Source organism: Hylobates moloch, unplaced genomic scaffold (assembly GCF_009828535.3).
Source record: "Hylobates moloch isolate HMO894 unplaced genomic scaffold, HMol_V3 SCAFFOLD_1, whole genome shotgun sequence".
NCBI classification, from domain to species: domain Eukaryota; kingdom Metazoa; phylum Chordata; class Mammalia; order Primates; family Hylobatidae; genus Hylobates; species Hylobates moloch.
In genome coordinates this window covers 7,071,307-7,136,822 of record NW_026652276.1, presented here as the reverse complement: position 1 = coordinate 7,136,822, position 65,516 = coordinate 7,071,307, and the positions used below count along the sequence as shown (strand labels likewise).

Below are 65,516 nucleotides of genomic sequence, written 5' to 3'. Positions count from 1 at the left end.
GCAACCTGAGATTCCGTTCATTAATCTAAGCAGGTAAAAGCCAGCAGGCCTGCAGCTGGAAATGGTTTCAGGAAAATGAAGCAGAGATTGCCTTCCTTCAATATCTTATGGTAGGATGATCACCGAGCCTCTATCAGTCCTCAAAACGGGGACAAATGACACCTATTACTTCCCTGATAAAGTTTTGATGTGTGTACTCATGGGTAGAAAGCTAGGTAAATGACTAGGAAGACCATCTTCCAGTCCCCAAATAAAATAAGACTAAATAACAGAGAGGTTCAATCTCCTTCAGGGAGATTGGCAAAAAGGATGGAGTTATCAAAACGAAGAGGGGCCACTGCTTTTTCTATGGCCATCATTTTAGTGCCTCTGCACCTTCTAAACTTGTATTTGCTCACCACCGAGGTTGAAGTTGGGATAAAAGTTGGGGGGGTGGGGAAGGGGAGGCAAATATTTGCTTAAGAGATCATTGTTTCCATAGCTGTTTGCTATGTTTTCTTCCTGAGCCAAACACCACACACCTGTCTCCTAAAGAAAGGCCAGAGCCTGTTTAACCGGCAGCATAAGCAGGTGTTCTCTCGCTGTTCTAAATGCACTGCTTATTCTTGCAAGCAGAAACATGCTGCTCTAAACAAATGCCATCCCGTTGCTTCTAAATCTGTATGTCTGAAACACCTAGGGGGGCTTGCTATAAATATAAATTCCCAGACTGTACCTCCCAAGATTCAAGTCCAGTTGGTCTGGGCAGGGCCCAGGAATCTGAATGTTGAGTAGGCACTTCTGCTTCCCTGGGAGTGCTGGGAGCTAGGCATAGCAGTTACTCTGCATTCCCACACCTCACGTTAGCATTTTAGAGTAGAAAAAAAGAACTTGGAGATCATCTAACAGCCTCTTTTTTTTACACAGAAATAACATCGAATCCGAAAGAAAGGACCTGATTTGACCAGTCAGGGCTGAGACGGGAGGAAAATCTCTGGTCCAGGCTGCCTGCCTCTTGCTGAATTGAGAACTTTGAGATATGTTTCTGTAAAGGGCTAGAAGCAAATAACCTTGGGGGCAGGGGAGGCTTAGTAGGAGTCATCTATAGAAAGAAGCTTTTGTTCGGAAAAGATGGCTTTGAAAAAGCAAATGTTAGTGTAAGATGCTATATTAGAGGAAGGGCCGGGAAAATCCGGCCTGGGGCACAGGGGCACAAGAACCGGGCTTTGTTTGGCCATCTGCAGTCTGCGTCTGAGTGCCCAGGGAAGAGGCAGGAACTCAGATGGCTAATAGCTTTTGAACTCCAAATAAAAGGCAAACAAAGCCATTCTTAAACAAAAGGACTGTAGTCTTGAAACAATTCTTAAAGAGAAAGGCCCCGTTGATGTGTATTCCACCCAAGTGGAACTTAATTAGGCCACACATGCTCATGCACTTTGGAGACACCAGAAAACCCAATCCTTTCTGTATTCCTAGATCCAGGAGGAGCATGGGTAGCTTACAGCTGCCTCAGTAGCACTATATGGATTGTCAGAGATATTAAGTAAATAATTATGGAGTTACCTCTGATAACATGTATGCCCATAACGGAACCACTTCTGGGTACCCTGTGCACACCCTTCACCCCAATTCTTATTGAACCACAGGACCCACAGCAGAGCAGATGTTGCTGAGAACCCTGGCCATGGGCCTGTCAGGCAGGGATGTGCACATTGTGGGTGTGCTTAATGTGGATAATGGGGATTCCTGGCAAATTTTAGAGCTGGGTAGCAGCGAATATAATGATTTCTAAAATTCTGGGTGTTTCGATTTTCATTCCATTAAAACTTGCATCATGAAATGGGGGCCCTCTGAAGAATTCTTAACAAAAAGAAAATAGGAAGAAGCAGGGCTTCCCTGGGCACTTGCCCCACAGTTTGACTGTGGACCAACTGTGACGCGTTGAGCTCATCACTTTATTCATTTAGAAATGTCTGCAGTGCACGTATCCATGGGTTTCTAACCACACAGCCCATTAAGCAGAGCTGACAAAATTGAGGCCCTGCGATATCCTCGCAGGTACTGATAGAGCTGGGGCAAAGACCCAGGAGACCTCCCACACAGCATCCTTTCTCCACCAAGACACAGCCTTGATGACCCATCCTCTGTTGACATGAATTTCCAAATTATTAGCTCTTTCCTGAGTAATCAGTGACATCTCATCTTTCCTGGGTTTGCATGGAGACTTCTGGAAGATTTGGGGTCAGTCTGTACAGCAGCTGCATCTTAATGTGGTTCCCCCATGAGTCAAGGCTTGTGTGACCCTTCCCCTTGAGTAGAACCTGGGACTTGATTCTAGCCAATGGAGGATGTCAGAGGTGATGGGATGCCCCTCACTAAAGGTAATGTTACATTCAAGGTGGTAGAAAGTGACCCACCTGATTGTGTTATGCTATAGGTCAGGGGTCCTCAACCATGGGGCCATGGACTGGTACCAGTTAGGAACCAGGTTGCACAGCAGGAGGTGAGTGGCGGGTGAGCGAGCAAAGCTTCATCTGTATTTACAGCCACTCCTCATTGTTCATTTACCACCTGAGCTCCACCTCCTGTCAGATTAGCAGCAGCATTAGATGCTCATAGGAGCACAAACCCCATTGGGAACTGCACATGTGAGGAATCTAGGTTGTCTGCTCCTTATGAGAATATAATGCCTGATGATCTGTCTCTGTCTCCCATCACCCCCAGACGGGACTATCTAGTTGCAGGAAAACAAGCTTAAGGCTCCCACTGATTCTACATTATGGCGAGTTGCAGAATTATTTCATTATATATTACAATGTAATAATAATAGAACATGCACAATAAATGTCATGTGCTTGAATCATCCTGAGACTGCCCCTCGCCCCACCCCTGGTCCATGGAAAAATTGTCTTCCATGAAACCAGTCCCTGGTTGCTGCTGTAGGAGACACTCTCACAGCTGACTGGAGTGAGATTACTTGAAGACATAAGCTGCTATCCTGCAAGAACATCACATGGCAAGGAACTGCAGACAGCCTTTAGGTGCTGAGAGCAGCTGCAGCTACAGCCAGCTAGAAAACAGGACTCAGTGTAGAGCCACAAGGGACTGAATTCTGCCAACAACCACACGAGCTTGGAAGAGGAACGCAGCTTGGCTGATACCTGACCACAGCCTTGGAAGAACCTGAGGTCTCAACTAAGCCATGCCCAGTCTCCTGACCCACAGAAGTCGTGAGAGGATAAAGGCACAGTCGATTCTCATTATACACCGTAGTTATGTTCTGTGAAGTCACCATGAACACCGAATTAGCAAATACCATTGCTGCTATGGGGAATGCAGGGTTAGGCTCCTATGAGTCTCTGGTCACAACATTTTTTGTTCGCCCGATCAATACGTAACCTTGTTTTATGTGTGTTTCTATTGACAGGCACCTGATTTAATATATATTGTTGATTTATAACATTGAACAACTCACGGCCAACAACGCCACAACTCATGCCTTCATGAAACTTGTCTAACACACAGATTTCCTCCAGGAAGCACATCGCAGCCTTCTCATGCTTGGGAACACCAGACGGCTCTTCCGTGCTGTGCTTGGGACCATTTTAAACAGTGAAATCACCATCAAAAACACAAATCAGTGATGAACCATGGCACTAAATAGACTGTGAAAAGGACAATTGTTTACAGCGTGCCAGCTGGAGCAAGAAGGCAGAGCATTGCTCTGTTCAACTCAGTGAGATGTGCACCTCTGGTGACTCAAATGTTTCAAAGCTCTGTGCACATCCACCAATGAGCACGAAAGCACCTCGGGTATCCATTTTGGGGTTACTAATCAATTTCAGCAGTGGGAGAATTCACAAATACGGAATCTGTAAATGATGAGGATAGGCTGTTTTGTTGTTTTCAGCTGCTGAGTTTGTGATCACTTGTTAGGCAGCCATCGCCAACTAACTCAGTCTCTCACTGCCATCACTCTGCCTGCCGGCAAACCCCAGTCAAGCTCCCTCTCGGAAATAAAATTCTGTTTCCGATGAACATGCTGTTTCATACTCTGACTTTCTTTGCCTTCAGTCTTCCCTTGAACGTGACTCCTGTTCTACGTGTACGAGGACGTTAAACAAATACTGTTCTTCTGACACAACCTTTCTGTTATTTGAGTGTTTTCTAGTACATTCCTAGAACTATGTTTAGAAAAGCACAAGGAGGTGGAAGGCTTTGCTGCACTTCATAAATATATGGTCTCTGTAGCAGACACAACTCATTCCCTCAGCCTGGCTTAAACATGAGGTCAAATCTCCTTCATTCCTTGGTTTAAACCATCACATGGTTTAAGCCTATTTCTTACCCCACAAGATCATTTTTCTTGCTTTTACAAGAATCCCACTTCCTTTCCTGATGGATCAAAGAATTCCAGAGCTCACTCACCATGACTCACTTACACCCCAGCCACGTTCACAGGGTCGAGAGAAAACCAGGAAAGTCGCTCTGTCCTCTGGCCAGCCCAGGCCTTGGCTGCATTGCTGTGGTCGTTGCCCTGCTGCACGATTTCTCAACCCCGGGGTCACCGGCCACCAGCTCCTTTCCTTTGCTCTCTTCTATACCATTACGGAAAATTGGATGAGTACCTCCATGTGACTGAAGCAGGGACTGTCCCCTCTCGCATCTGTCCCTCAGTGCAGGCACCCTCGCCCTTTGGACACAACCCTGAATATCATACCAGCCAGATGTGTCCCACATTAGTTGGCAGAATTGAAGCTGAGAGACCCCAGATCCTGCACCGTACAGCCTGGGCTTAGCGCCATCTCCAGTAACTGAGCTGAGTAGGTTGACACCTGTGCATAAAGCCATCGCTTCTCCCAAGGCTTGCACAGATTTAGTGGGCAGGTTGCTAGCACCTTCTACCCTCCGTTGAACATTGTCTCAGAGACCACCATCTAACCCTCCACATTAGTGCACCCCTCACCCTCTAAGTGTGGAATCTGCCCCTCCCTCAACCAGTCCTCAAAACTAGCCTGCCCTCAAGATGGGGGGACAAAACCCTCCCAGTTGCATATACAGATCCTCCTCCTTTACAATGGGGTTATGTCCTAATAAACCCATTGTAAGTTGAGAATATCATAAGTTGAAAATGCACTCAATACACCTCACCTACCCAACATTATGGCTTAGCCTAGCCTAGTTTAAACATGCCTTAGCCAACAGTTAGGCAAAATCATCTCACACAAAGCCTATCTTATAATAAAGTGTTGAATATCTCATGTAATTTATTGACTTCTGTACTAAAAGTCAAAAACAGAATAGTTGTATGGGTAGCACTGCAAAGTTGAAAAATCACAAATCAAACCATGGTAAGTTGGGACCCTCTGTGTTAAAAAATACTATCACAAAAGAGCTCAGAGTGGGACACAAACATTCTTATGCTGAACTGCACCACTGCAGCACAGGACTTAGATAAATGAAGAGAAAGAAAAACATTACGTTTATGACACAGGGAGAAAAATCTGGTTGTCCACACACAATTAGCAATGTTTCCCCATCCCAGGGGCTCAGAGTGACTTGCCTATTTCCCCATGTTGCTAGGTTAATAATCATCATCTGCTTCAATGCAGCAAAATAGGAGGAGCAAAATAGGATGAGAATTAATGAACCATTTCACAGCAAGCACTCACTGCGTCTCAGTGAGTAGCCTCAAAAATAAATTACACAGACCTGCTATATGCTTGCAGAATGGAGAGAAGAGCTAACAAAGCCATAATTTTCCCTTCTTTTAAGCCTCTGCACAAAATATGTAGTTTTCCACTTTGGTTGATTCCCCTAGGGTTTTGTATTGGTGGTGATTGATTTTCTTCTTTCATCATTATCAATTGATGCTGTGTTCTCAGATCACAGAACATTAGAGATATTACAATCTCATTTATAGAAAGCTATAAAAAGTTAAATTTGGAGAATGAGGGACAATACATAAAAAGCATTCTGAAGCATACTAGCACTTTGGCCTATAAAATGAAGATAATTGTAATAATTTATCACATAATTCTGCTTAAGATTTAATTATGTTGTGACTTTGAGATTTCTTCTTTCAGAATTTATAACTGCAATGAATCTCAAAACAATAAAGAAGTTGGAGATGAGCAAAGTAGAAGAAAATTCTTGATGTAAAAAAGATATAAGCACAGGATTCTTCAAAGAAAAAAGAAGAATGAGACAAATATATGTGCCAATGATTACTCTCAACTCAGCCGTTAGCTCATTTGCATTACTTTAATATATATCACCTGCTCATAATATTCCACTTGGCTTCAAAATTCTTCCTCCCTCCATGGCAGAAGTGATTGGACATTATTCTCATGTGACTTCTTTATCCTAGGTTTCTCCTTAACAGCTACATTCCAAACTAATATTAAGAACCGTCACATGATACCATTTACAAATCATCGGAAGCATGCGTGGAATTCAAAAGGGATAAAGTCGCATTCTCCAAAATATTTTATGGCATTCTTATTTGTGCTTCACCTATTCTGAAAAGTGTTTGAGGCTTCTCACTACTATATATGTATTAAAATGGAATTTTTAAAAGTAAGAGAAGAAAACTGTGGGAACAATGGAAAACGAGGATAGGAAAAGTAAGATGAGGTCAGTGCACCTGTATTATTCAACTAGTACTGCAAAAGTGCTGCATAGTGGACAATGACAAAACCTCCGTGGCTGACCACTGCAGCATTCCCTTTGCACTCATAAGCCTGTGAGTCAACTGGGGGCCTCTCTCACTGCAGGCCCTGCTGACTCTGCTCCAAGAGTCTCTCACCCTCCTAGGACCAGAGAGGCCAGTTGGGGCATGTTCTTTCCATAGTGAAGGCAGAGCACGGGCTGGCAAATGGAAATTCATGATGCTTCCTAAGGCCTAGGCTCAGACCTGGCAACTATCAGTTCCACTTTCCTCATCTTATGTAAGTAGAAACTCTAAAGCAAATCTGCACAAGGAATGGGATTCTGGGAAATGTAGTTCCCAGCCTTAGATGCCTATAGTGATGGTGGTAAAGGTGAGGGTGATGGTGTGCTGGTGATGGGTAGTAGCGGTGATGATGGTGGTTATGGTGGTAACAGTGGTGGTAATGATGGTGATGATGGTGACAGTGGTAGTGATAGTGGTGGTTATGGTGGTGATGGTGGTGATGGTGGTGGTGGTGGTGGGTGATAATGGTGGTTATGGTGGTGGCAGCGGTGGGTGGTGATGGTGGTGACAGTGGTAGTGACAATGGTGGTTTTGGTGGTGATGGTGGTAGTGGTGATTATGTTGGTGGTGAAGGTGAATGGTGGTGGTAATGGTAGTGATGTGATGGTGATGGTGGTGGTGGTTATGGTGGTGATGGTGGTGGTAATGGTGATGATGGTGCTGGTAGCAGTGATATGGTGGTGGTGGAGGTGCAGTGGTGGTGGTAACAAACTGAAAATAGATAATCAAGCGCAGTATGAAAATGTTCAGTCCCTGAGCACCTTTCTAGACAAAAGCTTGAAACAACTTCTATACTTTCTAGAATTCAATTCAAAGGGAAACATGATCACAGAGGCTATAAGATTCACTTAGGGATGGGTCATTTATAATTCATGGTGGAGCAGGTGCTTTTTGTGTGAAGTTTTATCTTCATCAATTTCAATCATTTCTGTTTTTTATCTGATGATTCCACTGTTTTCTCTGTTTTCTTTTTCTGTGACCCTTATGTCTCATCATATCTCTCATTTTTTCATCTTTTTATGTTTGGGAAAAATTTTTCTGACTCTACCTTTATTTTTTAGTCTCATATAGTTGTTCTTTTCCATTTCTTTCTTTTTCAGAATATTTTGTTCTTGGTTTATGTACTAAAAATTTTACATCTCTCTATTAATTGGAATATTATTCTTAGATATTTTCTGTATCCCAAACTACCATATTTTTTCTGTTTATATTTTTTTCTGTTTCTTTGTCCAAGTCTTTCTTGTTTGAGCTAGAAATCAAAAGGTATCTGAGACAAATGTCAATCAATTTAGAGGTTTGTTTTGCCAAAGTTGAGGATGCACCCAGGAAAAAAAAAAACACAAGTTACACTAGGATCTGTGGCCTGTGCTTTATCCGAAGAGAGTTTCATGAACAACAATATTTAAAGGCAAAGAGCAGACAGGAGTGAAAGAAGGAAAGAAAAAAAAAGGGGGGCAGGCAATGAGGCAAGCAGTTACATTCTTGTGAGGCTCTGATTAGTGCTCATTGCATTGACATTTTACATAAAAAGAGAGGAGTAGGGGGAAAAGTCAATAATGTATTCCTCTCAAGCTCAGTAAATCTACATTTTACATAAGATAAAATTAGCATGTGAAATTACAGCTCTCTGGGAACAAAGAAAGGCAGGTTTTGTTTGTTTGTTTGTTTCTGTTGTGTGTATTTTGTTTTGTTTTGTGTGAATCAGTTCACAGGCTGAACTTTTTGCCTCTGGCATAGTGACTTTGGGGACTTAAGATTTTATTTTTCTTGCACGGAGTTTAGGTCTCCTCCTCTGCCTGGTGATTCTTGGTCTTCTGTTTGGGATTGAGAAAACAGGATGGGTATGTGGTGTTGGTTCTCTCTGTGGCTCAGTCTCTATGGTATGGCAGGGTGTGTTCAATAGGCTACAGTGGTTTCTCTTGGAACATCTACAGACCACCTCTTCTATGGATCAAGGAGTATATATTCTTTGTGAACTTGTGACTTATCAGGACTTTAATAACCCACCTGCATACCCAGTTAACATATTCTAGGAAGTTGCTTTGCCACATATTTCATTAGCCAACACATTTCCCTCTAACTAGCAGTGTCTGCATTTTCCATTAAATAATCCATGACTTCTCATACTATTTGCCTTTGCCAACTTCATCATATATTCAAACTCCTTCTCTAATAATAGGGCTATATGAACTAAAAATCAACACAGCTTTACAGCATTTTTAATATTTGGAAAAGTCACTTCCCCTCATAATACTTTCTTTCAAAACATGTAAAATTTATTCTCAACACTTTCTTCTTCCACATGAACTTTGGATTTATTTTATCAAGTTTCCCCAAAAATAGTATAGAGACTTTGTTTGGAATTATTTTAATTATGTAAGTTGGGAAATTTAATCATACAAAATAGTCTTATCATTCAAGACATGTTATGTAAATATTGGTATTACTTATTTTTTTGGTGTGTAATAATAATAGTATCTATAATTATTATTTTTATGCTTTCCAAGTGGTTATAGACATTATAAAGACCTGATTTTTTTATATATTACTTTCAGAATCAGCCACTGAATTCTATCAACAATCCATATATTATTTTGATTGACAAACTGGGGTGTTTATATACAATCGTGCTGGCTGCAAATAGTAATACTTCTATCTTCTTCATATCAAATGTATATTACTTGTTTTTGTCTTCTGTCCAGAGCCACCAAAGTAACATTGTAATGTGTTGATAGGAATGAGAAATGAAGACCTTCACTAGGTTTATTTTTCTACGGTTTCTCTATTCCTTGACTACACTGGGCAGAGGTATTTATTGTCTTTGCAAATAAATCATTTTTTGTTTCACTTATTAATCCTATCACCTTATAATTTGTTAATTTCTGATTTCATCTATATTATGTTCTAATTCCCTGCATTGAATGATAACTTACATATTTATTTTCTTCTTAATTTGGAAATGAAAGAATTTAGGGTTAATAATTGGCCTCTCCAGATACCTTGGAAAGCCTTAGTTATGTAGTATCTTCCTTTTTAATAATTTTCTAAATAATCTGAAATAATATTTGATATCCTATTAGTTATCTGGGAAGGCTTTTATTTTATTTGTTGTATCTTAACTAATTGGGTTATCCTTTCTAAATGTTTGTTATAAATCTTGAATTTTAGAAAATTATGTTGGTGAATAACAAGTTTTGCTTTGAGGATTTTATAGAGCCAAATATATGCAACTTTTGTAAATGTTCCATGGACATTCAAAAATCAGTAGTCCTATTAGTATGAGCTTTATCTTCTCTAAGTCTAATATTATCATTGTGATAGGGTGAACAGTGGCCCCTCAAGATATACAGGCCCTAATCCCTCAAACCTTTGGCTATTACTTTATAGGACAAGACTTTGCAGATGTGATTAACAGTCTTGAGATGGGGAGATTATCCTAAATCAACTTAAAGGAAAAAAAAACTGAGGCAAAATTAATAAAGTAGAGAGTTTATTTGGGCCAAATTTGAGGACTGCAACCCAGGAGCATAGATCCAAATTGCCCTGAATCTACATTCTAATTAATAGCAGTTACAAGTGGGATTTTAAAGAAAAGAAGAAGAGGCAGTTCCTAAGCTGTTTACCAAGAATTTACATTAAAATAACATAGTCTATTGAATGGCTATACATTGTCTTTTGTATCACTAATTCCAGGAACAGGATACATGGGCGAGACAGCTGGTCTGAAATGCTTTTAAACAATTGCCCCCAGCATAGGTGTGGAAGGGCGGGGTGAGAATGAAGCCCTATGCTCAAGTCTCTGAGCCTGGTAAGTTCTGCCCACATCGTTCAGACTGCTCTCAGCTATTTTTCTTTTCTCACCTGGATTATCCAGGTATGCCCTAAATGCAAATCACAAGCATCCTTACAAGAGGGAGGCAGAGAGAGATTTGATACAGAAGAAGAAGGCCTTGTGACCACTGAAGCTGGATGCTATGTCGCTGGCTTTGAAGGTGGAGGGAGGGGCCAGGGGCCAGGGAATGTAAGGAATGCAGCTCCAAGCTAGAAAAGGCAAGAAAGGGCAAGAAAACAGGTCCTCCCCAGAGCCTCTGGAGGCGGTGAGGCCTTACTGACATCTCCATTTCAGCCCAGTGAAACTGATCACAGCCTTCTGACGTGCACAACTGTGAGACAGTCAATATGTGTTGTTTTAAACCATCACATTTGTGGCAATTTGTTATGGCAGCCATATGCAACTAATTCTCTTTTCATTGTTTCCTGATCTACCATAGAGTAGTGGTATTGATAAACTCTCCCTAATAGTTGTGTTTTGATCATTTCTTCTTGACTTTTAAAATATGAATATACAATGCCAGTACTGTGCTTCTCAGCAGATGAAGGCTGGGGACCATTTTTACTGCTAATGCCTTTCATAACACAACATGACTTTTATTGCCACTTCAAGGCTCAAGTTGATGCCTACATTTTCTTGATATTGAAATAATTGTTTTCTCTGTCATGTGGACTTTCCTATCTTTCCCCAGTCTTTTATTTTAAATTGTAAAAGAGGTCTCCTTAATATTTATTTCTTCTATCATATTGTTCTATTTCTGCTTCCTATTATAAGACTTTGCTTTGACATAGCAGAATTTAAACTGCCAACATTTATCATCCTAATGAAAATGCTTGACCCTTATGCCTCTCATCTTGCTTTGTTAGGCTTTCCATTTTACACTTTACTGTAGCTTTCTTTTATATTCATGTTATTCGTACGATGGTATTTTTAAAAATTATACCAATGAATACTTTTAATTTTTAAAATATCTATTTAAATGTGTTCTCTAATTATCTAAGTCAAGAATAAAGCAATTATTTTGACTCCTTTTGACATAAGATTTAAAATTTATTACACTTTATCTCTTCCTATGCACTTGATTATTTCCTAGTCTTTGTTAATTTACTTTCACATTATAAACCTAGATCGACATATATTATCATTGCTATTTTTAATAAAGTAAAAATTATTTGAGATTTTTTTTCTCTTTATAGTCCATTTTAATGTAACTAATTTATTCATCCAATAAATATTTATTGAGGACCTATACTATGAGCCAGATGCTAAGCTAAGAAGTGGCGGAGCCTTAGTGATCAAGACCACACAGCCTCTGCCTAGGCCTCCTGGGCTGTGGTGCTGTGTGGTCTCTGTGTTTGATCCATTTCAGTTCTCACTTATCCTGTGTTCAGGCCACCCTGAACTGGGCTTGGTTCTTTAGAATCACCGTATCTACCATGTTACCAAGCCACCATGCCCTAAAGCCACCATGCCACTATGCCCCTATACCACCATGCTACCCCATTACCACACATCACAATGCCACCATGCCACCCATGCCATCATGTCACCATGCTATATCATGCCATCATTCCACCATGTCACTATGCCACATCAGCTCACCACCATGCCACCATACCACCATGACATCATACCACCATGACATCATACCACCACGTTGCAATGTCCCCATGTCACCACCTCACCACATCATCATGCCACCATGTTACCATGCCACGACATCATCATGCCATATCACCATGTCACACATCATCATGCCACCATATCACCATGTCACACATCATCATGCCACCATATCACCACATCATTATGCCACCATTCCACAATACCACCATGTCACCATGTCACAACATCACCATGACACCATATCACCACGCCACCATATCACCACATCATGCCACAATACCGTCATGTCACATCACCATATCACCATGCCACCATATCACATCATTATGCCACCATGTCACGATACCACCATGTCACCATGCCACATCACCATGCCACCATATCATATCATCATGCCACAATGCCATCATGTCACATCACCATATCACCATGCCAGATCACCATGCCACCACCTCATCATATCATGACGCCATGTTACTTACTGTACCACTGTGTCATGATGCACCCTGTCATACTCAACTATGTTATCAAGTTACCACACCACCATCTCACCCTGTCACCATACCACCATGCACCATGCCACTATGTTACCTGTCCCCTGGTAGGCGTTTGCCTGTTCATTTCCCTCTCGTCCCTTGGACTGTGGGCTTCACAAGGGCATGGACCTTTCTGGTTTTGTTCAAAATTTTGCTTACTAGCACACTGCCTTGGCACCCTGCAACCATTCGATAAATGTTTATTAACGAAAGGGGTGAAAAAGTAAGGTGCTCTTTTTCGGTAATTAATTCTTTATATTGACTGCTTTTATGTTGGCTAGAATATCTCTTAACTAATGATAAAAGAGAATGTGAACGGTCATTTTCTAATCCCCAATGTAACCGAGGATAACCGAGTGTGGCTGGGTATGATAGTCTTTGTGCCTAATTTTCACTCAATTTTTACCTCTTAGAAGTGTATGAATTTGGGGGCATCGTCCCCTGGCTTTTGCAGAAGAAATGTCTGATGTCAGATTAATTTTTGTTTGTTTTTAAATAATCTGCCCTCTTTTCTCTTTTGTCTGAATATATGTGAATTTTTATCTTTTTCCTTTAAAAAATCCCATGTAGTGTGTTGGTCTTTCCTGGTATATGGTGAGTGTTCTCCCCCCTGTGGATTCAATGTTTGTTCTATCCAGAGAAGTTTTCATGAATTACAACCTCCCTTGAACTGCCTTGTCCACATGCAGGTGGCCAAGTGAACTTCCGCCACCCACCACCATGTTGAGAACTAGAGCTCAAAGATAGAGAGGAGGAATAGAGGTAGATGAAAGTAGGAACACCACTGATGGCTTCAAAGATAGTCCTTGTGCAGTGAGAGGGTGTCTCTCTCTCTGTTTTCTGATTAATGTGGACTCAAACAAGGATCACCCAGTGGGTCAAAGTCTTTTCCCCCCTTCTCTAGGACCTGCTACGCTGATCTCATGCAGTGGACTCGGGGGAGTTCCCTGTGTTCCTCAATTAAACCCAAGCTCCGCTAAAATATACAAATAGTCATCCTAAACTCTAGGTCCAACATTGGCCCTAATTTTCCAAGCTGTTAGATGTTTTTATTTTATTTTATTTTATTTTATTTTGAGACGGAGTTTTGCTCTTGTCGCCCAGGCTGGAGTGCAGTGGCATGATTTCACCCCCTCTCACTGCAACCTCTGCCTCCTGGGTTCAAGCAATTCTCCTGCCTCAGCCTCCCAAGTAGCTGGGATTACAGGTGGCCACCACCATCCCCAGCTAATTTTTGTATTTTTCAGAAGAGATGGGTTTCACCATATTGTCCAGGCTGGTCTTGAACTCCTGACCTCAGGTGATCCCCCCAACTCAGCCTCTTAAAGTGCTGGGATTACAGGCATAAGCCACCATGCCCGGCCTGTTTTCGGGATATTTTAATGGAAAGTGATAGAGTATGAATCCGGCCTGCTCAGGTAGCTCTAGGTCAGCCATTAAATCTGCGTCCTGATAAGGAGCCTGGAGAGGCTTCCTCAAATTCCCAGGCCATGGCATTGCCAGTGCAACACTTGCATCTCCTGACTTAGCCCAGCACTGCCAAGCAGACCTCACAGGTGTCATTCCGCCACCTTTGTGCTTCCTCCATCCTGGTCTCCCTGTCTGTTTACATGGGTGTTTTTCTTGGCCCAGTCCAGTGTCTTTTTATCTCACGGCCTCTATGGTCCAGTTAGTTAGGAGAGAGTTTTGAGCAGGTGCAATTAGTGCGGAGTCTCTGGGGCCTGCACTCACACACGCGGGATCCTGACAAGCCCTGAGTCCTGGAACAGCCGCACCCTGCAGCAGCATCCATGGAGCAGCCTTTAGGCCCCGATGCTCCTTTCAAACAATCAGAAGCTTCTGTGGGTCAGAGCCGTCCATAGGGCCTTTGAGAGCCTGGGGAGGTAGAAGGGACAGTGAGGCATCCATAGCAGTGTCCGCAGGGAAAGGGGGGTTTATCTGTCCCCTGGCACAGCAAGATGTGTAGCCCACGCTTTGACTATAGGATGCTCTTATGTGTCCACACTTCATAAAGCACTGGGCAGCTCTGTGTTGTTGCCCAGAAGAAAATGAAAACCCCCCACTTCCACTAGGGGTCTGTGAGTTGATTTGAAATGCAAATATGAATTCTCTGCGTCGCTGCATGCAGGCAGCAGGACAGCCAGCAGCAAGCTGCAGACATCCCACCATCCTGTCTGCAGCAGGAAGCCCCACACGCAGCCTGACAGTCAGGCCAAGCCATTTGGCCATTCACCAGTACCGCAAGCTCAGGCAGGTTGCTTAACCTGTCTCAGTTCCTGCTTCTGAAAAGTAAAGCTAATGGGGTCTACGCCATGAGATTACTGGAAGATTAAGTAAAATAACAAGCATCAGGCAGCTGACATAGAAAGTGTGCCTGAGAGGTGGATGAAGGGCTCCCTAGCCCCTCTCTTTGTCTTCTGGGCTGAGCCCCTCCTGATCTCCACAGGGCAAAGGCTGGCTGATTTTCAGTAGTTTAAGCTGGTGTAGCAGCAGCTAAACTCTGCATTTCTAGACCGTTTGAACAGGAAACCTGAGATGAGGGAGCGTTTGAATTGGCTCATGCAAAAAACAATATTTGCTGGAGGTTAGCTGCTGCATTATGAATTTTTAACCTCCTGTAAATCAAACTGTAAAAATGGACAAAGGCTGAGTTTCCTGTGCCAGGACCAAAATAGACACTGCCTGCGTCTCCTAGACAATTCCGATTATGTTTCCACAACCAAATCATGCTGAGATGAATAGCTGGAATATTTATATTTAGGTCCTAACGTACAATGTAAAATAAATGAAAACAGTCTATCTTCTTGGCACTGAAATTGTGCCACCATATCCATTTACAAAGATGATAACTCAAAGACCAGGCTGTGCAAAGAGCATCATGTGCCTCGGGCAGGATTTTGCTTCTCTGCTCCCATTGCTTTTCCTTATAACTGCCGTCACCAGATACCCAATACTAAATGATTAATAGAAAATCCCCAGCGGGATCAGTCCACAGCAAGGTTTAAAGTGAATCCTTTTGTGAATGCTTTATACTGAGAAATACAAACGCTTTAAAAGATCCAGGAGATGGAATCTTGTAACTGCAGAGGACAGTATTTTAACTAAAGAAAGCTTTTATTAATTTGACAAACATATCTTTCTCTGGCAACTCCTATGAGCTACAAACTTAGATGAATATCACAACAACTAAGAGATTTTTCTTCTTTCAATTCAGTGTTAAAGGGAGATATTAAAGCACCTGATTTACTATGAGGAAGAAAGAAACATGAGCTAAAGAGTGTTACAAGCAAATGTTACAGACTTCTAGAAGGAAAGACCGCACCAAAAAAGTGAAGTTGGAGCTGAACTTTAAAGGATGATAAAGGTTTTAGTATGGAAAATAGAGTTCCAGAGGCCAAGAGAAATGTGGCTACACTGAGGTGAAACTAGCAATAGGGTGTGGAGTGGAAGTATGCGATGCAAAAAAATAAATTGAAAGCAAGTATGGGCCAGGCACGGTGGCTCACGCCTATAATCCCAGCACATTGGGAGACTGATGTGGGAGGATCACTTGAGGCCAGAAGTTCGAGACCAGCCTGGCCCACATGGCAAAGCCCTGTCTCTACTAAAACCACAAAAATTAGCCAGGAATGGTGGCACACACCTGTAGTCCCAGGTACTTGGGAGGCCGAGGCAGAAGGATCGCTTGAACGCGGGAGGCGGAGGTTGCAGTGAGCCTAGATCATATACTGCACTCCAGCCTGGGTGACAGAGCAAGACTTCGTCTCCAAAAAAAATAAAGCAAAGTATGAAGCAATTTGGAATAAGGAAGATAGAGCCTTATAGGAGACTGGAGGTTTTTATTTATTTATTTTTATTTATTTATTTATTTTTGAGATGGAGTCTCGCTCTGTCACCCAGGCTGGAGTGCAGTGGTGCAATCTCGGCTCACTGCAAGCTCCACCTCCCAGGTTCACACCATTCTCCTGCTTCAGCCTCTCCGAGTAGCTGGGACTACAGGCGCCCGCCACCACGCCCGGCTAATTTTTTTTTTTTTTTGTATTTTTAGTAGAGATGGGGTTTCACCGTGGTCTCCTGACCTCGTGATCCGCCCGCCTCGGCCTCCCAAAGTGCTGGGATTACAAGCGTGAGCCACCGCACCCGGCCGAGACTGGAGGTTTTTAAAGGCTTCTAACAAAAGGGCTGATATGATATCAGCAGTGTCAATGAATCCATTCATTCACTTAACAAATATTTACCGAGCTCCTCAGTGAGGGAGGAAGTGGTAGGTAACAAAACCAATAGGCTCCTGTCCCCGTGGACCCACAGTTTCATGGGGTGACAAGCATTAACAAATAAACCTGTAAGTAAATGTATTAGGTTGACGCAAAAGTAATGGTCGTTTCTGCATTACTTTTAATGCAATTACTTTTGCATCAACCTAATATAATTACAGGCAGAAGAGAGAACTAGGTAAGAAGGGTGCTTAAGGTGGTGTCCTAGGATAGCAGGGAGCTCTGACTAATACCAGGGGTTGGAGAGAGGAGAGAAGGCATTGCTGAGGATCTGGCATCCACACTGGGTCCTGGGGGGTCAATGGAGTTGGAAAGCAGGGCTCTGCTGGGGCCAGGGATGCAGCAGAGATCGGGAGCATTCCAAGTGCAGGACTAGGAACAAAGGCCTTTTGGTAAATGAAGAGATAGGCATTTTCAAGAAAACAAAAGAGAAGAGAGTGGCATAAGATAACTGCAGGGCGATGGGACATCTGCAGGGCCTGGCAAGGCACATTCGGGATTTTATTTTTATTTTTTTATTTATTTATTTATTTGAGATGGAGTCTCGCTCTGTCACCCAGGCTGGAGTGCAGTGGTGCAATCTTGACTTACTGCAACCTCCACCTCCCAGGTTCAAGTGATTCTCCTGCCTCAGCCTCCTGAGTAGCTGGGACTACAGGCACCTGCCACCACACCCAGCTAATTTTTTGTATTTTTAGTAGAGATGGGGTTTCACCATGTTAACCAGGATTGTCTCGATCTCCTGAACTTGTGATCTACCTGCCTCGGCCTCCCAAAGTGCTAGGATTACAGACATGATCCACCATGCCCGGACGAATTTTTGTATTTTTAGTAGAGATGGGGTTTCACCATCTTGGCCAGGCTGGTCTTGAACTCCTGACCTTATGATCCACACACCTTGGCCTCCCAAAGTGCTGGGATTACAGGCGTGAGCCACTGCACCCAGCCACATTCAGGATTTTAATCAGGAAGTGCAAGGGGAAGCCACTGTCTGGCGTGATAAGATCTAGTTGGTTGAATAATGTTCCTCTGGCTGCTGTGTGGAAGGTGGCTCTGAGAGCAGTGAGTTTGAAAGACATCGTGGTGATCCTGAGGACTATCCTCTGATTTTTTTATCTTGCCCGAATTTCTATCTCAAGGGTCTGGGGAGTCATGTTCTACAAATCATAAATTCTCATCAGATGGGTTTAATTTAACCCTATATAGGATGACTTACTTTCCAACCTGACTCTGGCATAACATTACGAGACAAGGAAGAAAATCAAAATATTTTACCCCAAAACACGTTTCTTTGCCATATCTTGAAATGGCCCTGCAAAGCTGTCTTTTGTGGGGGAAAATTTGCATCTATAAAGAATCTCTATTAACATAGCTAGTTCTTTTTCTTCAAGACCCTCCCAATCCTAAAGAGATTAACTAAAAGTCTAGCACCTTCTAAAGATCTGAATAGGAAACATTTGTCATCTGTTATCTCTAAAGGACAGCCACCTTAAGACTTCAAAAGAACCTTGGTCTTCACAATGTTTTATCTTAACCTGAACATTTCCTTTCTGTGATCCCAGGTCTTTAGATAAACTCAATGAATTGTCAACCAGAAAATGTTTAAATTCACCTATAGCCTGGAAGCCCCTGCTTTGAGTTGTTCCGCCTTTCTGGATCAAACCAATGTATTTCTTTAATGTATTTGATTGATGTCTCATGTCTCCCTAAAATGTATAAAACCAAGCTGTGCCCTGACCGCCTTGGGCACATGTTCTCAGGACCTCCTGAGGGCTGTGTCGGGGGCCATGGTCACTCATATTTGGCTCAGAATAAATCTCTTCAAATATTTTACAGAGTTTGACTCTTTTCATTGACAATGTGAAGGAGATATGTGGTGGTTTGCACAGAGCAGTCCTGGTGAACCAGGAGGCAAGAGGGCAATTTAAGACCTTCTTCAAAGGTACAGCAGACAGCTCTTGCTGATGGGTTGGGGGTTGGGAGCAGTAGAGGAGAGAAAAGTCAAGAGGACTCCATGTTCTGACTTGAGCTACTGAGCAGAAGGTGGTAGTTTCCCAGAGATGGAAAAGCCTAAAGTAAGGTTAATGTGTAAGCTGCAGGTGAGAGGTCAAGAAATCAGCTTGAGATTTGGAAACATTGAATGCCTATGAGACATCCAATCTAGAGGTCAAGTGGGCCATTCACAATATGAGTCGGAAGCTCAGAAAAATGAAAACAACCACAGATCATCTGGGAGGAGGGCAGAATAGAGGCAACAGCTAGAAAGGGCAGTTTCCATCTCGGCTTCCTGTGCCTGGGATCTGCCCCAGCTGAGCTTTCAAGGAAGTCTCTGGTGGTCACCTGCCTACCTTATCACAAAGCTCTCCAAAACACATCAACCTTAATTTCAGGTTCAGATTCGCCCAAGAAGAAAAACAGTAGGCTTTTGTCTTATATCCTTTTGCAATCACTTACCCTTCTCCAAATCTTGGCCCCAAGCAATCATGAGTTTACTTCCTGTTGTGATAGCTTAGCTTTGCCTGTTCTCTTCCAGGGTTCTTTGGATGTGCCTATAGTAATCTCCAACAGGTTTCTTTGATATTATGACAAGTTCTAGACACATCCTGCATTTTCCTTGACTGCAGAATCTGTATTAACTCTTCTCAAGAGCCCTGGTTCCTTTTTGTGGGAAATGATATTTAGAGACCACAGTCCAGGTTCAAAGGGTGCTAATTAATAGTGATTCATTGTTGCTAGGCCTTTTGTAAAGCTAGGAAATTTCCAACTGGGCGTGTTGGCTCATGCCTGTAATCCTAGCACTTTGGGAGGCTGAGACAGGCAGATCACCTGAGGTCAGGAGTTTGAGACCAGCCTTGCCAACATGGTGAAACCCTGTCTTTGCTAAAAATACAAAAATTAGCTGGACATGGTGGTGCACGCCTGTAATCCCAGCTACGTGGGAGGCTGAAGCAGGATAATCACTTAAGCCTGGGAGGCAGAGGTTGCAGTGAGCTGAGATCACACTACTGCCCTTCAGCCTGGGCAACAGAGAGAGACTCTGTCTTGAAAGAAAAAAAAGAAGTCTAGGGAATTTCTAAAAATTAAGATAAAACACATCTTAATTCATACTGCTAGCTTCCAATCCAGATTCTGGATGTAGGCTTTTTACTAAAATTGATTAATCTTACTTCTATTCTTTTTTCTCCCATACAGAAAATTCTGGTTCTCAGTGACACCAGCATCATTACTGATTTGCTTTCTACTCACACACAAATAGCCTCCGAATAAGAATGCCAACACTATCACCAAAAAGGTAATTGCTGAAAACTGTTTAAGATCTTTAGCAGGTTTTTGGTGGGAAGGGCTTGGGGGTTTGGGAGGTTGGTTTGGCTTTTGTTTGTTTGTTTGGTTGTTTTTTTTGGTCCTGACATTATATCCCACTTGGAATGTATACTGTAATTACCATATTTGGAAATCACTTGAAATACTTTCTCTTTGTGTGGTATGACATCAAATGCATATATCATGAAATTTGTCCTATTTTGCCTTCTATTTTTATGAATGGTTTTAATGGTGATTTTGTTTTGCAACTATGTAAAAATATTTACATGTCCCAAGTCAAATTCCAAAACAAGACATATTCAAAGAATTTGAGCTTCTCTACCTGCTATCCCTTTCCTCTGAGATAGCGGTTTTTTAATTTTAAGATTTATACCAGCACTGTTTTTACACAGGCGCATGTACACACACACATATACACATACATATATTCCTTGTATTAGTTCATTTTCCTACTGCTATAAAGAAATACCAAAGACTGGGTCATTTATAAAGGAAAAGAGGTTTAACAGACTCAGTTCCACATGGCTGGGGAAGCCTCACAATCGTGGCAGAAGGTGAAGGAGAAGCAAAGACACATGTTACACGATGGCCATCAAGAGAGAAGTGCAGCATGAAATGGGGGAAAGCCCCTTATAAAACCATCAGATTTTGTGAGAACTCACTCGCTATCACGAGAACAGTTTAGAGGTAACAACTCCCATGATTCAATTACCTCCCACCAGGTCCCTTTCACAACAAGATGAGATTTGAGTGGAAACACAGCCAAACAATATCATTCTGCCCCTGGCCCCTCCCAAGTCTTATGTTCTTACAATTCAAAACATAATCATGCCCTTCCAATATTCCCCCAAAGTCTTAACTCACTCCAGCATTAACTCAAAAGTCCAAGTTGAAAGTCTCATCTGAGACAAAGCAAGTCCCTTCAACCTATGAACCTGTAAAATCAAAAGCAATTTAGTTACTTCCTAGATACAATGGGGGTACAGGCATTGGGTAAATATACCCATTCCAAATGGGAAAAATTGGCCAAAACAAAGAGTCTGCAAGCCCCATGCAAGTCCAAAATCCAATAGTGCAGTCATTAAACCTTGCAGTTCCAAAATGATCTCCTTTGACTCCACGTCTCACATCCAGGGCACACTGATGCAAGAGGTGGGCTCCCACAGCCTTTGGCAGCTCTCCCCCTGTGGCTTTACAAGGTACAGCCCCTCTCCTGGCTGCTTTCACAGGCTGGCATTGAATGTCTGTGGCTTTTCCAGGCGCATGGTGCAATCTGTCAGTGGATCTACCATTCTGGGGTCTGGAGGACAGTGGCCCTCTTCTCACAGCTCCACTAGGCAGTACCCCAGTGGGAACTCTTTGTGGGGGCTCCAACCCCACATTTCCCTTCTGCAGTGCCCCAGTAGAGGTTCTCCATGAGGGCTTCGCCTTTGCAGGAAACTTCTGCCTGGACAGCTAGGTGTTTCCATACACCCTCTGAAATCTAAGTAGAGGTTCCCAAACCTCAATTCTTGACCTCTGTGACCCTAAAGGCTCAACACCACATAGAAGCTGCCAAGGTTTGGGGCTTGTACCCTCTGAAGCCACAGCTGGGGTGGCTAGGATGCAGGACATCAAGTCCTGAGGCTTCACACAGCAGGGCGGCCCTGGACACAGCCCAGGAAACCATTTTTTCCTCCTAGGCCTCCAGGCCTGTGATGGAAGGGGCTGCTGCAAAGGTATCTGACATGCCCTGGAGACATTTTCCCCCATTGTCTTGGTGATTAGCATTTGGCTCCTCACTACTTATGCAAACTTCTGCTGCCAGCTTGAATTTCTCCCCAGAAAATGAGTTTTTCTTTCCTAGTGCATCATCAGGCTGCAAATTTTTCAAACTCTTGTGCTCTTCTTCCCCTTGAATGCTTTGCTGCTTAGAAATTTCTTCCACCAGATACCCTAAATTCTCTCCCTTAAGTTCAAAGTTCCACAGATCTCTAGGGCAGGGCAAAATGCCATCAGTCTTCTTGCATAGCAACAGTGACCTTTGCTCTAGTTCCTAACAAGTTCCTTATCTCCATCTGAGATCACCTCAGCCTGGGTTTTATTGTCCATATCACTATCAGCATTTTGGTCAAAGCCATTCAACAAGTCTCTAGAAAATTCCAAACTTTCCCACATCTTCCTGACTTCTTCTGAACCCTCCAAACTGTTGCAACCTTTGCTTGTTACCCAGTTCCAAAGTCACTTCCACATTTTCAGAAATCTTAATAGCAGTACTTCACTCTACCAATACCAATTTACTGCATTAGTCCATTTTCATACTGCTATGAAGAAATACCCAAGACTGGATAATTTATAATGTGTAAAGGAAAAGAGATTTAATGGACTCACAATTCCACATGGCTAGGGAGGCATCACAATCACGGCAGAAGGCAAAGGAGGAGCAAAGGCATGTCTTACATGGAGGCAGGCAATAGAGAAGTGCAGCATGAAGCAGAGGAAAAGCCCCTTATAAAACCATCAGATCCTGTGAGAACTCACTATCACAAGAACAGTATGGTGGTAACTGCCCCCATGATTCAATTAACTCCTACTAGGTCCCTCCTATGACACATGGAGATTATGGGAACTACAGTTCATGATGAGATTTGGGTGGGGACACAGCCAAGCCATATCATTTGTATTACCTTTCTGAGATATATGGAAGCGTATTGTATGTAAACATATTGTTCTCTTTGTTCTCATCACCTAATATGACTGCACTGTGGCCTCCGATCATCTTCCTTCCTTTTATACCCTAATGCTCCATTACATGGAAGCACCACTGTTATTCAACCAGTCATCCATCCATGAAAATTTGTCATTTGTAATCTTCCATTATTATAAATAGGGTTGCAATAAATAGCCTTGATCATTTGTCTTTTTGTATTTCTGCTAGCACCACTCATTTTTAGGGCACTTACTACATTCCAGGCCTTAATAGTATACTAGCAGGAAGACATAAATCCCTGCTGCTATGATCGAAATGTTTGTCTACCCCCACTCCTAAATGTATATGTTGAAATCCTAACTCACAACGTGATAAAATGATGGTATTAGAAAGTGGGGCCTTTGGGAAGTGAGGAGGTCATAAAGGTGGATCCCTCATGACTGGAATTAGCATCCTTATAAAAGAGACCCCAGGGAGCCACCTCACCCTGTCTGCCATATGAGAAGACAGCTAGAAGGCATCATCTGTGAACCAGGAAGCAAGTTCTCACCAGATACAGAACCTGCCAGAACCTCGATCCTCCAAAACTGTGAGGACTAATTTTCTGTTGTTTATAAACACCTAGACTGTGGTATTTTGTCATAGAAGCCCAGATGGACTAAGACACCTGCCCTTAAGAAGTCGTCATCCTGTTGGGGTTGGGGGAAGAAGGACATTACAGAGAATCTTTTAGCATGTGGTAGGGGCTCTGAGGAAAAGTAAAGCTGGGTAAAGGGGTTAGGAGCGATGGGATGGGGGTGGGAATTCTAGCCTATTCAGATAAGTCCCCTCAGATAATAAGGCAGTTCAGCAGAAACCTGGAGGAAGTGAGGGAGTGAGCCACAAAGGCTCTAGGAAGAGGAACAGCAAATGCAAAGAGAAGCACACCTGAAACAGGAACAAATCCAGGCCAGTGTGACTGCAGCAAAGTGAGTGAGGGGAGGTGGCAGGAGAGCAGGTCAGAGGCACGGCTGTGGCCTGGATCATGAGGCTCATGGAACGGTATGGTGCATTCCAGAAGGCCCAGGCACGGGTAAGGCAAGCAACTGTCTGGGAGCCCCAGCACCCATACCCAAGCACCCAAGCCCAGGACCACGCTCCTGACCAGCTCCCCAGGACTTTGAAACTTGAAGCCCATTCCCATCATCTGTGGCACTGGCCCTGCTTGCTTGGACCTGGGTAGCAGAGTGCATGATACATGGAATGTCTGGACAGGCCACCATGGGACAGAGCACAGAGGACACCCATACAGCAGCTGAGAATGACCGCAGGCCCTCTGGACCCAGTCCCCGGCTGCTCCCAAAGCTGTCTGCTCCTTCAGTGTCCAGCTATGCCATCTACCCCAGAAGATTCCCCCTTGGCTTGATGACCTGGTTGCAGTATTTACCTTGGCACACACCTTGTATTCTTTTAGGTGATTAAAAGTAATTCCCACCAGCTCCACATGCCATAAGCCTGGGTAAGAAATGCCCCACCTGGTGCACTCCCAGGCCCCAAGCCCTATGCTAATTGGCTATTCAAGGCATTCTCTGGCACCCACCCACTCACTATGCCTCAGTTCCCACCTGTAGGTTAGCGAATATGTCACGGGACACCAGGTAAGCGTGACTTTGTTGAGGAGTTAAGCTGAAGAGGAAAATTGAAGTCAGAATAGGCATACAGTGGGTTCTCTGACTTTTGAATCCTTTTGGCCCCGGTTTCCCCATTTAAAGGGATGAGGATAAAAGACCGTTTCCTGTATCATAGGATACATATGTGGGTTAAATGTTAAATGTCACACATGTAGTGGAGTGATGCCTAATATACACTATGTGCAGAAAATGTGTTACATGATGACAGTGATTTTTATTATCATTACCATACATGGTGTCTTAGTTCTTTTGGACTGCTATAGAAAAACATCATAAACTGGGTAGCTGATAAACAACAGAAATGTATTTTGGATAGCTCTGGAGGCTGGGAAGACCAAGATCAGGGCACCAGCAGGTTCCATGTCCGGCAAGGGCCCGTTTTCTCATTCCGAGACAGCACCTTCTCACTGTGTCCTCATGGGGTGGAAGTGCTGAGGGATCTCTCAGGGGCCTCTTTGAGAAGGGCACTAATCCCATTTGTGAGGCCTCCAGTCCCATGACCTAATCACCTCCCAGAGGCCCCACCTCCTAATACCATCATCTGGGGGTTAGGTTTCAACACTTGAAAAAGTCAGACTACACCAGTGACTAGAAGAATTTCATAAAATTCTGGAAAGTCTGTCATGTTCTGATAGTGCTGCTTCTGTCCTCCTGGGGGTCATGCATAAAATGCCTCAGCCATTCCGAGAGCCAGTGAGGTGATCTGCAGAAGAGAGGAAGAGCAGAGCTGAGCACAGTGTCCCCTCCACTTTGGAAGAGAACCCTGATGGACAAGGGAGTGGTGGTGACGCTCTCAAGAGGTGTTGCGAGGGAAAGGGAGAGACGGAGTGCAGACAGAGGGTGAGGCAGTGCCAAAGGAAAGATTTGCGGGTTCCTTTTAAAGACTAGATGTGCCAGCCAGGTGCGGTGGCTCACGCCTGTAATCCCAGCACTCTGGGAGGCTGAGGTGGGTGAATTACCTGAGGTCAGGAGTTCGAGACCATCCTGGCCAACATGGTGAAACCCCCTGTCTACTAAAATTACAAAAATTAGACGAGTGTGGTGGTGCGTGCCTGTAATCCTAGCTACTGGGGAGGTTGAGGCACGAGAATCACTTGAACCCAGGAGGCAGAGGTTGCAGTGAGTTGAGATCGCACCACTGCACTCCAGCCTGGGTGACAGAAGGGATTCTGTCTCAAAAACAAACAAACAAACAAACAAACAAACAAACAAACAAACAAAACACAAAAAACAAACAAAAAAAAAGAAACCCAAACTAGACGTATCTGTTAAAGCCACATTAACAAAAGCAAAACCTCTACAGGGATTTCAAACAGAGAGAATGCAATGCAGGGCTCTTACTGCCCAAGTGGCAGAGGAGGTGAGGAGCCAGCAGGGCAAGCTGAGTAACCTGGGGCTGGCATGTCTGACAGTCACAGCCACCTTGCTGGAGGAAGGCTGGGCAGTGGTGATGTTTGGGGCCGGGAAGCTGGGGCTGGAGATGGAGTGTGGTATGCTGCCTTTGGGAGCTGCTGCCAGAGACCCAGCAGCGAGCAGAGAGGTGATGCGGACCAGCACCCCCTCCTCCCGCTCATCCCTAATCTTCCTCTGGGGCCTACTATTGGCCAAACCTGCCCAGGAGCCTGGGGTGAGTGGGCCTGAGGAATAGAAGAGCCAGAACTGTGGATGGACAGCTCTATGGGAGATTTGACATCCTGGGGGATAGGATGAAGGAGGTGAGAATCAGAGCCATGGGGTGGGGGGACGGGGGTCAGAGATGTGGCCAGGGTGGGTCTGGCTGGAGGAGCAGGAAGCCTGTTCTAGCAGTTGGAGCAAAGCTGGCGTTGACAGGGAGAAGGTGCTTCGCCCTCAAGGGAGCTCAGAACAGGCCCTGGGAACACTGGCCTGGGGTCTTGGGTATGCTGGCAAGGGTCCTGCAGAGGTTTCCTCACTGCCACTCCCACAGGAGGGATACTGATATGGTTTGGCTGTGTCCCTACCCAAATCTCATCTTGACTCGTAGCTCCCATAATTCCCATGTGCTGTGGGAGGGACTTGGTGGGAGGTGATTGAATCATAGGGGCAGTTTCCCCCATACCGCTCTCATGGTAGTGAATAAGTCTCATGAGATCTGATGGTTTTATGGGGAAACCCCTTTTGCTTGGCTGTCATTCTCTCTCTTGTCTGCTGCCATGTAAGACATGTCTTTCACCTTCCACCATGACTGAGGCCTCCCCGGCCATGTGGAACTGTGAGTCCATTAAACTGTGTTTTCTCTATAAATTATCCAGTCTCGGGTATGTCTTTATCAGCAGCATGAAAACAGACTAACACAGATGCTCAGCCACCTCACCTCTCGGAGGAGAAACTGAAGCCTGAGACACCAAGCTCACAGCCCCAGAAGTGGCCAAATCAGGATGGAATCCAGGTGCAGACGATTCCAAAGATCAAGCCCGTTGGAGCCACACATCCTCATACACACACACCCTCCCACCTTCTCACTTACACGCACTCACAGCCCCTGGCCCCCTGGCACACTCACACTCACACATGTTCACACCCCTCGCACACTCAGCACATCCCCGCAGTCACACTCATGCCACAGTCGCCCACCTACCCCAGGGGCCAGAGTGGCCCTTGGCAAAGCCCGGCTGTGGGAAAGGGCCCAGTGCTCTAGGGCTCTCCTGGAGGAAGTTTCGTGGTAGACTAGACCTGGGCACACGGCGATGTCCCCTCCGTGAGGTTACTGCAGGGGTTTCTGACTTGCCCCTTTGCACAAGGACAGGCCCAGTGCCCAGCACATGGTGCTTAGTAAACAGATGATGGAGGAATGAATGGATGAAGCCAGGCGTGTCTGGGAGGGAGCCAAAGGCCTGAGGCAGAAGAGAAGGGAGGACAGACATGAACTTGCAGGGTGGGTGGTATGTGCAAAGAGGTGGTAGAATGTTTATTATCCTGAGACCTGGGGTGGAAAGTCCTCTGAGGCAGACGCTGGTGTTTGTTCAGGATCCTCTCTACGTGGGTGGGTGGGGGCAGCTGTGTCCCCTGAGGGCTGCATGTGGGCAGGCACCCTGCTTCAGAGGAGGGAAAGCTGCCCTACCTGAGAGTGAGAGAGAGAAAGGAGGAAGAGCAGGGAAGAGGAGGGGAAGTGGGGAGAGGGAGGGGCGGCAGGCCAGGGGCTGGGACCAGACAGGGAAGATGACTTCAGGGAACGAGCTCTCCAGGCGCCTGACAGCACCAAGCTGTCTCTATTCAGCTTCTGCACCACTGCCATGCAAGACCCTTCCAGAAAAGTCTTCTCCACTCATGAATGGACATCCTAACTGACCTCAGCTTGGGTGGTGGGAGGAGGATGGACAGTGAGAGAGAGAAAGGAGGAGCTGAACTTCATGCTGAGACCACGATGCATAAACAGTCGTGTTTGCATCACTCCACAAAGGCAGACACATTCAGGGAGGGCGCTCTCAGTAGAGGGAGAATAATGGCAGCTCATAAAATATCATGGAAACTGACAGTAGTGTCTTCCAGGCAAATTTGATAAGCCTGTTCCTAAAATAAACTTAATTCAAAAGGAACACAGGCAGCAGAATGTGAATTATCTTTTAACTTTCTTATTATTTTTCTGGCGCTTCGTTCTTTTTACTCAAGATGCTCTAGTAGTAGCTTGTTTTGCCTTTACAAGGAGCAAGGGACTCCAGACTGTCAGCATCTAGCTGAAAAACTGCTTCTGCCTGGGTAGTCCTCAGTCCTCCCAGAGCGTGCACAGCACAGCGGGGAATTTCAATCACTGCAGGTGCCCAGGGCTTCAGCCCTGGAGATTCAGGATCAGTTTACCTGGGCTGGGAGAGCTGTACTTTTAAAAAGCTTCAAGGTCCTTCAAATGGGCACTCAGAACCAAGAACCACGCTGTTTGGTGCTGAAGCTAATGCCACTCCACCCAAAGCCTCAAAGGTTGCTTAGATACCCACACACTTCTGCTGAAACAAGCTTCCAGAAAGGAATGCACAGATGAATGCCGTTAATAAGGCAGACCAAATGTTTTGCGTTCAGATTTTTTTTTTTTTTTTTTTTTTTTTTTTTGAGACGGAGTCTTGCTCTGTCGCCCAGGCTGGAGTGCAATGAAACGATCTCAGCTTACTGCAACCTCCACCTCCCAGGTTCAGGCAATTCTCTTGCCTCAGCCTCCTGAGTAGCTGGGATTACAGGCACATGCCACCATGCCTGGCTACATTTTGCATTTTTAATAGAGACAGGGTTTCACCATGTTGGTCAGGCTGGTCTCAAACTCCTGACCTTGTGATCCACCCGCCTCGGCCTCAAAGTGCTGGGATTACAGGCGTGAGCCATCACACCCAGCCAGAGTTCAGAAGTATTTTAACCCAGTAACTGAATTTTCTTTTTACAAATCCAGTGATCTTTAAGGTAGATGGCATGGTAGCAGGGGGTACTGGGAGGTTTGGCTTAATAATATGGAACATCAAAACGAGGATAGAAACTGAATAAGGGTGTGTTTATGCTTACATTAGTTATTCGTAAGTGTATCTATATAGTTTTAAATAACTCAAGTTGTTTTTCTTTTCTTGTTCAAATACCACAAAATCCAAAAGCTATGAATTCTCTGAAATATGGACTGATGCTTAGAATGCTACACCTTCCTTTCCCCTTCCAAAGTGTCATTACTACTTTGATAAAAGCTGTAGGCACAGGCTTCATAAGTATAATCATATCACTTTTATTCATAGCCAAGAAAAACTGAGCTTCTTATTGAGAGTACATGCCACTAAGAAGCCAGCTTCTGCAGAGGGGGCAGGGGGAAGGTTTTCTGCTTAGTCCCAAATTGCTTTGGCTGTGATTGGATTTCAGCATGAAAAATTGGGGCAGCCTGTTCAGGGTGAGATAGGAGGAAGGGAATGTGGAGCCACTAGTTGCTGAGTAGCCGTGAGACAGTCAGCACACATGCCATGCCTCATTTTCCCATCTACGACCAGGGGTGATTGCAGTATGTGGCATCCAAATGCTGACTACTCTACAGCTTCCACCCTGGGGTGTCAACAACACTGGGGACCTGAGAACAAGACAGAGGTGAGCCTGGTACAAAGCTTCAGCCACATGCCTACCCATCTATGCCATCATACTCCCTTGGCCCTAGCCAGAACCACAGATGACATCATCCCCGGTAAATTAGCATTATTTCCACCATTTCTCACCTCTGCCTGCCCTCTTGCCTTCTCTTCTAGGAAGTTACGTATCTGAAAGTGGTAATTAATGCAAGTGAGAGATCTGGTCACTTAAATGTGTGTGGCACCTCTCCCCTCCTCTCTTCCTCCTGCTCTGGCTATGTGACATGTGCCTGCTTCCCTTTGCCTTCCGCCATGATTGTGAGTTTCCTGAGGCCTCAGTAGAAGACACTATGCTTCCCGTACAGCCTGCAGAACCATGAGCCAATTAAACTTCTTTTCTTTATAAATTACCTAGTCTTAGATATTTTTTTTTCTTCTTTTTTTTTTTTTTTTTGGTGAGACAGAGTCTTGATCTGTCACCCAGGCTGGAGTGCAGTGGCGCCATCTTGGCTCACTGCAAGCTCCGCCTCCCGGGTTCACGCCATTCTCCTGCCTCAGCCTCCCCAGTAGCTGGGACTACAGGCGCCCACCACCATGGCCGGCTAATTTTTTGTATTTTTAGTACAGACGAGGTTTCACAGTGTTAGCCAGGATCAGTCTCAGATATTTCTTTATAGCAATGCGAGAATGGACTAATACACATGCTTACTTTCAAAAACTTAAATATATGAAAAGTATAAGAAAAAAATTAAAAGGGTGGATACTCCCAAAGCAAGAAGATCATCTTTGTTTACATGTTGATGCGCTTTCTTGCAGCCTTTGGTCTAAACAGGCCTCTCAAACATCCCTGGGTCCTCCTTGTACATGGGTGCTCAGGAGGTACCAGCACTATTTGTTCCACAATTCTCCTGGCTCATTTACTCTCACTCTCCCATTCTCCCCAGTTGATTTTGGGCATCCACAAGGGGCGCTCACACAGGGGAAGAAGTGACTTTCACACCAGTCATCTTGTGATTTCTAGGGCACAAGCAACACTCCTCAGCACCACGGCCACTGCCATCCAAGAGGACATCACGCCCCTTCACCAAAGAGCCCCTATAACAGCCCCAAACCTGCAAGGGCCAAGCAGAACTGTGCTTTCTTCAGGCCCCACTCAATCATGGCCCAAGTCTATATACTTCTGGAGGAGAGGGAAAAAACCTCCCTTGTCCCAATTATTTTGAACTTTGTCATCTGTCTTTGGAAAAATAGTCTCGTAAATTTTACCTTGCACTCCTCCCTCCCCAGTTCCCCTTTCACAGGCCTTGCCAGTTACTCAGGGAAGGAGACACATACTTGAGAGGTGGTGAAGGGTGGGGGGGGGGGGGCAGGGATGCCACCAGTTCCACAGTCAATCTGTTTTCTTCTTTTTAAATATATTCTTAATTGACAAATAATAATTGTATATATTTATAGGGTACAATGTAATGTTTTGATTATATATATATTATGGAATGAATTAATCAAGCTAATTAACATATCTATCACTTCACATACTTATTTTGTTGTTGTGAAACATTTAAAATCTGTTCTTGGCTGGGCACAGTGGCTCATGCCTGTAATTCCAGCACTTCGGGAGGCCAAGGCAGGAGAATCACTTAAACCCAGGAGTTCAAGACCAGCCTGGGCAACACAGTGAAACCCCACCTCTACAAAAGAATACAAAAATTAGCCGGGTGTGGTGGTGTGCACTTGTAGACTTGTAGTCCCAACTACTCAGGAGGCTGAGGTGGGAGGATTGCTTGAGCCCAGCAGGTTGAAGGTGCAGTGAGCCGAGATCGCACCACTGCATTCCAGCCTGGATAACAGAGTGAGACCCTGTCTTCAAAAAAAAAAAAAAAAAAAATCTTTTAATGATTTTGAAATGCACATTGCATTATTAACTATAGTCATCATGCTGTGCAATGGATCTCAAAAGCTTATCCCTTGCTGAAACTTTCTGCCCTTTGACCAGCATCTCCATACCCACCCACGCCCAGCCCCTGGTGACCACCATTCTACTCTCTACCTCTGTGAGTTTGGCTTTTTCAGATTCCACATATTAAGTGAGATCATGCAGTATTTGTCTTTCTGTGCCTGGCTTATATCACTTAACATAATGTCCTCCCGGTTCATCCATGTTGTCACAAATGACGCCATTTGTGAATAGTATTCCATGATGTATATATACCACATTCAGTGGTACATCAACATACATTTAGTTTGTTTTCATATCTCGGCTATTGTGAATGATACTGCAATGAACATAAGAGTGCAGATATCTCTTCAACATATTGATTTCACTGTCTTTGGATACATACCCAGTAGTGGGACTGGACAGCCAATCTTGATGTAGTCTTAGAACCAGGTTGTGCATGTGAATGTGTGTGTGTATGTTTATGTGTGTGCATGCATGTGCCTGTATGTTTGTACACATCACATAATTGTAAACTTTCCGTCAGCACAATTTTATATTATTTTTGCTTCATGTCACTTAAGAATATATTATGAATATCTTTACATATTAAATTTTGGGAAACCTCTTACATTTGCTGCACACATATGATTTGCTTCTCCTTACTGGGCATTTGAGTACCTTGCATATTTTTCCATTTTAAATGATCTTACAGGGAATGTCTTTTGATATCAACCTTTGTTATTTGCCTTGGAGTGAAATTACTGGGTCAGATGGCATTTACATTTTAAGCCCTAACTCTGCTTATAGAATAAAAGGCATGAGCACAATAGAGAATTTCCAAAAGCAAAGCAAGTGCAATTGTCCTCTGGGGGCTGGGGACAGTCACTCTGGAACCACAGCGGGTGGGTGGCTGTCTGCTACACTTATCCATCTAGGTGCATATATATATATATATATATATATATCATATATATGATATATATATCATATATATGATATATATATCTTAGACATATTTTTGTTAGAAACAGCCCCGCAGCTTTAGCCTGCAGCTCCCCTCTCTTCCCCCCAGACATTTCTCTTAAGAGTGATGGGAATACATTCTACGAAGCCGCTGTTAGGCGAGACAGCTCCCAGTAATGCCAGCCATCAAGTGATTCTGAAAGGAGCAATGAGGGGCTGTATGGGTGAATGCTCGGCATTGCAACAGTGCACAGCAGACCACCAGTCTATTATCCACCGAATCTTGAGATTCAGCCGAGGATGCATTCAGTTGCTAAAACTGTCACGGCAGCCACTCGCTGCTAGCTCTTAGGCAAGAAAATATGCATTCCTTCAGAAATTCAGGGAAAGCCGTTGTCTCTATAAAACAAAGTCCAAAGCAATTGCGCAGCTGCATGATGTTCAGCACATTACATGGATTCTTCTCGCATCTGCCTCCTCCTTAAGTTGTGTAAAAATGATTATGCAATTCTAAATTTGGAAACTTACCTTATTGTATGCACCAGGGACTCAACAGAAATTTTTATATCGTATTCAAGAATATCAAGTGGTACCAGGACACTGATTTGGCTAGCATAAATGTTACAATTGCTAAATACATGGAGTCAGACTACCAAAGGATTCATTTGTTTCAATCAATAAATATTCATTGAACACTGAGTCTCTGTGACACCCTGTGCCAGAACCAGGGAATGCAGTAGAGAAAGACCAGCCTGGTTCTGCCCCAGGCATTAAGCTTCCCACCATGTACATGGGGGCACTTCATCAACAGCAGGGTTATGGCCCGCCTTGGTCATGAGCATAAAGACCATTGCTACTAATCTTTATAGTAAAGCCCTGCAGAGATGGGAGCCCATCTCTTTGACATTCCAACTCACATCTCTACATTCCCCTGACAGTGAGCTTTCAATTTGCCCTTGTACTGTCCTGTCTCATGTTTCCCTTTGATCTAGAATGCTGATCTGCACCTCTTCTATTGGCATACATCATACAGCCGATCCTTCCACGCCTCGCCTGCCTATAACACTTTTAATGGGGAGTCTTGCCCAAGGCTCCAAGCAGAAACAACCACGCTCTCCTTTATTGTGCATTGTGCATGCCTCTGTGATGGTGTTACTAGGCCAGGACCTCTAGGCCATAATTTTACACATATTAATCTATTAATAGCTCCTTCTCCAGATGTGAGCTAATTGGGGACTGGGACATATAGTACTTATGGGTTGAATGAATGAATGAATAAGTGAATGCAAAGCTGATGCATATAGATTTTAGCCACAAAGAAAAATTTCCCCAGCCATTATTAATAGAATATGAGCTTGGAGTTGCTTTTCCAGCCTTAAGAACAGCAGGGCTGGGCACGGTGGCTCACACCTGCAATCCCAGCACTTTGGGAGGTTGAGGTGGGAGGATCACATGAGGCCAGGAGTTCGAGATCAGCCTGGCCAACATAGTGAAACCCCATCTCTACTAAAAATACAAAAATTAGCTGGATGTGGTGGCAGGTGCCTGTAATCCCAGCTGCTTGGGAGCCTGAGGCAGGAGAATTGTTCGAACCTGGGAGGTAGAGGTTGCAGTGAGCTGAGATCACGCCATTGCACTCCAGCCTGGGTGACAGTGAGACTCCACCTCAATTAAAAAAAAAAAAAAAATGAACAGCAGGATTGGGTTGTAGGACGGCTAGAGGCAGAGGTATAATCTATGTCCATGAAGCTGAGAATGACCAATGGCTTGTAAAGAGCTTAGATCCATAACCCTGGACTCACTGCCCCTTGACTGTTGACAGATAGGACCCAGAAAAGTAGTGCCACAAAGCACGAGGCAGAAAATCAACCATTGTCCCAATTCTATAAAAATGGACTCATTCAATGTAACCCTGGGAGACTTGGTTGAACTTCACCGAAACCCCAGTTCCACAGCCTGTGGCAAGTGGAAGCCCTCACCATGATGCCTGGGTCTCCATAGCTTCACTCCTCTCCCTTCTGCGCTCCTGCCACCTCGTGGGCTGTCACTAGTGGATGCTGAGACACAGAACTCTCGCCTTCAGTAGGGTCCACAGGAAATCCATTCACATCAAGCATTTTGTGATTTTTGTTAAACTCGCACTGAAGATTTTGTTTGTCAAAGAAATAGTCATATCACTCACTGCACAAATACACTCGCGCAAGCTTGCCTGTGTTGACGCTGCTTCCTTCTATTTTCTGACTCCTTTCCTTCTAGTACAGCCAAAATATTCCCCACTTGATTCTGGCCCTGTAGTTTAGTCCATACCCAGTTCCTTTAAGAAATTAGCTTCTACCTCCACTCACTGTATCAATGAAATCCCTCTGAACAAATACAGGGCCCTCTCATTAAGGACTTCTGGTGATTTTGACATTCTCTCTCCCACTTCATCAAGCATTTGTTAGAATTTACTGTTTGCCTCCCCCAACCTCCCAATCCACAGGACTCTTCTTTAGATATTAACATAAATCAGCATGATTTTGGGGAAACAAATCGTATTTCCATGTTTACAGGGTCACTGCTTTCTGAGCAATAGGTGCTGGCAACCTGGGTTAAAGGACGTTTGAATGGCAACAAACCTTGGAAGTTAAAGATAGTAACTTCCGGAGAGATTGGCAGCAGCGTCTCCCCTAGCGATGGGTGTTTATATTCCAATGGTTGATGGACCTAGAGACCTTCTCATTCTCTCCCCAGAGAGGCTTTGTTTACATTTCAGAGCAAAAGCTCTTTCTCTTTCTCTACCTGGGGTGAGAAGAGGAGGAGCAGCTATGTCAGCAGCTTTTATGTCAGCTGCAGAATTTATACTCCTCTCCGGTGGCCCAAATTCCTACATCTGGATCTCGGTTTGTCACCCTGAGGGAGATGGATGCATGGGGAATGGTGCAATGATGGCTATGTGAGCAATTAAAAATCTGTCTCTGATCTAGAAACCTGGCATTTCCCAACAGAACAAACAAGCAAATAAGTAAAGTTATACAAGTAAAAGTTATAAAATGGATCTCTCAACATGAACTTTGTTATTTCTTAGATAAATAGATTGGAACGAAGCAGAGGACTGTGTAAAGAAAAGAGCAGGGAAGAAATTATTAACATCTCTGTGAATATATTTCATGGTGACGTGTCATGTATTTCATCAAACCTAAGATAGCAAAAATTATAAGAGGAACTACTATTTTGTGCACCACTACAAAAGAAAGAAAAAGGCTGCCAATTAAGCTGTAATGCAATGATTTCTAGTACCTTCGAATTTTTATTTTAGTGAAAGAATTATTTTAGATTAAAATATAGATAAATCTGTCATATAAGTGACATAATTTAGTCAAGGTATTCCTAAAGCTTTTTTATATTTAAAGTCTCAAACTTGTGGATTTCTTTTCAAATTTCAGGTGAACATCAGTGTCATTGATGTTCATGTTGCTGACACAGCATTTTTTTAATGCTGGAAGTGATTACAATTTCACCTCACAAATTAGTCCTCAAGGTTAATAATATCCTAATTGTTGTTGGGCCAACAGAGACTGTAGGAAGCTGTCAACTGTAGTATGCATCCCGATCTCAAAGATATTGGAATGTGAAAAAATGTGTCTTTTGAATAATTAAAAATATGGTATATGAGATAGACTTTTTGACCTTAAAAAGAAGGAAAGGGGAGAAGACAGAAAAGTAGCAGTTGACTGAAGTTATTTTAATAAAAAGGTAAGAAAAACATGTCTATTAATCACCATTAATAATCACAATAAACAATTTTTAATGTGACTTGAGTCAATTTCTGAATTTCCCTTTCTTTCAAAATTCCCATAAATGATTAACAATGAAAAGCCTTAGGCATACGAAAAATACATGGGCTGAAAAACAGGAACAGTACATATCTGTGAACCTAGAGACCTCTTGACCTTGAGGATGTCAGATGATCCTTGAGTTATGAGGGGGTTCATCCTGATAAACCCATCGTAAGCTGAAAATATCCTAAGTCAAAAACACACTTAACGCACCTAACCTAACAATGAACAATATCACTTCACCCAGCCTCTCTTAAACGTGCTCAGGACGCTTACATTAGCTGACTGACAGTAGGGCAATATCATCTCACACAAAGCCCATTTTACAATAAAGTATTGAATATTTTATGTAATTTCTTGAATACCGCACTGAAAGTGAAAAGTAGAATACTTGTATGGGTTTCTACCAAATGTGTAACACTTTTGTACCATGGTAAAGTTGAAAAATCATTCAGCCAAACCCTCATTAAGTTGGGGACCGTCTGTATGGATAGAAGTGGGTTGGAGGTATCCCAGCCACTCTGATTCCACACATGTGAAAGTGCAGCCCTCCTGGACAGTATTGGACAGAATATACTCAAATCTGCAAAGACAGAGCGGCAGGAGCTGAGCACGAGGGCAAGATGGTGTCTGATCAACAGGGACGACCTACTGACAACAGCAAGGGCTCCAGGGTCTTCACACCAAGCAGGCTGGTGTTGGCTCCCAGGATCCCTGAGGCAGAAGTGGTGATGCTCCAGTGAACGGAGCCTGCACCCCACACAGGGAAAAGAAATTTCTCTGGGGAGCCCTGTTCTACCCTTTGTGGCCTAGGACTTGACACACTGACTCTGTCTGATGCATTCACCAGTGGATCTCCAGAGCTCACTCAGAAAATGGCACATAGCAGGTACTTGGGGGTTGGCTGGATTCATTTATTTTACACATATTTGAGAGCCCAGAAAGGAACAAATGGTGGTTGAATCACCGGGCATACAGGAATAAACCAATGTCAGAATCTCCAAGGAGGTTTACATTCTAATAGACGCCATAAAGAGATCAATATATCCCAGGTCAGGAGCAGATGAGCCCAGAAAGGACAGAAAAGCAGGTAAGGGAGGCAGGGCTTGGGGGATAGGGAGAGCGTGGCTGCTGCTGAAGTAAAATGGTTGGGAATGAGGCTCACAGAAGTTGCTGGGGCAGCAGAGAAATGAATAAAACAATGAAATGAGTCCCATGGACACCTGCGGGAACAGCATTGCAGAAAGAGGGAACAGCAAGCCAAGGCTCCAAAAAAATAAGCAAATGGATGCAACAGTGAATTTATGGGACTAACCTCGCTATCCATCCAAACCCAAGCTTCCTGACTTCTATTTCACCTGAGACTACAGATTTGCCCACATCATCTCTGAAAGAAATGTCCTCAAGTTCCCATTCTGAGCAAACACCACCCTCCCTGGCTAAGAATGATGGGCGGGTGGGGGCGAGTGGAAGGTGAGGTTGAAGTATAAAAAATGTATAAAAAGGTGAAGGATGTATAAAAGGATGAAGGAGTTCAAGAGAAGGGCATGATTACGGTGAATTAGAACCAATGTCCCCTAAGAAGTGGACTTGCTCCAAGGAGCAGGAGAGAATTATTTCCAAGGCATTTTTTTCATACACAGCTTTTACTTTCAACATGATGAGACAGACAAGGCAGATCTAGAGAGAGAACATCATCCTGAGGTCAGCGAAAATTGCTTTTGGTAGAAAAGCTATTACCAAATTTTAAAACACAATAAAAGAGTTTAATAAGGTGCCTAGTTACAAAATAAATCTATAAAAATCAATAGCTTTGTTTTACACCAATAATAACCTGACACAAAATGTAATGGGAGGAAAATTCCACACACCATCACGATGATAAATACGAAATACACAGGACAATCTTCATGAGGTATGTCAACGTCCTAGATGAACACTTCAACATTTACTTACAGAGAGAAGACGTCATGTTCATTAAAGGGAACAATTGATATTGCGGTTTTCATTTTCCCTGTTGTAATTTTCATTACCTTTGTATTAATTTTCTCTGATGTCTATATTTCCCACTATGCTATAAACTTAATGATGGCAAAGACTCGGTTCCATTCTTTGCTGGCACATATCTAAGTACATAGCCAAGTCTTAGGACACAGAAGGTGCTCAATAAACATTAGTTGGATTAATGAGTGAAGATGGAGATGATCACAAAACTAAATCCTCTTAAAGTGACCTCCAGAAAAATCCAAGATTCTGCCCTGAGTCAAAAGAATGGTTTCAAATCATAGCGAGTCTTGGACAATGAGGAATTTAATTCTGCCAACATAATATTCGTGGAGCCTCAGCAAAGAGCGTATATCTCAGCGCATTTAGCATAGTAAAAGTGAAAAAGGATGCTTCCAAGAAAATTACCATCTTGTGAAGCAGCAATAGCCAGAAGGCCCCTCTGACTTTTCCCAGCAGTCCTGGGGGTCAGTAAGGCTCCTTGAAATGTTCCAGAGATTTCTGGGAAAGTGGTAATTCCTCCAGAACTTCCAACATTGATTACATTGACAATATCATGGAGGGAGACGCTTATTGTTTGAAACCAAACCTAATCTGATAGCTGCGGCCCTTTGGCCTTCTTAGAGGTGGAAATCAGAGAGCATAATCCATACAGAGGTGAAACTCAGTTTCCATTCCACCCCTTCTTCTTGACACTAGGAAGGAAAGGAGAAGGAGCTACTCTTGAAATGGATACCCCGTGGTTTAGCAGAAGACATTGATGAGTTTTCAGTCTGCAAGAAGAGGTCTAGAACCCAGTATTGGGGGCAAAAAAAACAGACAGCACATAATCCTTCTGTATATGGTAAGGATTTGCTTTGAGGAAGGAGATGCCATGAGCAGAACGGGAAGTCAGAGAGCAAACTAAATGGCAGCAGGACCCTGGAGCCCATGCTGGTGAGAATTGTCAAGGGATTGTTGGAACAAGAAGTCCAGTGCTCAGTTAAGTCAGGTCTGTAAACAGATAGTTATATGAATCGAGGAAAAGGAGCCAAGTTCCTCGTGTAGACTGGTACAAAGACTAGGAATTGGCTGTGGGAGGGAAGAGCTCAGCGAGGCTTTGAGTTCTGCCAGAAGTCAAACTCGGCTTGCAAAAATCACAGGGAGATTGGCAGGAGGTAGGGAGGGCTGAGGGGGCAGGTGGATTACTTGGTGAAACTTGCAAGGAAGGGCCAAGAAGGCTCGTCTGAGCCAAGGCCACCCTAGCGGCAAGTCCCTGTTAGCCACACGGAAGGGGACAGCCTTGCTATTCCTTGCAGGACAAATCACCCTTGGAGAGCTATAGCCCGAGACATTTACAACCTAGAGCTTCCTGTAAGTTACCAGGAGACAAGTGAGAGTACAAATACAGCAGATGAAGGCTAATGGAAAGAATTTGGGGTGTTTGGGCTAAAAAGAGAAGTCCACGGGGGAACAAAATGGTCATCTTCAAAACATGGATGGAGTGTACTTATTATTGTTATGATTCTGGGGGGCAAATTGGGGTTAAAAGGTAGAAGTGGGAGGCCGGGTGCAGTGGTTCACACCTGTAATCCTAGCACTTTGGGAGGCCGAGGCAGGCAGATCAACTTGAAGTTCGAGACCAGCCTAGCCAACATGATGAAACCCTGGCTCTACTAAAAGTACAAAATTTAAAATTAGCAGTGGCGGGCACCTGTAATCCCAGCTACTTGGGAGGCTGAGGCAGGAGAATCACTTGAACCTGGGAGGTAGAGGTTGCAGTGAGCCAAGATCACACCACTGCATTCCAGCCTGGGGGGCAGAGAAAGACTCCATCTCAAAAAACAAAACAAAACAAAACAAAACGTGGAAATAGCAGGAAGAAATAACTTTCTTCGATGCAAGGAAAATATTTCTGGCAATTCGAGAAGACTAAGCATGAGGGTGCCTTTCCGTGCACATCAGTTCCTTTCTCACTGGGTAAGGTGGGTCCACAGGGCAGAGGAGGAAAGAGCCTGGCTCTAGGGTTTGAGGAGGGATTTGGGGAATCGCTGGGGCAAGAGGAGGTGCTTCCATGGGATCCCTTGATAGAAGTCCCAGCATGAACACCAGCCCCAGATGCCTCCGTGGGAAGTGGGAAGTGGACCTTCTCACAGGCAGGACACAGCTCCTCACAGCAGCAGTGATCAAGCGCTTTGGGGAGCATTTCTAGGGTAAGAACAGACACTCTTGAGCAAACTCAGGGACAGTCAGACAAGCACCCCTACTGACTGTCAGGTGGGCTCTTCCCAAGGGAAGAGGTGGCCAGAGCATCTGCTTTCCGGAGTCATGTCACAGAATGGAGGAAACATGGGGTACTTCCCTATGCAGAACGGTTCTCCGAGCTCTCAGCCCTGTCTGCGGGGCATTTGTGCTGAGAACCCACAGGATAAACTAGGAGGACGTGGTAGCAAAAAGCCTGAGTGCATCACTAGAGAGATGGGAAGGGACATATCGTGACTGGCTTGGGAAAGGTCTTCTGCCTTCCTGTGCAGCAAGGGCCCAGGGAAGTGGCATCTAAATCAGTGACTGTGTTGACGGCCACTACAATGAGAGGATTGGCATCGGCCGCCGTGCTCAGAGGCTCAAGGCAGCCCCCATTGCTCACAGTGGCCCCCCAGGTGCTGGCTGACTACCCCGGTGCCACTGCAGTCAGCACACGATCAGGAGCAAGAAGCCTGGAGTCTCCCATTTCAGAGAGCAGTTTTCATGGTCACGGGCAGCACCAGAGCGACCCAGCCTGGGCCTAAAGAAGAAATCGACTCTGGAGGGAGCAAGGGCTCCCAGATATCTCTGAGGACACCGTCTGGATGCTGTTGCTTTGGCCTTTTGGTGTTGCTAATGCCCTTGGCTTTATTTTTCCCATCCCCTGCAGCGTGTAGATTAATCCAAATTCCCTGCATTTCCCATAAACCCGCCCCAAAAGCTTGGTTACATAACTTTTGAGCCTCGTAAAGTGCTCCAAGCATTGTGCTTCAGGGTGAAACCAGCTCTCCAGTGTTCCAAGGCAAGAAGCATTGACCAGCTAAATAGGATTTGGAAGTTCCAAAGAGCAGGCTGGGTAACACATTTAGAGCAGTCTTAGAGCAGTGCCATAGACAATTTTCTGGATCCTTGGATACAATAGCACAGGGAAAATGTGGTTTATGTGGCCAAGCATTGCTTAGATGGGTATAAAAAGAATATTGGCTTAAAATTGGCTGTTTTACACCAATAACAACCTGACACAAAATGTAATAGGAGGAAACTTCTATACACCATCATGACGATAAATATGAAATACACAGGACAATCTTCACAAGGTATGTTCATATGAAGAGCAATCTTCACATGAATCTTCACACGAAGAGGAATTCTATAGCAAAAATATCTCCTCAACATGAGGCTGACTTGAGGCTCTTTTAACATGATTGAGTTAAGAGTCCGAAAGAAAAGAAATGAACAATGTAATTTGCTCTTATTGCTTCTACTATTATACTTAAAGTGACATGTTTATTTCTATTTTAATAAAAGATAGAAGCTAAAATTCTCTGAAGTGTGAAACAGCTGGGTTTAGAGAGGGTTTGATTAATTAAGCAAGTAAATGCCTCACAAACACCCCCTACCATTTGGCTGAAAGACAGTCTCTGCTCGGGAGAGGGCTGAGGCTGCAATAATGAGAAATACCGTTTTGCTGAAAACAGAGCACGTCAGTGCAGAGCAGATTGAATCCCATAATCAAATTTGTCATTTTAAAGTAGCCTAGATTTCTCTCTTAGCACAGGCATTAATTGGATATAAGACAGCAATCACACTGTGTTTTCAATCTATAGTAAAAATTATCTTCCTTTCCCCAAGGCCCACAGCTTTGATAAGAAGGCAGGAGTTTTTGGAGAAGAGCGTTGTGTTCCTCTGTCTGTAGACCCCGAGACACTGATTTACAGCAAGACTCACCATGACAAGGTTTATATTCTTAAAAACCAGAGATAAGCCATGATTTTGCAAGGGACAAAAACCAACTCTAACTTCAGTAGAAAAGGAAAATTATTAGCTTATGGACCTAAAGAACAGAGTGAAGACAGCAATAGCTACACTGCATTCAAACAACCTCCCTATCACACACACACACAGCACACACATGCACACATGAACACACACTCTCTCTCTGGGTTGACCTAATCCCTCTGGCCAGCTGGCCCTATAAGTCTACCATACACCATAAAGCACTTTATCATACAGCCTTACTATCTCACCCAGACAAGACAGACTTCTCCCATTTTTAAAATCCAGGGAAGGACTCTAACTGGGTAGCTGAGGTCACAAGTCCATGGCTGAATCAGCTAGCAAGGCCAGGTGTACGGGTACCCTAATTGGCTGCCCCACCAGAACCATATGTTTCAAGTGAGAGAAAGAGAAGTCCTCTAAAAAAGGGGATGCGATATTCTGAGAAGACAAAACATTACTACACCATGCTGGCGAAGTTCCAATTCTGCCTTGTTTCCCGGAGCACAGACACAAAAGGCACAGGGAACCAAGGTGATCTGCTTCCGACCTGTGCTGTCCAATATGGTGGGCATCAACCACGTGGCTGCGAGCCCTTGAAATGTGCGTGAGATGTGCTGTAATGTAAAATACACCCTGAATTTTGAAGATGTACTGAAAAAAATAAAGTGTAAACATGGTGAAACCTCGTCTCTACTACAAGATACAAAAATTAGCCAGATGTGGTGGCACGGGCCTGTAATCCCAGGTACTTGGGAGGCTGAGGCAGGATAATTGCTTGAAAGTGGGAGGCGGAGGTTGCAGTGAGCCGAGATCATGCCATTGCACTCCAGCCTGGGCAACAGAGTGAGACTCTGTCAAAAAAAAAACAAAAAAAAAACCTCATTAGTAATAGTTTATTTTAATTACATATTAAAATGAAAGTATTTTGGATCTATTACATTAAAGAAGATATATTATTCAAACTTTTTACTTCTTTAATGGGCTATTAGAACTTTTATAATTACATAGGTTATTACATTAGGTGGCTTGCATTGTATTTCTATGGGGATGGCTACCTTAGAAGTTGAGGGTCAGCTTGCTTTCTTTTCTTTCTTTCCTTTCCTTTCTTTCTCCCTCCCCTCCCCTTTCTTCTTTCTTTCTTTCTCTTTCTTCTTTCTTTCTTTTTTTCTCTCTCTCTCTCTCTTTCTCTTTTCTTCCCTCTGTTGCCCAGGCTGGAGTGTAGTCGGCTCGCTGCAGACTCCCTGCCTCCGGCTCCCGTGATGCTCCTACCTCGGCCTGCCGGCTGGCTGGGATTGCGGCCACGCGCCACCACCCCTGGCTGGTTTTTGTACTTTTGGTGCAGGCGGGGTTTCGCCATGTTGGCCAGGCCGATCTCCAGCTCCTGACCTCGAGTGGTCTACCCGCCTCAGCCTCCCAAGGTGCTGGGACTGCAGACGGAGTCTCGCTCAATCGGTGCTCGGTGTTGCCCGGGCTGGAGTGCGGTGGCGTGGTCTCAGCTCGCTGCAGCCTCAGCTTCCCAGCCGCCTGCCTTGGCCTCCCAGGGTGCTAGGATTGCAGCCCCTGTCCGGCCGCCGCCCCGTCTGGGCGGGTGGGGAACGTCTCTGTCCAGCCGCCCCGTCTGGGAAATGAGAAGCACCGCTGCCCGGCCGCCCCGTCTGGGAAGTGAGGAGCACCTCTGCCCGGCCGCCCCGTCTGGGAAGTGAGGAGCACCTCTGCCCAGCCACCCTGTCTGGGAGGTCTACCACAGAGGCCAGATGCAGTGTGGAGGCTGGACGTGGTGGCTCGCGCCTGTAGTCCCAGCACTCTGGGAGGCCGAGGCGAGTTGATCACTTGAGGCTAGGAGTTCGAGACCAGCCTGCCCAACATGGCAAAACATATGAAAAATACAACCAACCAACCAACCAACCAACCCAGCAACAACAAAATAGGTCTAGCCTGGAGTCATACTCTAATTTTTTCTATTTTCCTCCCTTTCTGATCCTTTATCCCACTTTCTTTTTCTTTCTCCTCCTTCTTCTTTGTCAAAGACATAGAGGATTGAGTTATTGTCATTGATCCATACAAAGTCCCTCTCTCATTTATTTTCTTTAATTCCCACCCCCCATTTTATTCCCCGTCTTCCCATGTGCAACCTTCCTAATATGTTTGATATGCATCTTTTTGTCTGTATGTATTTTTAGAAAATGTTTATTGTTTTGTGTGCAAAAAAAAATTAATTAAAAAAGAAATTGAGGGTCACAGAGGCCTTGGGTCCTGCCTCACCAAATTAAGCCAAGTGCATCTAGCAAACGCTAGCTATACGAAAAGGAAAGCGTGATGGAATTAACTTCCATTTTTACACAGCATGTCATTAGGGTGCTTAGTGTGTCTGGTTAGATGATATCAACGTTTTTTTCTTTATACTCGCCAGAGTCCTTGCTTTGGTGTCTCCCAGCCATGCCCTTAAAAGATTTCTATCAAAGATCATCATCCAGTTCTTTCAGGAGGCACCAAGCAATAACCAATGCACACAGTTATAAATCTTTGTCTGGGTACCAAAGCCATATATAAATCCATAAGCTGTCAAGTCTTCCCGTCATCCCACGAAGCGGGTTGAGCAGGCTGAAGTGATTCAGGATAAAACGTGCACTTTGTCAATGTCATTGTGTCACAAAGAGTCCAGATCCTAGACGCAGCTACCTCCAGTCTGCAGCTTCTCCATGCCCTAGTGGTCTCATGAATCTGAACAGCTTTCCTGTTTGATGCTAGCTTATTTTCTAGTGTGGCCCGTTTTTCTGCAAAAAGCCAATTTAGGTTGGTAAAGGGAATAAAGGTCTGGGTTGGAAAATTCATTGCCTTTCACTCAGAAAGCTTTCAATGGGAAACAAATTTAGATAGGACAGCCTTGCTTCTTTGTATGTGGAAAGCACAAAGGACTTTGCGTATTTCATCAACTTCCCCTCCCAGCATCCCAGAGAGGAGGAAGGCAGGTCTCTGCATCTGGCTGACAGGAGGATTTAGAGATGTCTATTTTAGTCAAAGCCTGCCCCTAAAAGCTTGTGACCTAAAAGAAGCCCTCCAACCTTATTGCCTGCTGGGCTCTGTCTCAGTTATAAAACAAGGCATCCAAGGACACTTAAGAAAATATTTCCAAATGCAAACTACAGGGTGCGGTGCTGAAATCTCTCCAAGAGCTGCCCACACCAATGAAGTGCAAAGGCTTGCCATGGCCTCTAAGACCCTACAGAATCTGACCACAGCCTGGGCCTCCAGCTCTTCTCCTGCTGCCTCCTTCACCTCTCACAGCTCTTCAGCCACATAAACCCTGCCCTGCTTTAAGGAGAGGCAGCTGGTCCTGCCGCGGGGCCTTTCCTGGGGCAGGGTCCTGCGTCTGGAACGCTCATCCCAATAATCCTTGCCTCCACCTCCTTAGAAGGATCTTCCTAGAGCAGCCTGAGCAATTTTCCATTTCATGCATCTAAGGAGTCAGAAGTTGTAGTTCAGGGCCATCAAGTTAGCCGAGACTGGAGAGGTCAAGATCCCAGAGAAAAGTCAAGCAGAGGCCAGGCGCAGTGGGTGGCTCACACCTGTAATCCCAGCACTTTGGGAGGCCAAGGTGGGCAGATCACGAGGTCAGGAGATTGAGACCATCCTGGCTAACACAGTGAAACCCCATCTCTACTAAAAATACAAAAAATTAGCCAGGCATGGTGGTGGGCGCCTGTAGTCCCAGCTACTAGGGAGGCTGAGGCAGGAGAATGGCTCGAACCCAGGAGGCGGAGGTTGCAGTGAGCCGAGATCGTGCCATTGCACTCCAGCCTGGGACACAGAGAGAGACTCCATCTCAAAAAAAAAAAAAGTCAAGCAGAAAGGAGCTAGTCTAACAGTCTCAGCCCCTTCCCTGCAGGGACCTCAGCCTATTTGTAAAAGGCATGAACCTAGAGAAGCAGAAAAAAATTAGCTGTAAAAAGCCTGAGGAGCCACACAGGGCTTTTGGCACCATCATAGCACTGGAGAAATTCTTAAAAATGGAATTCAGGGTCTGACAAGGAAGAGCTGCCTTGATAACAGCCAGGCACTCACATGGGGGTCCTGAAGAACCTCGTCCTAATGCAGTGTTTCTCAAAGTGAGATCCATGGATCCCTGGGGGTTCCAGACACTCTTCCAGGACATTCAAGAGCTCAGACTATTTCCATAATAACCCTTGACTTTCTCACTGAGTTGACATTTGCCCTAAAGATGCAAAAGTGATAGTAGATGCCTCACCCCAAATTAAGGCAATGGCACCAAAGCCATAGGAGTCACTGTATTCACCACCACCAGGCACTCACAGAAAAGGAACAAACAAGCAAAGTTAGTTTCCCCTAAGAATACCCGTGATGTTGCAGTAAAAATGATTAATTTTATTAAATCTTGACCTTTCAGCAAACATTGTTCTAATATTCTGTGTGACAAAATGAAGTACCTCTGATGAAAAATGAAATGTGATGATCGCTTCTGGGAAAAGGAATTGTGTGATTTTTTTTTTTTTTTTGAGTTGTTAGCTGCATTAGCCTCTTTTCATAGAATGACAATATTCCTTGAAGGAACAAGTAATAGATAGATAAATAGATCTATCTATATACTATCTATTTATCTACCTATAGATGATAACTATAGGTAGATCTATCTATCTAGCAACTGATAGATAAATTATGGTTAATCAGACTTGAAAGACATTCTAAAAAATGTACAAAATGAATCTGTCTCTTAAAGGAAAAAAATAATGAAGTATAGCATATAAAATTTGAATTTAAGTGAAAATGAGAATTTTGGAAAAATTGAATCTGTCACCAGGAACTTGGTAGCATCCCAATAGTAAAAGGCTTCCCTGATAGGACTGATAATGATATTAATGAATATGCTGTTTTGATTTTGTATAATAAAATGTATCAACACTTGCAAGATTTGTATAAGTCAATGACAAATATTTTTTGAATGACCAATGCATGATGTTATAAAATCATGCATCCATAAGTTTCATTCAAAGAGCAAGATAGGATAATGGCTTTCCAAGTAATAGAGTACGAAAAGTTTCTTGATATGGTTTCAAATTTCACGTTGTGACCAATCTTTAAGAAACTACCACTTGTGGACTTTTGTTGTAGTATTAAAGAATAACCACAGTCACCTGACAAGGATATTAAAATACTCCACCCTTTTCCAATTACATATTGTGTACAGCTGGATCTTCTTTACATGCCTTAATCAGAACAACAGATAGAAACAGATTGAACACAGAAGCAGATATGAGAATCTGTCTCTCATTAAGCCAGAAATCAGAGATTTGAAAAAATGCAGAACAATGTTACTCTTATGACTAAATTTTTTTCATTTTTGAAGACAGAGATATTTTTCATAAAATATGTTATTTAGACTAACATGGAATAGGTTTATGATTATTATTTTGATTATTATTTATGATTGATTATTTTAAGTAAATATGAGTAATAATATTTTGAGTAATATTTGAGTAATAATATTTTGAGTAATATTTGAGTAATAATATTTTGAGTAATATTTTGAGCAAATAATTATTGAGTAAAAAGCAAGTATAAAACTTTCTCAGTGTTTAATATGGCAAATATCAATATATGTAACCCATGTTAACAGAAGCTCTTTGGGGATCCCAGTAATTTTTAAGAGTATAAAGGAATCCTGAGACCAAAAGGTTTCAAAATTACTTATCTGGAACAATTGTCAAAATTGGCCATATGCCAGGCCTTAAGGCAAGTCATGAAAAATCTGAGTTTTGAAATTATTCAGAGTATGTTCTCTCATCATAGTGTAATTAAGTTTGACATCACTAAAAATACTTTAGAAATCCCCAATATTTAGAAATTAATCCATTCACCTCTAAATATTCTATGTCGAGAAGCTATCCCAATAGAATTTAGAAAATATTTTCAAGTAAATTACAATTAAAAATGATGTGTCAAAATTCACAGTATCTAAATAAAGGTGTACTTGGAGAAAAACTTATAGCACTAAATGTATATATTAGAAGAGAAGCTGAAAATAAGTGATCTAAATATCTATTTAGAAGAAGTAAGAACAAAAGCAAATTAAGTCCAAGAAAGCAGGAGGGGGGATAATAAGTTCAGAAATAATGGCTTAAAACACAAATATTCAATGGAGAATCAGCATGAAAGTTGGTTCTTTGAAAAAAAAACTAAAAATTAATAAATACTTAAGTCACTCATTAAGAAAATTGGAGAAGACATAAATTACCAAAATCAAAAATAAAAGGTGTCATTAAATAAATTTTAAGATGATATAAGTATGAAGTTTAGAAAATCATAACTTACCAAAACTGATAGAAATAGAAAACATGAATAGTTCTATACCTATTAAAGAAATTGAATCTCTAAGTCAAAAGGTCCCTATAAGGAAAACTCCAGACTTGAATTCATTCAAATATTTTAAGAGGAAATGACATTAATCTTAAACATTTTCTTTTTCATAGAATATAAACATCTCTTCAATTCATTTGATGAGGAAGAAAAGCTTTGATAAAGAAACTTGACAAGAACTTTACAAGGAAGAAAAATTACCAACCAATTTCTCCTATCAATGTAGATGAAAAATTCTAAACAAAATGTGAGCAAATTGAATTCCGTTTTATGTGAATAGGATAATACATTATGATGAAATCAAGTTTATTTAACAATGCAAGATTGGTTTGCTATTCAAAAATCAATGAAATATGAATACATATGTAGAGAGATTAAATGTTAAGAAACTCCAGTTTCCAGTCCAACATGTGAAGAGCTTGGAAATCTTCATATTAAAAAAAAACTGAACAAATTGAAAATCAGCAATTCTTACATCTGTCAGAGAATTGAGGTCCCAGGGCAATCTGCTGCCTTGAAAATGAAAGAAGCAGACAGACAGACACAGAGAATTTCAGCTTCAAAGGAGCAGACGGCCTCAGCTGGGCGAGTTCGAGTTTAAAACTCCAGGAGGGGCCAGTCTTGGAGACGCCACATAGCTGGGAGTTTCACCTCCAGAAGCCCTACTGTTACTCAAAAGGGGTCCCGAGCCAAACCCCAAGAGAGGGTTCTTAGATCTTGCACAAGAAAGAATTCAAGGCAAGTCCATAGAGTAAAGTGAAAACAAGTTTGTTAGAAAAGAAACAAAGGAATGGCTACTCCATAGGCAGAGCAGACCCAAAGGCTGCTGGTTGCCCATTTTTATGGTTATTTATTAATTATATGCTAAACAAGTGGTGGATTATTCATGCCTTTCCTTTTTAGACCATATAGGGCAACTTCCTGACATAGCCACGGCATTTGTAAGCTGTCATGGCGCTGGTAGAAGTGTAGCAGTGAGGACGACCAGGTCACTCTCATCGCCATCTTGGTTTTGATGGGTTTTGACTGGCTTCTTTACTGCAACCTCTTATCGGCCAGGTCGTTATGACCTGTATTTTGTGCCTACCTCCCACCTCATTCTGTGACTTAGAATGTCTGTCTGGGAATGCAGCCCAGTAGGCCTCAGCCTTATTTTACCCAGCCCCTATTCAAGATGGAGTTGCTCTGGTTCAGACGTGCCTCTGACACTGCCAGTTACTCACTGTGAAGGTCCCTCATACTCCTCGCCCTGGGAGGGAGATAGCAACCATTTTAAGATATGGCCAGAGCATTTTGCTCTCCTTAACTGCTGCCCTCATGGGGAAAGCATTTTGCTAGAGCCTAACTTGGGATTTTATCCAGGCCCAACTGGCCTGACAGAAGGGAAATACTCAATTTGGGCTCACTAAAGACTGAGCCCTGATCACAGGGCTACAGGACGCTTCCCCTCCCTGACACCTCATTGCGTTCTCAATAGAGCTCCTGTGTAATAACGGAGGATCAAGAACTGCAAGCCCTGGGCCCTATTTTAAAATTTTAAAAGTCTCTAGGAAAACCCAAAGACAACAGGGGAGACAAAAACAAGAGCACTAGAGGAAACTTTAGCCTCTGACACCACAGCCACAGTAAACAGTGTTGACAAAAAGAGTCAAACTGTAAAATATTTTAAGAGATTTATTCTGAGCCAAATATGAGTGACCATGGCCTGTGACACAACCCTCAGGAGGTTCTGAGAACATGTGCCCAAGGTGGTTGGGGCACAGCTTGGTTTTATATATTTTAGGGAGGCATGAGACATAAATCAAATGCATTTAAGAAATACATTGGTGTAGTTCAGAAAGGTGGGACAACTCAAAGCAGGGGGAGCAGGACTTCCAGGCTATAGGTAAATTTAAACATTTTTCTGGTTGACAATTGGTTGAGTTTATCTGAAGACCTGGAATCAACAGAAAGGAAATGTTCAGGTTAAGATAAAGGATTGTGGAGATCAAGTTTTACTGCACAGAGGCAGCTTTCAGATAGCCAACTTCAGAGCAAGCATGTTGTAAAATATTTATTGTTGGACCTAAAAGGGCACCAGGCTCTTAGCTGATTATCTCCTGGATCTGGGAAGGAAAAAAGGAAAAAAAAAAGGGGAAAGGAGTTTCTCTATAGAATGTGGATTTTACCCACAAGGGACAACTTTGCAGGACCATTTCAAGATATAACAGAGAAATATGTTTGGGGTAAAATATTTTGATTTTCTGCCTTGGTATGCCAGAGTCGGATTGGAAAGTAAGTCACGATATACAGGGTTAAATCAAACCCATCTGATGAGAATTTATGGTTTGTAGGGCATGACTCCCCAGACCCCTTAGACAGGAATTTAGGCAAGACAAAAAAAAATCAGAGCTTAGTCTTCAATAGTGAACACAGCCCAACGCCTAATCAGATAAACATAAACTTCACACTCACATCCTATCCACCTCAGTTCCTATTACTCAATACATCGTACTGGGCTTTCAACAAAAAAATTACAAAGTGTGCTAAAAGCCAAAACACACAGTCTGAAGAGACAAAGCAAGATCAGAACGCACTTTTGCAAAAATCATGAGAGTGAGAAAAACCTGACACAGGGAAATGATGGCAGCGAAAGAGATCTGACTGAACTGACTCCGTCTTGCCTTGAACCTCCAAACTGCTCTTGTTCATTCCTGGGCGTAGGCCAAACTAACTTTGGGAGAAATTTAGTTTATAGTTTAACTTTGAAACAAACATAGTAACAGCCCCTCCCTGAAAAAAAAAATACCCCTTCTTGTCTAGGGACCAAACTGCCTTTTTAAAACTAACAAATTAGCCACGAGATTAGAAATTATGGCTCAGGAGTCACACATCCAGAGCCCACAAGATTCCTAACCTCCCCAATTGCTCCTATAGATAACACTACTATTGTGAAAGCTAAGATTGGTGTTTAAGGTATTCTTCAGGCCCTGCATTCTGGTGGACCAGCTAGCACCACCCAGACCAATACACTGTCTCGTCTGGTCTTGTGAACCCCACCCAGGAACTGACTCAGTGCAAGAGGACAGCTTTGTCCCCTGTGATTTCACTCCTGACCCAACCAGTCAGCGTTCCCCATTCCCTTGACCCCGCCTACCAAACAATCTTTAAAAATCCTAGACTCTGAATGTTCAGGAAGGCTGATTTGAGTAATAATAAAACTCTATTCTCTAATTTAGCTAGCTGTGTATGTATTAAACTCTTTCTCTACTGTAGTTTCCCTGTCTTGATAAATTGGCTCTATCTGGACAGTGACGAAGAACTCACTGGATGGTTACAGAACCAAACTCAGATATGGCAGAGATTTTGAAATTATCAGGAAGGTAATTAAAATAACTATAGTAGGCCAGGTTCGGTGGCTCATGGCTGTAATCCCAGCACTTTGTGAGGCCAAGGTGGGTGGATCACTTGAGCCCAGGAGTTCAAGACCAGCCTGGGTAACATGGAGAAAACCCGTCTCTACAAAAAATTAAACACTTAACCAGGTGTATTTGAAACCAGCCTGACCAACATGGTAAAACCCTGTCTCTACTAAAAATACAAAAATTAGCCAAGCGTGGTGGCTTGCACCTGCAATCCCAGCTACTCAGGAGACTGAGGCAGGAGAATCACTTGAACCTGGGAGGCAGAGGTTGCAGTGAGCTGAGATTGCGCCACTGCACTCTAGCCTGGGTAACAGAGTGAGACTCCATCTCAAAAATCAAACAAACAAAAAACTTAACCAGGTATAGTGGTGTGCCCCTGTAATTCCAGCTATTCAGGAGGCTGAGGTAGGAGGATCACTAGAACCTGGAAGACAGGTGTTGCAGAGAGCTGAGATCACACCACTGCACTCCAGCCTAGGTGACAGAGTAAGACCCTGTCTCAAAAAATGAATAAAATAAAAAAGACTAGTTAATATGCTAAGAATTTTAATGGACAAAGTGAACAATAGGCAATAGAGCCAATGGTTCATATAGGCAGAGAGATGGAAACTCAAAAACAGAAAAGAGTTTAAAGGAAATGCTAGAAATCAAAAGCCCTGTAACAGAAATGAAGAATCTTCTTGATGGGCTCATCAGTAGACTGGACATGTTCAAGGAAAGAATCCATGAGCCTAAAGGTATGTCAATAGGAGCTTCCACAACTGAAATGTGGAGAGAAAGAAGAATGAAAAAGATGGAACAGAATATTCAAGAACTATGGAATAATTACAAAAGGTGTAAATTATTATATATAATAACACTACCATTTGTGACAATATCAGAAAATATTATATACTAAAAAATAAATCAAACAAAAGATTGCAAGTCCTCTGCCTACAAAACCACAAAACATCATTGAGAGAAAGTAAATAAGATATAAATAAATGAAAGAACATACGATGTTCACAGATTGCAAGACTCAAAATTGAAAGATGTTCATTCTTTCCAGATTTACTCAGTACAATTCTGATTAAAAACTTCGGAAATTTTTCTATGAAAACTGAAAAAATGATTCTATAATTTTTATGAAATGCAATGGTACAAGTGCAGCCAAGACAATCTCAAAAACCAAAGTTGGAAGTCTCAAATGACTACATATCAAGATTTATTATGAAGTCATAGAAACTAAGACACAACTAGACATAAATAGATGAATAAAACAAGATTACAACAGTCCACAAAATGTCACTTTATTTATGGAAAAGTTACATATTATAGCAGTGAGGAAAAGTTGATCTTTTCACTAAAGTCAACTGGGTATCTTTATTTTTAAAAATGAATCTTGACTCCTTATATTTTAAACAAAAATCAATTCCATTTGGATTATAGGCATAAATGTGAAGGTAAAAAATAATAAGTTTCTGGAAGAGAATTTAAGAGAATGTCTTCATGGTCTTGGGTAGCAAAATTTCCTTTTTTAGGGAAAAATAAGTCCTAAACATAACAGGAAAACAATAAAAATTAGACTATATTAAAATTAAGAACTTGTGTTCAACAAAGACAAAATTAAAGGAGTGAAAAAGCAAACCACAGAATGGAGAAAACATATGTAATAAATGTGTCTGACAGATAACTCAAATCTACTATACACAAGGAAGTCTTCAAATCAATTTAAAAAAAGAAAAAGCAGACAACTAATAGAAAACTGGACAAAAGACTGAATTTAACTTCACAGAAGATATAAAGTGTTCAGTAAACACATAAAAAGATGCTTAACATCCTCAATTGTCAGAAAAAAAAATGCAAATTAAAGCAATGTGATAGCAGTACACCCCATCACAATGACAATTGTTTCCGATGTGGAGGTATTATGAATAATACTGCTATGACTATATTTGTATGTATCTTCCAGTGCATATTTGTACAAAATCTGCTGGTTGTATACCTAAAAGAAGAAATGCTGGATCACAGTATGCCCTAAAGAAATCTCCAAAGAGGTTAAGCCACTGTCCACTCCCAGCATACAGGGAAGAGCAGTTGGTAGCAAGAACGTGAAGCAACTGGAGCTCTCACATTCTGCTGGTGGGAGTACACAGTGGCATAGCCTCTTTGGGAGTTTAAGGGTATCTATGAATGTTAAATATATGCATATGCTGTGGTTCAGTATTTCTTCTTTTAGGTATATAACCAACAGATTTTATACCAATATGTGTCAAACAATATACAAATCTATTTATAGCAATATTATTCATAATAGCCCCACATCAGAAACAATCTCAATATCCAGCCATAGGAGAATGGATATATAAACTATGGGCCTGTTCATAGGAAGAAATTCTCTATAATAATTGATACAAGTGAACTACAGCTATGTGAATGAAGCTCACACATATACTATTAAAAGAAAGAAGCTGGCCAGGTGTGGTGGCTCACGCCTGTAATCCCAACACTTTGGGAGGCCAAGGTTGGCGGATCACAAGGTCAGGATATCGAGACCATCCTGGCCAACATGGTGGAACCCCGTCTCTACTAAAAATAGAAAAATTAGCTGGGCATAGTGGTGTGTGCCTGTAATCCCAGCTACTTGGGAGGCTGAGGAAGGAGAATCGCTTGAACCCGAGAAGTGGAGGTTGCAGTGAACCGAGTTTGTGCCACTACACTCCCGCCTGGGCGACAGAGTGAGATGTCTCAAAAAAAAAAAGAAAGAAAGAAAGAAAGAAATCAGACATAAAAAAGTACACACTGTATGATCCCACTTATCTAAAATTCTAACACAGGTAGAACCAATCTATGGTGATGGAAGTAGGAACAGTGGCTGATGTGGAGAGGTGGAGGCTTGAAAGGCGAAACGGTGTGGGCGACCTGGGGGTGGGTATTGTTGGGTAGCTTGATCTGTGTGCTGGTTGCCCTGGTGTGGCCACTTTGTAAAAGTTGATCTTAACGATGTGTGCACTTTTCTGTAGGTGTATTAGATTTCAATGAAAAAGCTTGCTTTAATGAACAACTGCAGGGAGGAGGAGTGTGGGGGTCACCTTTACCTGGAGGCAGAGGAGCAGGAGGAGAATGTTCTTTTTTTTTTTTTTTAGATGATGTCTTGCTCTGTTGCCCAGGCTGGAGTGTAGTGGCTCGATCTCGGCTCACTGCAACCTCCGCCTCCCGGGTTCAAGCAATCCTTTTGCCTCAGCCTCCCGAGTAGCTGGGACTACAGACATGCACCACCATGCCTGGCTAATTTTTAGTAGAGATGGGGTTTCACCATGCTGGCCAGCTGGTCTCAACAGCTGGTCTCCGCCTCCCAAAGTGCTGGGATTACAGGCGTGAGCCACCGCTCCCGGCTAGCAGGACAATGTTCTAAAGAGACTACATACAGTCTCTATTTCCCTCCTTCTGAGGAAACAAACAAACAAAAAAAATTTTCCTCTTGTGGGCAGACAGGGTTGCCTTTTTGTTCAGCCTTGTGTTATTCACAGATCCCAGAGCAGTGACTGACATGTGGTGGGGAGTCAGTACATCTTTGGTGAATGAGAAGCGAAATGTTTTTCTTCTCCACTGAGATTCTCTTTTCAATGACTCTCTGTGGGGGCCAGGATCTATCCTCCGTCTCTTGAATCTGGCTGGTTCTGTGACCTGCTTGGGCCAGCTGAAACGGCAGAAGCAATGCTGTGCCCACTCTGGGCGTGGGCCTCCAAAGGCCTTGCACGCTTCCTCTCTGCTGTTGTGGCTGCTCAGTGAACAAACCCAGCTAGCCTGTTGGGGAATGAGACACCACGTGGCAGGAGACCGAAGCACCCCAGCAGAGAGCCAGCCAAGCCCAGAAGCACAGCCCCTTGACTGCCCTGAGGTCACTGCAGACACACAAGGGAACCCAGGCAGGACCAGAACCACACAGCCGACCTGTAGACGCATAAGCAGTAATACAGGGTTGCTATTCTAAACTACTTAGTGGAATAGTTTGATACTCAGAAATAGTTAACTGATTAAACAACCTCTGGGCAGCTTTCGCATAAAGTGCAATAAGAATGGACCCCCTGTGGTTTGCAGTGCAACCTGCACACACCGGATGCAGTGCTGTGGGTGTGTCAGCTGGCCAACCCCACTTCCAGCCTCTCTCCTGTCTACCTTTTCTATAGAAGCTCCATATGCTTCACTGATGGCCCAGCTTCCCTGGCCGCTGGGTGTGGCCAGCCATAGGACACTGCTCTGGTCAGTTAGATATAGGCAGACACCTGCTAGTGACACCTCTCTTCTCTCTTCCTAACTGTGTCTGTGATGCCTGGAGGTGCCACAACTGTTTCTAAGGCAAACCTGAGAGATTCCCTTACAGTATCATGGAAGACAGTTGCCAGATTTAGCACAAAAGAATAAATGAATAAATAACGATTAACTGAAAGAAATGCCGGACATTCAGGTACCTTTAAATTTGAGATAAACAGAGTTTTGTTTTGTTTTGTTTTGTTTTAAAACAGAGTCTCGCTCTGTTGCCCAGGCTGGAGTGTACTGGTGTGATCTTTGCCCACTGCAACCTCTACCTCTTGGGTTCCAGCTATTCTTATGCCTCAGCCTCCTAAGTAGCTGGGACTACAAGTACACCACGGTGCCTGGCTAATTTTTGTATTTTTAGTAGAGCTGGGGTTTCACCATGTTGGCCAGGTTAGTCTCAAACTCCTGGCCTCAAGCCATCCGCCCACCTCAGCCTCCCAAAGGGTTGGGATTACAGGCATGAACCACCATGCCCGGCCCCCAGAGAATAATTTTTTTAGTATAAGTATATCCCAAATATACCATTTTCTCCAATTCCACCATGGAGTCACACATCAACCCCCAAGTACCTGGGGTACCCATTCAGAGGCTTCCTGTACCTGACTGAACCCCCATTTGCTTACTCTTCTGAGGTAGGAAGGGCTTCCCGCCACTCCGGCTGAATGAAATGCTAGCATATTTTCAAACTGACGGACAGAGGACCCCACGCTAGTCCAGAGGCTTGATTGACAGCCCTATCCTTTCAGTGTAGGTATTGATTGCTCTGCTGTCTTGTATCTTACAGTGTTGCCAGTGGAAAATCTGAGAACAGTTGCACTTTCTTTTAAGTATTATTTCTTTCCCTTTGGAAGCTTATAAGATTTCCTACTGATTCTTGCTGGGCAGTGACATGGTCAGCCTTGGTCTATTGGGCATCTCTTTCATGAGTCCTCAGTGGAACCCCGGGCGACTTGTTTTACCTATATACTCAAGTGATTTACAACTTGGAGAGTTATTTCAAGCATTTGCTTAGTGAATTCCTCTCCTACACTGTTACCCTATCATTTTTCTATCAGTTTTTTGTTTGTTTTTGAGACAGAGTTTTGTTCTTGTCACCCAGGCTAGAGTGCAATGGCGTGATCTCAGCTCACTGCAACCTCTGCCTCCTGGGTTCAAGTGATTCTCCTGCCTCAGCCTCCTTAGTAGCTGGGATTACAGGTGCCCACCACCACACCTGGCTAATTTTTGTATTTTTAGTAGAGATGGGGTTTCACCATGTTGGCCAGGCTGGTGTCGAACTCCTGACCTTACATGATCCATCTGCCTTGCTCTCCCAAAGTGCTGGGATTACAGGTGTGAGCCACCGTGGCCAGCCTATCAGCTTTTATGGTTCTAACATTCAAGTTTCTTATTTTGTTCCCTCATACAATTTTCATCTGCAAATGTTTCTCTGGGCTTCGAGATACATGTCTTCCACTTAATCTTCCAGGCCACTAATTTGTGTTTAAGTAGAGGATGTCATCCCTTTGAAGATATATGCTTAATTTTTTTAATTCAAAAATAATTCTTCAGTTCCAGTCCATGCTGTAATTGGATTCTGAAGCGCTCTTACTGATTTTTGGTTCAAGCCGCAGCTGCTTCCAGCAGCAGGCCTGTTTCTGTGCAAGCTGACTGCGTATTCCTCCTCTCCTTGCCTGTTGGGATGCCTTAGATGCCTTGCTTCCCTGCCTTGCCTCCGTTCAGCTCTCTTCACCCTTGGAGCCATGCTTGGCTGGGCTACCTTGTTTGTGGCAGCCCTCAGGTGGTGGGGGCCCAGCAATCACTGCTCCCATGGGCCCTGTTGTGCAGCTTGGGATGCTCAGTTCCCTGCCTGCAGCTGGGAAGCAGCACCCAGGTCTGAACTTTTCCCATTGCAAGGCTGTTGCTCTCTCATCTTTCAGAGGTGGACCACTAGGATCACCTGATCAACTTCCCTGAGGCTCCTCTGAGGGAGACCAGTGGGTCCTCCAGAACAGAGCACACTGGCTAGTTCCACCCTTCCAGACTGGTCTCTAGGTCTCCATGAGCTGCCTGTAGGCACTGTGGAGTTCAAGCCTCACCCCAGGGCTCTGCCTCAGGCACCCAGGCCCTTCCTAGCCTGGAAAAGACCCAACTTCAGCCTCTTACACCCTTAGGCTTTCTCATGCCTTGTAGCCCAGCTTTGGCTGAGCTCAGCAAAGGCGGTTGATAGTGCATTCCCAGAGACTGTGAGAAAAAGACTCCATGGGCAATCTTTCTTCCCTACCATTTTCCCACAAATGCCCAGGCCTTGTACTTTAGACACCTTTTATTTCTAAAGTTTTAAACTTTGTATAATTTTGTATTACATTTTTAATCAAAAAATATTTTTTCTTTGAGACAGGGTCTCACTCTGTTGCCCAGGCTGGAGTGCAGTGGTGCGATCACAGCTCACTGCAGCCTCGACCTCCTGGGCTCAAGCAATCCTCCTACCTCAGCCTCCTGAGCAACTGAGACTACAGGCATGTGCCACCATGCTCAGCTAATCTTTTATTTTTTGTTGTGATGGGGGTCTCGTTATGTTGCTCAGGCTGGTCTTGAACTCCTGGGCTCAAGCAATTCTCCCACCTTGGCCTCCCAAATGCTGGGATTACAGGCGTGAGCCATCACGCCTGGCCTAAAATAAATATTTTTAACACCAAAAAGACTTTGCTTAAAGCAAAGTAAAAAGAGAAATGAATGTATTTGACTTCATTAGATCAGGATTTTTAAATTTGTTTGAGGGAAGGGAAAATGTCCCTTTTCCCCTGGATGTGTGCTGAGGAATCAGATGACAAAGGCAGGTTATTAGGAGGAAGTACATACAGCTTTATTAGCGTACATGGGGAAGAATCACAGAGCGACTGTCCCACTTGCAATGGTACAGATGCTTATATACCCCTCTTCGTACGGGAGAGGGAGATGGGAAGGGGTAGATGATTTTAGGGGGATAGTAAATGATTTTTAGGGAAATTCAATGAGCTTGAAGACATACACTGGCCTGGGACAAAGTCTGTTGGGCCCACAGAGCAGACAAACGTTTGTGACAATCATCCGTGCCTAGCTGCACAGACGGACCTCAGTCTTTCTTCCTGTGATATGAGTTTAGTTAATGAAAACTCAGGGAGGGACTAAAAAATCATTGTTTCCTCCTTTGGCAGGTCTGGACTTTAGATAAACAAGGGAACTTCAAAGAATAAATCTATTCTGCGCTTTGGGAGAGACATAGAATGGAGAAACAGGGGAAGGGCTAAGAGGACGTCAGAGAGACCTTGAGGCCTCTTCTTCACTTCAGAATGTCAAAGTGTCATATTTTGGGGTATCAGCTTCTGAGACCCAACATTTCTTACTTGTAAGATTGTGTTTAGCAAAAGAGTGGAAACCACTTGTGTCCAGTAGCCATGGACAGTTAAGTAAATTATGGTATCTCGAATGGAATAGCATGACTCTGAAGCTCTAAAAAAGGGTGAAAATCTGTGTGCACTGATGTTTTAATGGTAAGGGGAAAAGCATGGTGCAGAAGAGCATCTAGGGCTCTGCAAGCTTTTCCTGTAAAGGATCAGGTAGCAACTATTTTAGGCTTACAGGCCGCATGTGCTCTCTGTTGCAACTGCTCAACTCTGCCATGTTAGCAAGAAAGTTGATATGGACAATACATAAACTCATGAGTGTAGCTGTGTTCCAGTAAAGCTATATTTATTGCCAGGCTCAGTGGCTCATGCCTGTAATCCCACTTTGGGAGGCCAAGGCAGAAAAATTGCTTGAGCCCAGGACTGAAAGACCAGCCTAAGCAACATAGGGTGACCCCATCTCTACAAAAAATAAAAATAAATATCCAAGCATAGTGGCATGCACCTGTGGTCCCAGCTACTCGGGAGGCTGAGGTGGGAGGATCATTTGAGCCCATAAGGTCAAGTCTGTAGTGAGCTATGATCATGCTACTGCACTCCAGCCTGGGTGACACAGTGAGATCCTGTCTCTACAAATAATAATAATAATAACTAAACAAAAAAAAACTTATATCTACAACAACAGGTAGAGGTTGGATTTGGCCAATGGGTTATTGTTTGCCAGCCCCTGGTGCAGCAGGCACACCCTAAGGTGATCCCCAGTGCACTGAAGCCTTAGATCATCTACTGCCCTTGAGTTCACACAAAGCCTGACTTGCTTCTTAGCTAATAAGACATGGCCAAAAGGAAGGGATTTTGCAAATATAATTAAGATCCCAAATCAGGTGGTTTTGAGTTAATCAAATGATAGTTATCTTGGGAAGCCCTAACCTAATTAGATGGAACTCCTTAAATAGGCTTCTCTTTAGGTTAGAGACTCTTCTGCTAGCTTTGAAGAAGTACACTGCTATGGGTTTTATAGCTGCAAGAAAATAAAGTCTGCCAGCAACTCAAGGGAGCTTGCAAACAGATCCTTCCCCACTCTAGCCTCTGATGAAAACACAGCCCAGTCGATGTGTTAACTGCCGCCCTGTGAGACCCTGTGCAGAGAACCCAGCCAAGACACACCCAGATTCCTGGCCCAGAGAAATGGTGAGATAATAAACACACATTGTTTTAAGCCATTAAATTTGTGGTAATTTGTTACACAGCCTAGAAAACCCATACACCTGTTTTATGAAATCTGCTGTTATTTATGTAAGAAAGGGAATAAGAGGGCAAGACTTTTCAGAGTATGACTTTTTGTATTATTTAGATGTTTAAACCACATAAACATATTACCTATTCAAAAATTAAATTAAAAAATTTAATCTACTTTCCCATTTGGTAATTAAAGATCATTTCTCAGATTTGTACCTTTCATATTTCAATTATTATTTATTTTCACAGTACCCTTTACCTTGATTCTTTTACATGCTTCTTTTTCCTTCAGAATGTCCTTCATTTTATCTGAAAGCTCTGTGTTCAAACGGACCTTCTTTGTTTTTTTAAACTTGAGTTTACTTTGCTCAGAGTTGTTCTCCCGGCACCCAAAAGAGGGACTGGCATGAGAGATGCCCCCAATAAATACTGACAGAATGAATGAATCACAGTGACCCTCATCTTGGTGTCTGTACATGCCAAACCCACTTGAACAACTCCTGCGCCTACAACCCCCCACCCCTGCAGTTCAGATTTCATCCTCCACTTGGAAAGAAAACTTCTCTACAGAACAAGCTGTCTTGCCGCCTCCTTACCTCCCACCTGCCATCAAGAGATGTTGATGAAACATTATTTCTTGAGGCCTTTTAAACATCTTTTGGGAATACGTTATGCAGAGAAGACATAGTGATGGCAACAGCAAAACACAGGCATCTGTTCTTCTCTGGCTCATTTTCTGAAAACAACTTTCCATTTTCCTAACATGCCCTCTGCCAGCTGACCTATCCTGTTGTGGCCACAGCTTGCAGGGACAGAGTGAGGATATTATGTCCCAGTCTCCCCCCCCCTTCCCCTACTCCAAGCCAGCCCTGCCAGTCAAATCAGCCACCCTGCCCTGATCAATTCCCATTTTAGGAGGCACAAAGAATCTGCCATCAAGCTATCCACCAGGCTCACCATTTGCTTGGGCTGACATCCTGCAAGTGGACCCTCTGCTTTGCTCTGAAGACAGGAACCCCAAGGCACACTTGTCTCCCCATAATTAAGAACCTATATTTTTTTTATTTTATTCTCTTCTAAGGACTAGAGTCCAGCCTCCCTTCAGCCCATGATGGTCTCTGGAGCCAAAGAGAGGGTGGTAGATGTGGAGGGGAGATATAACAAAAGGCAAACAGAAGGCTAAGTGAAACATCCAGAACCCAGAACCATGTCCCTGAGTGTGGATGAGAGTCTGGAGGAATGGGACAGGCTGACCTTGGGATTTCCCTGAACTCTGAATAGGACCTCTCCTGGCCTAAACCAGAAGTGACATGAGCTCACGTGTGGAGTTGGGCCTTGTGCATGCATACACATGCACACACACACATGCACATACATGTGTACATACAGATACAGTCTTTGTCCACAGTGGGGTGCCCTATGGTGCTAATCTGAGGTTACTTGACCTGTCCTATCACTAGCAGGTGCATTGGAACCCCACACAGCCTGGGAGCAATCACCACTTGCTGAGAATACTTCCACAGCCCCAGAATTACCAAGCTCTGGGGCTCTGTTGCCAACTCCTAGGTCAAATTTCCTCTCATTCTGTGCTCATCCACCTGGTAGACAATAGCTGTCCAGCTCCCAGGCACCCTGTACTCTTCTCTTGGCCAATCTGAGCACCACCTATGTTCACAAGCCCACCAAGAAAACACAAAACACAGTCTCTGGTTAGAGTTGGAGAGAGGGGAAATATCAGTCACAAAAACGTACAAGATTTTCCCAAGTGGCCATAAAAAATTTCCAATGGAATCTAAAGTACCAATAATGAAGATAAAAATCTCACAATATAGAGTTTTTTGTTTTTAAAGCAGGTTATAAAACAGTATGGACTACAGTCCCACTTCTCTTTATCCACTTTGACAGTATTCTGTGTTTCCTAACTCTACACACATCCAAACTTTCTTCCTTTATTCTCTTCCAGCCATGCTGGTCTCTGGAGCCAAAAGGAGGGTGGTAGGAGTGGAGGGGAGAGATAAGGAAAAGCAAAAGGCAGGCTGAGCAAAACAACCCAGAACGGTGTCCCTGAGTGTGGACAAGGGTCTCAAGGAACATTTTATCGGCATTTCTACTCAAACTTCAAACTAAACAGGTCTTACATTCAGGTGGGGACCCCCCCAAGAAGTTACTCCTACATCAGAAAAGATGACCCCCTTCTTCCTGATGCTCGGAGCCATCAATACTCCTTTGTCTCTCACCTAGCACCCAATTCATCTGCAAATCCTGTTGGCACCACCTTAAATATGTAACCAGAACCTGATCAGGAGCCCCCATGGTCACCCACCTAATTAGGGGGGTGGTGTTGCAGGGCTTCTGCTGTCTCATACAGTGGCCAGAGTTAAACTTTTCAAATACAGATGGTGTTTGTCCCATCTATCCCCTACCTTCTATCACCTCCCTCAGAATGGCATCTTGCTCTCCTCTGACTGTATCTCTCTGCCCTTGCTATGTAGAATGTGCCTCCACTCCAAGGCCTCTCTGCTTGCTCTTTTCTTGGCCAAGAAACACCTCTTCCAACATGCCCTCTGGCTACAGGTCCTCACTTTTCTGGGGCCCCTGCAAGAGAGGGCTTTCTTAAGGCTGGAGGTGAAACAGCATGTCCCAACATCACTAGTCCCTTCCTTGCCCTGCACAGCCCTAGACCGCCCATCCTCTTAGATATTCATTTGTTTGCTTTTGGTCACCCCCACCCCTCTATAGAATGGGTACTCTATAAGAGCAGGGATTTTCATCTGTTTTGCACAATGTTGCATCCTCAGTGGACAGAGCAGTGGCTGGCACATTAAAGAGCACCTTCTGAATATTTGTTGAACGAATGAACAGGGAACATACTAATTAAATATATACCTATAGGACGCAGGATGTGGGCACTATTTTGAGGGGCAGGGGCCAAGACCACTTGGCTTCTTTTGTCTGTTTTTCTGTTTCTATTTCTAAAAGCCTCCCATGGCTGTTGGGAAGTGGGAAGGGAACAGAGATTTCTCTAGGAAGGAATGGTGTCTGATTCTGCTCCATCCCTAACTCCTTTCCCCTTAGCCAGGTAACTGCCATTCCCCTTCCTTGAAGACCTTACATGAGAGAGCCTCTGGACTGAACACAGCTGGGAAAAATGGCGGCAACTGTCCTAAAAGCTACAGAAGAAAGCAACATGAGAACTCCTTCACATTTCACCCATCTGATACTCACTCAGTGTGCAGGACCCCACCATGGAAAGGAGGAGTCCCCTCTGGGGAATGTCCCAGACCAAGGGAAGAGACTTGTAGAGGTGAGTGTTTGGTGGAATCTCCTGCAGAGTGGCTGAGTCCTGCCTGCCAGTGAGCCCCCTCTGTGCACACCATACTACCAATCCATGTCTTGGTGACTTCTTAAAATACAATGGCAAACCAAGAAAAGCCTTGAGCCTGAAAGACTAAAACTAACTGTAAACCAAAAACAAAATTCTAAGCCCCCCAACTAACTGAATGGACCCCCCTCAGCCAAGGAGATTCCAAAGAAACCTGAAAAAAAAAAGTTCAGGCCATGACAAGAAGTAGGGTTAGACATACCTCATTATACCCTCCTCCCGTTGGAGTTCAGGCACAGCTGACCAGCATTAACATTGAAACAGAGATCTTAAGACTAACAAAGCAGATTATTTGTAGCAATAAGATACCCATTTCCAACCTGACTCCAGCATAGGATCACATGACAGATAGCAGGTCCTGAAAAAATTCAAAGTATTTTACCACAAAATATGTTTATTTGACATATTTTGAAAAGTGGTCTCTTGTGGGGGAAATTTGCATTCTGTAGAGAATCTCCTTCCCTTACTTGGTTTTTTCTAGAGAGTCTGGCACCTTTTAAAGTTCTGAATAGGAAACATTTGCCTTCTGAGTAGGAAAACATTTGCCATCTATTGCCTCAAAGAGTGGCCACCTGTGAGACTTCATCTACATAGTAAGAATCTTGATTTACACAACCCCTTATCTTTAGTCAGACACTACTTTCTATTGATTCCAGGTCTTTAGCTAATAGCTTAAGAAGCAATATATTTTATTAAATAGGGAATTCTTTCCCCATTGCTTGTTTCTGTCAGGTTTGTCAAAGATCAGAGGTTGTAGATGTGTGCTGTTATTTCTGAAGCCTCTGTTCTGTTCTATTGGTCTGTATATCTCTTTTGGTACCAGTACCGTGCTGTTTTGATTACTGTAACCTTGTAGTATAATTTGAAGTTAGGTAGCATCATGCCTCCAGCTTTGTTCTTTTTGCTTAGGATTGTCTTGACCATAAGGGCTCTTTTTTGGTTCCATCTGAAATTTAAAGTAGTTTTTTCTAATTCTGTGAAGAAAGTCAATGGTAGCTTGATGGAAATAGCATTTTCATGATATTGAATC

At 43.5% G+C, this 65,516-nt stretch overlaps 1 long non-coding RNA gene across 1 annotated transcript; it reads left to right on the top strand.

Annotated features, from left to right (window-relative positions):
* Positions 1-6,828: 6,828 nt before the first annotated feature.
* On the top strand, positions 6,829-42,383 carry LOC131383054 (uncharacterized). The gene is made up of 3 exons (XR_009212775.1): positions 6,829-6,929; positions 20,176-20,275; positions 42,254-42,383. It is a non-coding gene; the product is annotated as an uncharacterized LOC131383054 (long non-coding RNA).
* The last annotated feature ends 23,133 nt before the right edge of the window (positions 42,384-65,516 follow it).